The following is a 72,089-nucleotide window of genomic DNA, read 5'->3' as shown; positions in this document are numbered from 1 at the left end:
ACAGTACGATACCATACAATACAGTACGATACCATACAATACAGTACGATACCATACAATACAGTACGATACCATACAATACAGTACGATACCATACAATACAGTACAGTACGATACCATACAATAGAGTACAATACCATACAATACAGTACGATACCATACAATACAGTACGATACCATACAATACAATACAGTACAATACCATACAATACAGTACGATACCATACAATACGATACCATACAATACAGTACGATACCATACAATACAGTACAATACCATACAATACAGTACAATACCATACAATACGATACCATACAATACAGTACGATACCATACAATACAGTACGATACCATACAATACAGTACGATACAATACAGTACGATACCATACAATACGATACCATACAATACAGTACGATACCATACAATACAGTACGATACCATACAATACAATAGAGTACGATACCATTCAATAGAGTACGATACCATACAATACAGTACAATACCATACAATACAATACAGTATGACACCATACATTACAATACAATACATTATGATACAATACAGTACGATACCATACAGTACAGTACGATACCATACAATACAGTATGATACCATACAATACAGTACGATACCATACATTACAATACAATACATTATGATACCATACAATACGATACCATACAATACAGTACGATACCATACAATACAGTACGATACCATACAATACAGTACTATACCATACAATACAGTACGATACCATACATTATGATATGGGACGGGACGACACGACACAGTACAATACGATAGTTTCAAGTTTTATTAGTAGTATCTACAGGATACACATGGTATACATCGTCCAATGAAATGCTTACTTGTAGGTTCCTTCTAGAACAATGCAACAACAATAATAAATAATTCAAGATAAGAACAGGAACAATAAGTAAATGTCTCAGTAGAATAAACTTTTTAGCATCAGTATAATACAGGATTTATAGAGCCCAATTTATAGAGCAAAATATTTACACTTGTTTTAGGAAAAGGGAAATTGGGGGAAATGTATTTAAATTGTGGAGTATTTATCATTCAATAATAAGTGTCTAGTAGCAGCAGGTGTGTGTGTGTGTGTGTGTGTGTGTGTGTGTGTGTCAAATCGAATCAAATCCAATTGTATTTGTCACATGCGCTGACTACAAAATGTGTAGACCTTATCGTGAAATGCTTACTTACAAGCCCTTAACCAACAATGCAGTTCAAGAAATAGAGTTTACTAAATAAACTAAAAGTTAAAAAAATAAAATACAAGTAACACAGTAAAATAACAATAACGAGGCAGGTGTAAAGGAAGTGTTGTTCCCAATCCTCACAACCTGTGGTCTGCCCGTTAGGAAGTCCATGATCCAGTTGCAGAAGGTAGTGTCCAGACCCAGGGCTCTGAGCTCGGTGTTGAGTTTGGAGGAAATAATAGTGTTCAATGCTGAACTGTAGTCAATGAACAGCATTTTCACATAGGTGTTCCTCTTGTTCAGATGTGTTACGTCCGTGTGAGTAGCGATGGAAATAACATCTTCCGTGGATCTGTTGGAGTGGGTCCAGCGTGCCCGGTATGTGGGGACATGACCAGACGCTCGAAGCACTTCATGATGACCAGCTTGAGCACGACGGGGCGATTTAGCCATTTGGGCATGTCACCTTTGTTTTTCTTGGGCACTGGGACGATGGTGGTCTCCTTGAAGTAGGTGGGGACTACAGCCTGGGACAAGGACAGGTTAAACATGTCCGAGAAGATGCCCTCCAGTTGGTCAGCACACACCCTGAGGACGCGGCCAGGGATTCCATCTGTGCTGGTGGTTTTGTGAGTCTACACTCTTTTGAGAGTTTTCCTCACGTCAGCCTCGGAGAATGAAAGCATCTGTTCGTCCAGAGCAGTGATGAGTCTTCCTGGATGGCTCGGTATTGTCTACCTCAAAGTGAGCATAGAATGTTTTTTGCTCGTCTGGGACACGGAGGCTTCAGTAGGAACCCCACCGCTGGATTTGCCTATGTATTCTGTGATAGTCTGTAGTCCTTGCCACATCCGTCGTGAGTCTAAATTGTCGAACATCAATTCAAGTTTGAGTCTGTATTGTCTTTTTGAGTCCCTAATGGATTTGCGGACCTCGTACCTGCTTGCCCTGTACGCGCCGTGCGTCACCGAGTCATCGGGGTTCATTCTGCTGACATTGAATGTTCTCAGTATGGTACGGATATCTCCGTTCGTCCAGGGTTTTTGGCTGGGGTACGTCCAGATTGTTATTGTGGGTACAACATCATCAAACACATTTCCTAATGAAGCCTGTGACTGACGATGTATATTCACTCAATGTTGATGGATGCAATACAATACAACACAATATTGAAAGACTTTGATAGGAAAACATATTTCATACTGGAATTGTTATTATCTATCTTTTACGTCAATTGCTTTTAATCATTTTGCCTTTTTTCCCTTTTTCTCAGATGGCAAAAGACTTGATTGTAAAGTGAGTGCCCTCTTATTTTTAATCTGATACTGATAATAAGTAACTAATAACAGGTAACTAATAATAAGTAACTAATAATAAGTAACTAATAAGAAATAACTAATAAGAAGTAACTAATAATAAATAACTAGTAATAAATAACTAATAAGAGGTAACTAATAAGAAGTACGATTTGTTAGAAGTTTGGAACGGTTTAGGCCATTCTACTGATAAATGCTTTATAGTCTTTCTATTTTGTTTCTGTCTCATTCAAACTCTCTCTGTCTGTCCCACATTCTGTCTATCCTTCTCTCTCTATCCTTCTCTCTGTGTCTGTGCTGCCTCATCTATATCACCCTCTCCTTGTCAGGGTGAATGAGGCATCCAGTACCTGCATCGTGGAGACCCTGGAGCCTGGTTATGAGAACATGGACCACTACAGGGTCAACTTCAACGCAGAGAAGAGGGCTCTGTACAAGTTGGACTTCATCAAAGGTACCGTGGCTGCGTCTGAACTATCTTAGACCCTATATAGAGCACCACTATCTTTTAGCCAGAGCCCCATTGGCCATCAATGTGTTCTACTGATGACCTGTGTGGATATTCCACATCAGCAGTAGAGAAGACACACCTAACCTGTTTTATTGTCTCTGTTCATTGTAGTGGAGGAGGAGGGAGAGGAGGTTCCTGAGGCAGAACCAGAGCCGGAACCAGAATGTGAACCAGTTCTGGACCTAAAACCGGAGACCGTTCTGGAACCAGCAACAGTTCATGAACCAGTGGCACTGCCAGTACTGGTGCAAGAACTAGAGCCAGAATCAGTACCACAGCCGGTGCCGGTGCTGGTGGAAGACCTACGGACAGAACCAGAGCAGGTGCCAGTGACAAAGCGACAGCTAGTTCCAGAACATGTGGCAGTTCTAGAACCAGTAGCATTTCCAGAACATGGGACAGTTCTAGAACCAGTAGCATTTCCAGAACATGGGACTGTTCTAGAACCAGTAGCATTTCCAGAACATGGGACTGTTCTAGAACCAGTAGCATTTCCAGAACATGGGACAGTTCTAGAGCCGCTGGGAGTTCTAGAACCAGAGTCGGCATCCAGTCAGGTCCTGGATGCAGAGCCTGTGTTGGAGCTGAAGACAGTGGGAGAGTGTTGGGGACTGAAGGACCCAGCAGAGCTGACAGAGCAGGTCAGGGATCAAGCAGAGGGGTGTGATGCAGACATGCTGAAAGAGGAGTTCTGTGACCAAGGGGGCTTAAATACACAACAGGTATAGTACGCTATACATGACATGCATTTCCTCACCAATTGGAAGAAAAATTATGTAATTGCTACATCTTATGTTACATACATGAATTAATTTCAGACATGTTATGAGAATATTAATAATACTTAGTGATTTCTTAATTGACAGAAAAGTGAGAACAAAGGATTTCATTTTATTGTTGCCCTAACCGTTTCTCTCTTTGAGAAAGAGAACAGAGTAAAGAGTCAGGGTGTCCAGACAGACAATACACTGTCTTGTTTTAAATGTCCCATCTGTGTCCCAAATGGCACCCAGGCCTATTACATTATTTGTGCACTACTTTTGGTCAGAGACGGGTTCTTAGTTGTAGTGCGCTATATAGGGAATAGGAGACCGTACACAAGAACCACTCAGGACCAGATTCAAAGCCAGAGCTGTGGCAGGAGGAACATGATGCAGGAGGTGTTCTGGTGCTCCAGGACCAGCAGGCTGAGGCCAGTGAAGACACTAGACTCTACCCCAGCTGGTACAACCATGGCTGGACAGTGGTTAGCCCTAAAGAGGGTTGGTCCCGAGAGGCACTTGAAGTACCTGGGGCTGGGAGAAGGAGCATCTTCCTGCTAGCTAGGGAACTCCAGGCCCAGCTCCAGCCTCAACTCCAACCCCACCCCCAGACTCTACTCCAACCCCAGCCTCAGCCTCTACTCCAACCCCAGCCTCTACTCCAACCCCATCCCCAGCCTCTACTCCAACCCCAGCTTTAGCCTCTACTCCAACCCCAGCCTCTACTCCAACCCCATCCCCAGCCTCTACTCCAACCCCAGCTTTAGCCTCTACTCCAACCCCAGCCTCTACTCCAACCCCAGCCTCTACTCCAGCCCCAGCCTCTACTCCAACCCCAGCCCCAGCCTCTACTCCAGCCCCAGCCTCTACTCCAACCCCATCCCCAGCCTCTACTCCAACCCCAGCCTCTACTCCAACCCCAGGCTCAGCCTCTACTCCAGCCCAGCCTCTACTCCAACCCCAGCCCCAGCCTCTACTCCAACCCCAACCCCAGCCTCTACTCCAACCCCAACCCCAGGCTCTACTCCAACCCCATCCCCAGCCTCTACTCCAACCCCAGCTTTAGCCTCTACTCCAACCCCAGCCTCTACTCCAGCCCCAGCCTCTACTCCAACCCCAGCCCCAGCCTCTACTCCAGCCCCAGCCTCTACTCCAACCCCATCCCCAGCCTCTACTCCAACCCCAGCCTCAGCCTCTACTCCAGCCCCAGCCTCTACTCCAACCCCAACCCCAGCCTCTACTCCAACCCCAGCCCCAGTCTCTACTCCAGCCCGCCCCAGCCCCAGCCTCTACTCCAGCCCCAGCTTCTACTCCAACCCCAGCCCCAGCCTCTACTCCAGCCCCAGCCTCTACTCCAACCCCAACCCCAGGCTCGACCACCCCAGTATCCCCCTACCCCAGTATCCCCCTGTCCTGCCCCAACCCAGACCTCTGTGGATGTGTACCAGCCCTGTCCAGAGCAGGCAGGTATTGGGAGGCTTCACGGAGGAGGACGTCCATGGGTTTGTGTCCTTGGTTGGGCTGGGGGAGAGAGATGCAACCAGGGGGGTATGGCCCCCACCTCCACACCAACACAACCATGATAACCAATCACAAACCACCAGCTCCACATCCTCCTCCTCCTCTTCGTCCGTCACTGCCTCTGCTCTGTCACCTGTTTTACTTATGGAGGGTTTCTGATAGCTTTGACCCCGTGTTGTGAATGGCCCCGCGTTGTGAATGGCCCCGTGCTGTGAATGGCCCCGTGTTGTGAATGGCCCCGTGTTGTGAATGGCCCCGTGTTGTGAATGGCCCCGTGTTGTGAATGGCCCCGCGTTGTGAATGGCCCCGCGTTGTGAATGGCCCCGTGCTGTGAATGGCCCCGTGTTGTGAATGGCCCCGTGTTGTGAATGGCCCCCGTGTTGTGAATGGCCCCGTGTTGTGAAAAAGGCAGCCAAAGGAAGTGTTGGCTTTGGGGATGACCAGTGAGATATACCTGCTGGAGCGCGTGCTATGGGTGGGTGTTGCTATGGTGACCAGTGAGCTGAGATAAGGTGGGGCTTTACCTAGCATAGACTTATAGATGAGTAGCCCCATGTTGTGAATGGCCCCCCGTGTTGTGAATGGCCCCCCGTGATGGCAATGGCCCCGTGTTGTGAATGGCCCCGTGTTGTGAATGGTCCCGTGTTGTGAATGGCCCCCTGTGTTGTGAACGGCCCCCACATGTTGTGAATGGCCCCTGTGTTGTGAATGACCCCCCGTGTTGTGAATGGCCCCCACATGTTGTGAATGGCCCCTGTGTTGTGAATGACCCCCCGTGTTGTGAATGGCCCCCACATGTTGTGAATGGCCCCTGTGTTGTGAATGACCCCCCGTGTTGTGAATGGCCCCTGTGTTGTGAATGACCCCCGTGTTGTGAATGGTCCTTCCATCCCCAATGCACTTCTGTAATTGTCAGTCTTTTCCTCAATTGTGTATCATTTTCTACCCTTTTCTTTCATAATTTCCATCTCTCCATCCATCTCTCTCTCTCCCTATAGGCTGTCACACTCTTCTTCTTCATCCTGGCCCTGGTGATCATGCTGCAGACTGTGTGGGCCCACATCAAGAGCCTTGCTTTTATATAGCAGAGAACAGCAGCAGGATTCACACTACAACCTGGTTGATAATACTAAGGTACTGGTCTGGTGAAGCACGGAGGGCGACTAGGCAGGGTATTCAGTTTAGGAGGTGCTTACCTAGGATCAGTTTTGGTCTTTTGGATAATAATGAATAAGATTATCTGGAGGGGGGGGGGGGACACCTGATCCTAGAACAGTTCTCCTATTCTAGGACACTGTATGAATAACTACCATCACATCATGTCCCTGGGATGTCCCTGGGATGTTGGCGATGGGTATTTCTTCTGGGAAAGAAAGAAATACAATCGTTCTAGGAGTTTTATCTGTGAATATTGACTGTTTAGCATGGAACTGATGAAAAAATTGACAGGCAATAATCCTTAACAATTTACCCGGCTTGGAGTCATCGTTTTTTGTGTGTGTGTGTGTGTGTGTGTGGTCAGCAAACTGATTTTTTTTAGTGGCTGTTTGACTTGCAATCTGAACTAGATGTTTCTACCTGCAGATGGTAACCATGGTTTGTCTTTCTGAGATGATTATTATTTTGCTGCAGCGAGGCTTGTCGATCCGATGTATTTTGATGAAGTTGTCTGAAGATACGGCAACACTCAGATTTGTTTTTGTTTTTTCCGTTGTCTTGGTTACCATCTGACTGAGGAAACAAAAAGCAGCACAAAGCAAAGCAGCAGGTCTTTCAGCGAGAGAGAGAAGTTTCATGATACTCCCTCCCTCCACTTGGTTATCCATCTCTGTTACCTCCTTCCTCTTCTAGGGTCTAACCCTTTCGGTGGGACCACAGGAACGAGAGAGGAGGGATGGAGAAGAGCATTGACACATATTTTAGCCCCCAACAGCACTACTAATGCTGCCACCTTGTGGCTATAGAGTGGTATGACAGGCAGTCAGTCTGGTGGGTGGCTGCTGGCGCTGGTAGGAATGTAAAGGAGGATCGTATTCGTGTAATGTTGTTTTGTGAGAAGAATCCCACCCAAAACCCAATCGCACAAAATAAAATAAAACGTATATAAAATGGTGCATTCTGGTCTAGTATGTCTTCACAGTTGAGTTGCTGCTGCTATCTCGTAACTATGGGTCCCTTATGGTCCAAGTTCCAACCCTCTTTTGTTATCTCAGCCCAACTGGAAGCTTGTGGTCAGAAGTGGTCAGGACTTGCGGTGCTGTCTTGTGCTCTCACTAAATCTTTTAGCATTCACTTATGCTCGTCCATTGAATCATGACGCTCCTTGCTGCATGAAATAGGTTTGACATCATGATCAACTTTCTTTGTTATAAACACATGTATTTTATTTAACCTTTATTTAACCAGGCAAGTCAGTTAAGAACAAATTCTTATTTACTATGATGGCCTACCAAAAGGCAAAAGGCCTCGGCGACGGAGGCCTGGGATTAAATTTTTTTTATAAATACAATATATATATATATATCGGACAAAACACACATCACAACAAGAGAGACAACACAACACTACATAAAGAGAGACCTAAGAAAACAACATAGCAAGGCAGCAACGCATGACAACACAGCATGGTAGCAACACAACATGACAACAGCATGGTAGCAACACAACATGACAACACAGCATGGTAGCAACACAACATGACAACACAGTATGGTAGCAACACAACATGACAACACAGCATGGTAGCAACACAACATGACAACAGCATGGTAGCAACACAACATGACAACACAGCATGGTAGCAACACAACATGACAACAGCATGGTAGCAACACAACATGACAACACAGCATGGTAGCAACACAACATGACAACACAGCATGGTAGCAACACAACATGACAACACAGTATGGTAGAAACACAACATGACAACACAGCATGGTAGAAACACAACATGACAACACAGCATGGTAGCAACACAACATGACAACACAGCATGGTAGCAACACAACATGACAACACAGCATGGTAGCAACACAACATGACAACAACATGGTAGCAACACATGACAACAGCATGGTAGCAACACAACATGACAACAGCATGGTAGCAACACAACATGACAACAGCATGGTAGCAACACAACATGGCAGCAGCACAAAACATGGTACAAACATTATTGAGCACAGACAACAGCACAAAGGGCAAGAAGGTAGAGACAACAATACATCATGCAAAGCAGCCACAACTGTCAGTAAGAGTGTCCATGATTGAGTCTTTGAATGAAGAGATTGTGATTAAACTGTCCAGTGTGTGTTTGTTGCAGCTCATTCCAGTCGCTAGCTGCAGCGAACTGAAAAGAGGAGCGACCCAGGGATGTGTGTGCTTTGGGGACCTTTAACAGAATGTGACTGGCAGAACTGGTGTTGTATGTGGAGGATGAGGGCTGCAGTAGATATCTCAGATAGGGAGGAGTGAGGCCTAAGAGTGTTTTATAAATAAGCATCAACCAGTGGGTCTTGCGACAGATATACAGAGATGACCAGTTTACAGAGGAGTATAGAGTGCAGTGATGTGTCCTATAAGGAGCATTGGTGGCAAATCTGATGGCCGAATGGTGAAGAACATCTAGCCGCTCGAGAGCACCCTTACCTGCCGATCTATAAATGATGTCTCTGTAATCTAGCATGGGTAGGATGGTCATCTGAATCAGGGTTAGTTTGGAAGCTGGGGTGAAAGAGGAGAGATTACGACAGAGGAAACCAAGTCTAGATTTAACTTTAGCCTGCAGCTTTGATATGTGCTGAGAGAAAGACAGCGCACCGTCTAGCCATACTCCTAAGTACTTGTATGAGGCGACTACCTCAAACTCTAAACCCTCAGAGGTAGTAATAACACCTGTGGGAAGAGGGGCATTCATCTTACCAAACCACATGACCTTTGTTTTGGAGGTGTTCAGAACAAGGTTAAGGGTAGAGAAAGCTTGTTGGACACTAAGAAAGCTTTGTTGTAGAGCATTTAACACAAAATCCAGGGAGGGGCCAGCTGAGTATAAGACTGTATCATCTGCATATAAATGGATGAGAGAGCTTCCTACTGCCTGAGCTATGTTGTTGATGTAAATTCAGAAGAGCATGGGGCCTAGGATCGAGCCTTGGGGTACTCCCTTGGTGACAGGCAGTGGCTCAGACAGCAGATGTTCTGACTTTATACACTGCACTCTTTGAGAGAGGTAGTTAGCAAACCAGGCCAAAGACCCCTCAGAGACACCAATACTCTTGAACCGGCCCACAAGAATGGAATGGTTTACCATATCAAAAGCTTTGGCCAAGTCAATAAAAATAGCAACACAATATTGCTTAGAATCAAGGGCAATGATGACATCATTGAAGACCTTTAAGGTTGCAGTGACACATCCATAACCTGAGCGGAAACCAGATTGTATACCAGAGAGAATACTATAGACATCAAGATAGCCAGTCAGTTGATTATTGACAAGTTTTTCCAATACAACATGAATGATTCCATGTAACCATCTCTCTGTCTCCATATAATGCATTCTTGGTGTGCTCTCTTGAATAGCCTATGTGACCTTTTCACTATCTTATTGGCCTAAATAGATTAGGCATCCTTATCTGTAGTAGCTTGCATTTTGAAGGCATCTGTCCATCTCCTTTCTGTCCAGATTGAGCCTGGGTCAGAGAACCCCACACCACAGGCAGGTGGTCCCTCCTCCAACTCCTCCCCCTCCTCTCCTTCTTCCAGTGAGTCCCCTTGTCTCAGCTTCTCTTCCTCCTGGCTCAACGCTCTCTCCAAGAAGAAGAAATGAAGAAGAGATTGTCTGTACCACAGAGGGCCTGTCTGAACCATCGTGGCTACAGAGGGCCTGTCTGAACCATCGTGGCTACAGAGGGCCTGTCTGAACCATCGTGGCTACAGAGGGCCTGTCTGAACCATCGTGGCTACAGAGGGCCTGTCTGAACCATCGTGGCTACAGAGGGCCTGTCTGAACCATCGTGGCTACAGAGGGCCTGTCTGAACCATCATAGCTACAGAGGGCCTGTCTGAACCATCGTGGCTACAGAGGGCCTGTCTGAACCATCGTGGCTACAGAGGGCCTGTCTGAACCATCATAGCTACAGAGGGCCTGTCTGAACCATCGTGGCTACAGAGGGCCTGTCTGAACCATCGTGGCTACAGAGGGCCTGTCTGAACCATCGTGGCTACAGAGGGCCTGTCTGAACCTTCATAGCTACAGAGGGCCTGTCTGAACCATCGTGGCTACAGAGGGCCTGTCTGAACCATCGTGGCTACAGAGGGCCTGTCTGAACCATCGTGGCTACAGAGGGCCTGTCTGAACCATCGTGGCTACAGAGGGCCTGTCTGAACCATCATAGCTACAGAGGGCCTGTCTGAACCATCGTGGCTACAGAGGGCCTGTCTGAACCATCGTGGCTACAGAGGGCCTGTCTGAACCATCATAGCTACAGAGGGCCTGTCTGAACCATCGTGGCTACAGAGGGCCTGTCTGAACCATCGTGGCTACAGAGGGCCTGTCTGAACCATCGTGGCTACAGAGGGCCTGTCTGAACCTTCATAGCTACAGAGGGCCTGTCTGAACCATCGTGGCTACAGAGGGCCTGTCTGAACCATCGTGGCTACAGAGGGCCTGTCTGAACCATCGTGGCTACAGAGGGCCTGTCTGAACCATCGTGGCTACAGAGGGCCTGTCTGAACCATCATAGCTACAGAGGGCCTGTCTGAACCATCATAGCTACAGAGGGCCTGTCTGAACCATCGTGGCTACAGAGGGCCTGTCTGAACCATCGTGGCTACAGAGGGCCTGTCTGAACCATCGTGGCTAGAGGGCCTGTCTGAACCATCATAGCTACAGAGGGCCTGTCTGAACCATCGTGGCTACAGAGGGCCTGTCTGAACCATCGTGGCTACAGAGGGCCTGTCTGAACCATCGTGGCTAGAGGGCCTGTCTGAACCATCGTGGCTACAAAGGGGACAGGACAGGCCAGGCAGAGACAAGGCCAAGATGGTTGAAACTTCAATGATGTCAAATTCTTCTAATTAAATGATTTTTAACGTCGAGAGCTGCATGTGTTTTCCCAGGCACACAGAGAAAAGCATACTAAATATTCACTGACTATTCTGCAGGTCTTAAATCTGGTACCTTCTGTAAGTTATTGTGCTCATGTACACTATGTGTTGGGATAGATACGATTTAAATATCTCTTCATTATTTGTTCTACTTCATTGATTGTTATTATCGTGTGATGCATGAAGGGTCTATCCAGTGGGCGTGTTATCTGTTGGGACATTTTCTTTAGCATATCTAGTTGTTGTTGTTCTGGCGTTGCACCGATACATGATAAATTGTCGTTTTCACTCTACTTGTTAATCCCTGTTTACAGCACCTTCAGAAAGTTTTCACACCCACTTGACTTTTTCCACATTTTGTTGTGCCACAGCTTGAATTTTAAATTGATTAAATTGAGATTTTTTTTGGGGGGGGGGGGTCACTGTCCTACACACAATACAACATAATGTCAAAGTGGAATTGTGTTTTTAGAAATTTGTAGAAATGAATTAAAAATGAAAAGCTGAAATGTCTTAAGTGAATAAGTATTCAACCCCTTTTGTTATGGCAAGCCTAAATAAGTTCAGGAGCACATGTTTGCTTAACAAGTCACATAATAAGTTGCATGGACTCACTCTGTGTGCAACAATAGTGTTTAATATGATTTTTGAATGACTATCTCATCTCTGTACCCTACACATACAATTATCTGTAAGGTCCCTCAGTCGAACAGTGAATTTCAAACACAGATTCAACCACAAAGACCAGGGAGGTTTTCCAATGCCTCACAAAGCAGAACACCTATTGTGGGTAAAAATATTTAAAAAAGCAGACATTGAATATCCCTTTGAGTATGGTGAAGTTATTAATTATACTTTGGATGGTGTGTCAATACACCCAGTCACTACAAAGATACTCAGTCGCCGGAGAGAAAGGAAACTACTCGGGGATTTCACCATGAGGCCAATGGTGACTTTAAAACAGTTACAGAGTTTAATGGCTATGATAGGAGAAAACTGAGGATGGATCAACAACATTGTAGTTACTCCACAATATTAACCAAATGAACAGAGTGAAAAGAAGGACATCTGAACAGTCAAAATATTCCAAAACATGCATCCTGTTTGAAACAAGGCACTAAAGTAATACTGTAAAAATTGTGGCAAAGCAATTAACTTTTTGTCCTGAATATAAAGCGTTATGAGTACCACTCTCCATATTTTCAAGCATATTGGTTGTGGCATTATATTATTGGTATGCTTGTAATTGTTAAGGACTGCCCTCTGATTACAATGAAGATCAAGACGTGCCACTCTGTTCTGGGCCAGTTGCAGCTTAACTAGGTCTTCCCTTGCAGCCCATGACTGGACAATAATCAAGATAAGACAAAACTAGAGCCTGCACGACATGCTTTTTTGAGGGTGGTGTCAAAAAATCTGAGCATCTCTTTATTACAGCCAGACCTCTCCCCATCTTTATAACCATTGAATCTATATATTTTGACCATGACAGTTTACAATCTACAGTCTCCTCAACTTGTTCAACAACCACACCATTCATTACCAGATTCCGCTGAAATCTAAAACCACCCATTTCGAAACAGACTGCAACTCTTTGTTAAGGGTTTCAGTGACTTCATTAGCTGTGGTTACTGAGGTGTATATGATTGAATCATCAGCACACATGGACACACATGCTTTGTTTAATACCAGTGGCAGGTCATTGGTAAAAGAGTAGAGGACCTAGAGAGCTGCCCTGCGGTACACCACTCTCCAACAATCTTCTTATCAATTTCTTTCAACCAATCATCAGTCATTTGTGTCAGTGCAGTACATGTTGAGTGCCCTTCTCTATAAGCATGCTGAAAGTCTGTTGTTAATTTGTTTACAGAGAAATAGCATTGCATTTGGTTTCCAACAGTTTGCTAAGAGCTGGCAGCAAGCTTATAGGTCTGCTGTTAGAACCAGTAAAGGCAGCTTTACCACTCTTGGGTAGTGGAATGACTTTGGCTTCCCTCCAGGCCTGAGGACAAAGACTTTCCTCTAGGCTCAGATTAAAGATATGACAGATAGGAGTGGCTATAGAGTCAGCTACCATCCTCAGTAGCTTTCCATCTAAAGTTGTCAATGCGGTTTGCCATTATTGATCGATAATAATTATTCTGCCTCTCCCACACTAACTTTTAAAAAAAATCGAACTTTAGGTTTTTACTTAAATCTACATGAAAATCTATGGCAAGACCTGAATATTATCAATGATCAAGATCCAAGTTGACACAGCTTGAAGAATTTTGAAAAGAATAATGGGAAAATGTTGCAAAATCCAGATGTAGAAAGTTCTTAGAGACTTACCCAGAAAGACTCACAGCTGTCATCGCTGCCAAAGTCGCTTCTGCAAAGTATTGACTCGGGGTTGTGAATACTTACAGTGCATTCGGAAAGTATTCAGACCCCTTCACTTTTTACACATTTTGTTACGTTACAGCCTTATTCTAAAATGGATTGAATACTTTTTTTTCCTTCATCAATCTACACACAATACCCCATAATAACAAAGCGAAAACAGGTTTTTAGAAATGTTTGTACATTTAACAATAAAAATCAGAAATACCTTACATAAGTATTCAGACCCTTTGCTATGAGACTCGAAATTGAGGTCAGGTGTATCCTGTTTCCATTGATCATCCTTGATGTTTCTACAACTTGATTGGAGTCCCCCTGTGGTAAATTCAATCGATTGGACATGATTTGGAAATGCACACACCTGTCTATATAAGGTCCAACAGTTGACAGCACGTCAGAGCAAAAACCAAGCCATGAGGTCGAAGGAATTGCCCGTAGAGCTCCGAGACAGGATTGTGTCGAGGCACAGATCTGGGGAAGGGTACCAAAAAATTTCTGCAGCATTGAATGTCCCCAAGAACACAGTGGCCTCCATCATTCTTCTTATTTTTTTAATATTTTATTTTTGCATTTTCCAATTAAGAACATTCAAAACAAAAGTGAAAATATGTTAGACAACAAAGGACAAAGTGACGGTAACAGACGAGGGTAATAAAAAAATAAAAATTATATATACGGACATACATAATACATAAAAAACATACATGATACATAAGTCATAATAAAGAGTAAAATAAAAAATAATAATGAGACATTGAATCATATGGTCACCTGCCGTAAGCTACATATTATACATTACGTGTGAAACATTATATAAGAATTATATAGAGATTCAATCAATGTGATGTGAGGGGAGATTCTCCATATAGTCAATAAAAGGTTGCCAAATTCTGTAAAATGTCTTTAACTTATTCCTCAAGCAGTAAGGGATTTTCTCCAGTGGGATACAACTATTAACGTCCGATAGCCACATTGCAACTGGCAGGAAGGAATCCGATTTCCATTTCAAGGCAATACATTTCTTGGCAATCGCTAGTAATATTTCTGTTAGCTTTATAGTATGACTTTGCCTAAGATTGGTGTGAGTAAAGTTACCCAGTAGACAGACCTCCGGGTCTAAAGGGAATGCAACCCCGTGGATTGAGGATATGGTATCTCATACCCCCTGCCAGAAACCATGTAGCTTTGAACACTGCCACGTGGAATGGAGGAATGTTCCTTCATCTGAGCCACATCTAAAACACAGGGAGGAGATATCAGGGTTGAACTGCAGTCTAGATGGGGTGACATAGAGCTGATGGAGGAAATTAAACTGGATCAGTCTGTATCTGGAGTTCAATGTGGATGTAACACCATCCCTGCATAGGTCACTCCATAGGCCCTCATCAAGATCAATACCCAGATCTTTTTCCCATCTAAGTCGGGGTTTATCTAGCTCAGGCAGCGTTAGTCCTGACATAAGAGCATCGTAAACACGGGAAATGGTCTTGAACAGTGGTTGGTCTGCATGGCAGAGTTGTTCAATAGGTGACATCTTAGGTAGGTTCCATTGTTCAATAGGTGACATCTTAGGTAGGTTCCATTGTTCAATAGGTGAAATCTTAGGTAGGTTCCATTGTTCAATAGGTGACATCTTAGGTAGGTTCCATTGTTCAATAGGTGACATCTTAGGTAGGTTCCATTGTTCAATAGGTGACATCTTAGGTAGGTTCCATTGTTCAATAGGTGACATCATAGGTAGGTTCCATTGTTCAATAGGTGACATCTTAGGTAGGTTCCATTGTTCAATAGGTGACATCTTAGGTAGGTTCCATTGTTCAATAGGTGACATCTTAGGTAGGTTCCATTGTTCAATAGGTGACATCATAGGTAGGTTCCATTGTTCAATAGGTGACATCATAGGTAGGTTCCATTGTTCAATAGGTGACATCATAGGTAGGTTCCATTGTCTCTTGAGAGTCACCCTAATGAAGTTTCGTAGCTGTAGGTAGCTAAAGAAGTCCCTGTTAGACAAGTGGTATTTCTGTTTCAGCTGATCAAAAGACATAAGAACTCCCTCCTCATAACAGTGTTCCAGAAGAGTGATCCCCCTTATCAGACCATGGTCTAAAGTTACTATTCTGGAAAAACATAGGGATCAATCTATTGTTCCGTAAAGGGGTCTGAACAGCTCATGCAGTTTGCACCATGCCAGGACAGAATGTATGATTAAAGGGTTGTCTGGGATGTTTTTTATAGATTTTCTGTCCCATTTGTAAAACAATTCTGCCCCAGTGTCATCATTCACCTCAAGCTTTTCAATGTTCAACCATGAGGGAGAGGGACCATTGTCAAACCTCTGAGCCAGAAACCTAGACTGTGCAGCCCAGTAGTACATTCTACCATTGGGGAGGTTTAAGCCCCCTTGACCGTAATCCAGGGTCAGCTTGTCCAGGCTAACCCTCAGGCTTTTGCCGTGCCAGATAAACCGTCTGGTCAGTTTGTTCAGGCTAACCCTCGGGGTTTTGCCGTGCCAGACTGCAAGTGAGAGAGGGAGTGTTCTAGGTTTGTTAGAAATAAGATAAGGTCGTCCGCAAAGAGTGATAACTTATGGGTATGGGGGCCCACCTCAAAGCCATGTATGTCAGGGCACGATCTAATAGCCTCAGCCAACGCTTCGATGGCGAGGGCAAAGAGGTGGGGGCTAATTGGGCAACCTTGTCTGTTCCCCCTATAGAGAGGGAAAGAGGAGGAAGTAATCCCATTGGTAGCAATCCTAGCTTTAGGAGATTTATAGAGTGATTTTATCAAATTTACAAACAGTACCTAAACCAAACTTTTCCAAGACGCGAAAGAGGTATGGCCATTCAACCCTATCAAAGGCCTTTTCAGTGTTGAGGGAGAATTATATCAAAGAACCTTCTGAGATTATTGGAGGACAGTCTATTAATTATGAAGCCAGTCTGATCTGGGTTGACCAGCAGGGGAAGACATGACTCCAGTCTCTTAGATAGCATCTTGGTGACCAGTTTACAATCTGTGTTAAGGAGAGAGATTGGTCTATATGAGGCACACTTCAGTGGGTTTTTCTCTTTCTTGTGGATTACAGTAATCACTGCTTGAGAGAAAGACTCTGGAAAGCAGTTGTCATCCCCGGCTTTTTTTAAGTACCTCCATAAGGTAGGGGACCAACAGCTACCTAAATTCTTTATAGACCTCTGGAGGGAAGCCATCCTCCCCAGGAGATTTATTAGAAGGTAAGGATTTAATGGCCTCCAACAATTCAGGAACAGAGAAGTTTTCACTCAGGCGCTCTCTGTCTTCCTCTGACAGGCATGGGAGGTTGAGAGAGGAGAGAAAGGAGTCGATCTTTGATAGATCATCGCTTGATTGGGAAGTGTAGAGGTCTTCATAGTATTTCTTAAAGGTATTATTAATTTTGGTCGGGTCGAAAGATATCTCATTAGTAAGGGTTTCTATAGCATTAATTGTCCTCTTACTTTCCTCTGCTTTCAGTTGCCATGCCAATACTTTGTGAGCTTTCTCTCCAAGCTCGTAATAACGCTGTTTTGATTTAGTGATGGCCCTCTCAGCTTGATATGTGTTCAGAATATTATATTTCAGTTTTTTATTTACCAAAAGCCTGTATAGATCTTTAGTCGGGCCTCTTTGGTAGGTTTTCTCTAGCTCGGAGATTTCAGATTCAAGGACATTCAGTTCCGCACCGTGTTTTCTCTTCAACCCTTTAGTATAGGAAATGATCTGTCCCCTCAGATAGGCTTTCAATGTGTCCCAAAGAATGAAACTGGCAGGAGCGGAGGTTTTGTTTGTCAAAGTAAAAATATTGATCTGCTCTTTGATAAATGCACAAAATTCAGGTTGCTTTAGGAGTGTAGAATTTAGTCTCCATCTATATGCTCCATTTACCTTGGTAGGAATGGTGATTGATAATACCAGAGGAGAATGGTCACTAAGCAATCTGGGGAGATACTCCATATCTAACACTCTATGAAACAGTTGGGTCGATAGTAAAAAGTGATCTATGCGTGGTTGTGTCTTGTGTGGGTGTGAATAAAAAGAGTAGTCCCTATCCTGTGGGTGCAACTGTCTCCAGATGTCTAGTAAATTAAGATCTTTCATGAATGACATGGTGAGCTTGCCGGCTTTGGTAAGAAGTGAGGTTTAACAGAGGACCTATCAAGAACTGTATCTAAACAAAAATGCATATCTCCTCCAACCAGTAGCCATCCTGGTGGTGCTTGATCGACTTGAAGGAAGACATTCTGTATAAACATATGGTCATCGAAGTTGGGAGCATAAATATTCAACAGGGTCCAATACTCTGAAAACATATGCCCCTGCACCAAAACAAACCTGCCCGAGGGATCAGAGATGGTGTTGTTGACGCAGAAGGGGATGTGTCTACTTATCAAAATTGCAGTTCCTCTTGCTTTGGAGTTAAAAGAGGACGCGAAAACTTGTCCTACCCATTCCCTCTTCAATTTCTTGTGTTCACTGGCTGTAAGATGTGTTTCTTGTAGAAACACAATGTCAGCCTTAAATTTCTTAAGGTATGTATAGACTATTTTCCTTTTAAATCGGGCTGTTAAGACCTTTTACATTGAATGTGACATATTTTAGTGGATTAAGCATAGGTTGGGTTTCAAATATGTAACCGAATGAAAATCTCTCATATGTAAATAGTCAGGAAATGTTTCAACTTTGGTTTGAACACAGAAGTGACCTATGTGTCTCTTTTTAGGAAGGAAACAACAATAAACATGGGGAAAAAATCCCACCCACCCCGATTGTCAGACTAAAACAACAAACCCAACAATCAAACATGAATATACTTGTAGATATAGGTTGCTGCTCGCTTTCCACCTTACTCTTACTAGCTAAACCTTGGCGTAAACTAAAACCTGCGAGCTCTCTAAGTTGAAAACAAACGTTGTGAATAGACATTTATGGCTGAATAATTACTGGCCACGGTAAGGGCTGCTTGAGTCTCTTTTCGGGAGAGGAGAAACATAAATGGGGGGAAGCGGTGGGCCTAAGCCCACTTATTTGCTTCGCCCAGTGGATATTGACTAAACCAAAATATACTCTCCTGTAAATGTAATAGAACTCACCCCGGGGAAAAAAACGGTTAGTTGAAAATGTACAAATCAATTATAGCGACCGGATACCGGGGTAAACTGATCCAGATTCCAAGAAGATATCAGCAGTTCAGTCCGGATAAGAGAAAACAAACAAATTGGATCTTATCCCCCCAGAGAGACCGTTTTTTCAGACGCGGTTCGGTTCTTTGAGAAAAGTGAACAAGATATGGCATCGGCCTTTGTACTGAACTTTCATCCGCACAGGGTGGATGAGATAGCCGGTGATGTTCTTCTCCTTCAGTGCTTTGGCGGCAGGTCTGAACTGCGAGATCGGCACTCATATCGGGGAAAAGGCTGACCCTCGTGCCATCGATGGTGATGTCCCCTTTGGCTCTTGCGAATTGCAGTATTTTCTCTCTGTCTTGGAAACGGAGGAACCTGACCAGAACCCGCACCTGGCCGGGGTTTCGGGTGCTGATGTTCTGTGGGCGCGTTTGATTTCCAGCGGTTTGGTGAAGTTGATTTTATGCCTAGGACATTCCGGGATCCATTGAGTGAAGAAACGGACCGGGTCATGGCCCTCGCTGTCCTCTTTTAATCCCACCACACGGATATTACTACGTCTGGCTCTGGTTCTCCATCTGGTCTACTTTGTTTTTTAAGGTAGGCATTATCCTTCTGCAGTTATATCAGAACCTGGTCATGTCAAGCGACGGTATCCTCAACTGTGCCAATGCGCATCTCGGCCTCAGTCGTTCTCAGAAGGAGATCATTCATGGTGGATTTCAGGTCGTCGATGGAAGAATGGAGTTCAGATGATTTCTTGTCAATTTTCATAGAAAGACCTTTGTTACCATCCTGAATTTCCCGGAGGAGAGTAGCCAGCATGTTGCGAGCCTGCCGAGAGCAACAGTCTGGAACTGTCATCTGAGTTATGAGGGCTAATGCTAAACTTGCGCTAGCTGTGGCGTTATCGTTATCTTGGGATTTCAACGACGTTTTGGTCGTCCTTCTTGCCTCTCGGTCGGAGATCCATCGCTCTTTGGGAAGGTAAGTACTTGACAATTTATCAGCCGATGTTAGAATATTGTTTCAACGTTTGTTATTTAGGTAATAATAATAGGATAACTTTGAAGAGCTCGGGTTTGTCTACGTCTGTTCAGCTCCGCGGCATCACGTGCTCCGCCTCCATCATTCTTAAATGGAAGAAGTTTGGAACCACCAAGACTCTTCCTAGAACTGGCCGCCCCACCAAACTGAGTAATCAGGGGAGAAGGGCCTTGGTCGGGGAGACTTCTCAGCATCATTCTGTGGGGTTGTTTTTCAGAGGCAGGGACTGGGAGACTAGTCAGGATCGAGTGAAAGATGAACAGAGACTGGGAGACTAGTCAGGATTGAGGGAAAGATGAACAGAGACTGGGAGACTAGTCAGGATTGAGTGAAAGATGAACAGAGACTGGGAGACTAGTCAGGATTGAGGGAAAGATGAACAGAGACTGGGAGACTAGTCAGGATCGAGGGAAAGATGAACGGAGCAAAGTACAGAGAGATCCTTGATGAAAACCTGCTCCAGAGCGCTCAGGACCTCAGACTGGGGTGAAGGTTCACCACCTTCCAACAGGACAACGACCCTAAGCACATATCCAAGACAACACAGGAGTAGCTTTGGGATAAGTCTCTGAATGTCCTTGAGTGGTCGAGCCAGAGCCCGGACTTAAACCCGATCAAACAACTCTGGAGAGACCTGAAAATAGCTGTACAGCAACACTCCCCATGTCCAACCTGATAGAGCCTGAGAGGATCTGCAGAGAAGAATGGGAGAAACTCCCCAAATACAGGTGTGCCAAGCTTGTAGCGTCATACCCAAGAAGACTCAATGCTGTAATCGCTGCCAAAGGTGCTTCAACAAAGTATTGAGTAAAGGGTCTGAATACGTATGTAAATGTGATATTTCCGTTTATAAAAAAAAGAATATATATTTTTTTTTTATGTCTAAAAACCTGTTTTTGCTTTGTCATTATTGGGTATTGAGGGGGGGGGGAAACAATTAGCAGTTTTAGAATAAGGCTGTAATGTAACAAAACGTGGAAAAAGTCAAGGGGTCTGAATACTTTCCGAAGGCACTGTTTATATATGTACATACATGTATATACTCCGGACTCCGACATTGCTGGTCCTAATATCTATATAGTTCTTAGTTCCATTATTTTACTTTTAGAGTTGTGTGTATTGTTGTAAATTGTTAGACATTACTACACTGTTGGAGCTCAGAACACAAGCATGTCGCTACACTACTACAATAACATCTGATAAATATGTGTATGCGAACAATAAAACATATGATTAGAATAAAAAGAAGAAGCTGTAAAAAAAATGGGTTTCCACTAGTTACCACAGCCACAAAGTCAATTTGGCTCGAAAACAATAATTAAAACAAAAAAATGAGCTTTTCGGTCTTAATTGTAGGTTAGGGTTAGGCATAATGTTAGCAGTGTGGTTAAGGTTATAGTTAGGTTTAAAATCAAATTATAAGGAGATAAAATTGTAGAAATGGGCGGGGTTTATGACTGTGTTGACGAGTGACGCCTTGAACACGTCATCCACAGACGCCGGAAAAGGCGCAAGCTGAAAGTTCATCATCGAGCTGAGGTGGCTTTATTATTGGAGTCGAGTAACTACCTGTTATTTTATCCGTCGCCCTCGACGAATGAGGTTGTTTATTGTTGAGTACTGTCAATCCAGACGTTCTCAGGTTTTCCATTGATTGAGTGGACGGCACTGCTAGCTAGCTAGCCACCACCCTTTTCTCCATTACTAGCTAACGTCGTTCTCGCTCAAAACACTCCGCTCATTCGACGCTATGGACCCCGTTGGTCAAGGTAACGTAAATGACTGATACAATTGTTGAATTTAAGACATATTTGCCAGCTGGCCGTTGGTTTAGGGGGGGGGAGTTATTACTAATTCTTGTTCATGATTGTGTATTGGATATGAACGCAACTTGGGGGGCCCGAAGCAGAAACAGCCGTTCATCTGGAAATGTCATAGGAAGGGGAAAGGAGGGCAGAGATCGAGTTACTGTGATTAAATATCTTTGTTAATCTCATTTAATTTAGTCACCTATCAATTATCTCGTTAATGTTGCTTTTTTTTTTATAGTTATGCGATTATTCAATTAGCTTTTTTAATGGCTCGTATCTTTTTGTAAACAAAGGCTACTTTGCTTGCTAGCTAGCATGCTAGTTAGTTAACTTAACTGGCTAGACGAACGCAGCCAGGGTGGTTGGTTAACTCGTTTGTTAGCTTGCCAGCTGATATGGTTCAACTGAGTGACACACCTTGGCTGTGTTCCCAATGACCAACAAGGCAATAACAGTACAGTGAACATGTCATACCCCACGAACGATGATGTAGTGCCCCCCACTGGGCCATTGAATTATCGCGTGTGACCACAGATCTATTATGTTGACCAGATACTCAAGTGTCTGCACTAATGGAAAATAAATGTCTTAAAAAAAACATGGAAGCCAGTTAGCCTGTGTACCAGTAGCATATACACTCCCTGTAGTTCATGTCATGTGCAATTTAAAATAAAAACGCCACCTGCTGGAGAAGACAGATTTTGGGCCAAGTTATCCCTCTCGCTTTGCCTCTTCTCCTCTGGTCTGACTAACACATTTCAGTGAATTACTATAGCACCCCTCCATGGGTCAATCAGTGTAATTTTGTTAAATGCCGGATCTCTATGGCAAGACTCAACAATCGCTCAAGTTTCTTCAAAATCGGGCCAGTGTTGCTGAGATTGCGTGCGACTAACGGCGAGACGGATGATGACTGATCCACAGTCCCCTCCCTGATATCACCGCGGGGGGGGGGCAATTATGCCAGGGCGGTGGCAATTAGCCTAGCTATCGAATTGTTTGATTAGCTAACGTTACATAATGTTAGTTAGCTTAGTGGTTAGATGTATTTCCCTCTAAAGGCATCCGCATATATAGGTTTGGTTTGCTCCTAGTTGAGGAACGCTCAACTCTGTTCTCTTATCAAGGCGGAGTTGAGTTGATAACTGGTCACGATTTTGCTAGCAACAACATTGTCCCCATTAGTTGATACTTGTAATAATGTCCATTCTGGAAAGGCTTAACGTGTACAACTGCGTTCCTTCCACCGGGGTGGTGAAATACTAACAATCGCACTGAGGCAGAGCAACAGAAATGGGGGATTTGGCGGTTGTATTTTATACGAAAAAAAAAAAAAAGTATTAAACATTTATGGCAATTTAGCTAGTTAGCTTGCTGTTTGCTAGCTAATTTGTCCTATTTAGCTAGCTTGCTGTTTGCTGGCTAATTTGTCCTGGGATATAAACAGACTTATTTTACCTGAAATGTACAAGGTCCTCTACTCCGACAATTAATCCACACATAAAACGGTCAACGGAATTGTTTCTAGTCATATCTCCTCCTTCCAGGCTTTTTCATCTTTGAACTTATATGGTGATTGGCATCTAAACTTTCATAGTATTACCACAACGACCGGCAAAACAGTTCGTCTTTCAATCACCCACGTGGGTATAACCAATGAGGAGATGGCACGTGGGTACCTGCTTCTATAAACCAATGAGGAGATGGGAGAGGCAGGACTTGCAGTGCGATCTGCATCAGAAATAGAAAGGATTTCTATTTTAGCTCTGGGCAACGCAGACGCTTGTTGGCGCGCGTGAGCAGTGTGGGTGCAATAATTGAATAACAGATTTCTAAATTTATTTTGCAACGCGAGCAGTGTGGTCAGCCTATTAAGACCTTCAATTGAAAAACTAGGGGGGAAAAACGGCAATATTACTGTTTATCTCGCTTGAGTCACCGTAACAACAACCCTGCCAGAAACGGTTCCTCAAAATAGGCCGAATTAATCCAAGATAAATCAAGAAAGAGGATATTAATTTTGACGCTTTTCCGAAGAGGTCTTAGTCGCACAATTTTACATCTCACTAAGATGTTTGGTGCGATATTTCTCAAGTGAAAAAATGTGCATGAAAACTAGTCTTCTCTCGTTGAATGAACATGAACACTTAATGTTCCCACTCCAACTAAGAGTAGTACTGTTGACCAATCCCAGACGAAGGGGTGTAAACTTCATTTCTAACGGATATTTTCATATGTCGTGCACATTTTGAGAACGGTGTGTTGCGCTAATTGCATTTTGGAACATGTGCTTACTGTTGAGCTTGTAATATGAAGAAGTGAAACTATTAACATTCTAAACGGTCTGAGCCGTTGCATCGGTTTCATTGCTTAATGAGAATTTTTTAATTCTGTGCAGTGGGTGTATGAATTTTGGATCTGTCGTCCCAGAGTCTGTCCCATTGTCTTTTTTGAACCGTAGACCCAAGGACGACGGGGCCCTAAATTTCAAGCCCTGGAGGTAGTTATTTTATAAGAACATACACATATTTGGTTATAATTGTAATATTTTATAGGGTACCGAGGGTGGCCAATCATCCTCCAGGAGAGCCTTAAAGGGGCAGTGTTGTATTTTGAGACTGGCTTGAGTATGCGAAGAAGCCAATAGGCAGTGCAGCCTAAATTTGTCTGATTCTTTATGGTGAACAATTTTGTGGTTCCTTGCATAATAGAATGATGTAAAATTGTGTTACAGACCTTTTTTTGTTGTTGGGACAAGTATAAATATAATTTATTTAACCTTTTATTTAACTAGGCAAGTCAGTTAAGAACAAATTCTTATTTTACAATGATGGCCTACCCTGGCCAAACCCTCCCCTAATGACGCTAGGCCAATTGTGCACCACCCTATGGGACTCACGGCCAGTTGTGATACAGCCCGGGATCGAACCAGGGTCTGTAGTGACTCCTATAGCACTGAGTTAAAAATCTGTCTTACTTGTCCGAAGGGGAAGTGGCACAAAAAAAAAAGGTCAATCACTAGCTAGCTTTCCATCCAGTTGGCGACAGATTTCCACGGAAATATTTTTTAAATCTGCATAAAGAAAATATGCTCATTTTCCCACCAGTGGTGTGTTTCCACCAAACAACAGACTTGTTGTGGATAAAAATCAGTGTGTGCTGGTTTTTATTCGGTACAATGTGTTTACATCGCAAGTTTACTTTCATGTGGTTATTATATTAATATTTGCACGTAAAGACATTTCCACCACCATTTGTTGCATAATACATTTTATAGACAGATTCCACCATGTCAAACAAACAAATTATCTGTCGGCATTTTATAAAATTGTACCAAAATGTTATAAGTGTAATTTATTATATATACACAGTGTATTCAGACCTCTTCATTTTTTCCCCCTACATTTTGTACATTACAGCCTTGTTCTAAATGGATTAAATTTATCTTCAATCTACACACAACACCCCATAATGATAAAGCAAAAACAGGTTTATTGAATTTTTTGCAACCAAAAAAAACCAGCTGAACCCTATGTAGTGCACTATATAGGGAATAGGGTGCCATTTGGGACTCTAGCTTAGCCCAGTTCACTCAACTGATAGAGAGACACTAATGGCCATTTAAAAGGCTGCTGCTTCCGTGGTGGGCTAGTTCTTCTGGCTAGTTCTTCTGGCTAGTTCTTCTGGCTAGTTCTTCTGGCTAGTTCTTCTGGCTAGTTCTTCTGGCTAGTTCTTCTGGCTAGTTCTTCTTAGAAGAACGTTTAGGCTTAACTGTGTTATCCTCACTCTCCCCCTGGAGTCTTCTGCTTTTGACGGCACTAAGCCCTTTCTCACATTGTCTCTGTTTTTCAATCTCCTTATCCATTTCTGTAGCTTCCTGTCTCTCTGTAGCTTCCTGTAACCAGGTTTCCATCCAACCTTTTTTTATGAGAGTACGCCGGATAAAAAGTCACGACAGGCCTGATAGAAACAGCAAATTTGTCTGTGAACTTTCAAAATGTCAACAAAACAGAATGCCTTAGGCAAGGTGGGATCGTTTATTCAGTGAAATGGTGGCGGAAATATCTATGCGCAAATATTGATATAATAACCATCATACCGAAGTACACTTGGAGGTCACGTGATGATTGTGCCTTCGGAGCGAATTTACACCTCTTGACTTTTCCACATCTTGTTGTTAGCCTGAATTTAGAAATATATTTTATGTCACTGGTCTACACCTATTACCCCATAATGTCAAAGTGGAATTGTGTTTTTCATACATTTCTACAAATTAATTATAAATGGAAAAGCTGAAATATCATCAGTCAAGTATTCTACACCTTTGTTATGGCAAGCCTAAATGCGTTCGGCGTAAAAATGTACTTAACAAGTTGCATGGACTTGCTCCGTGTGCAGAAATAGTGTTTAACATGAATAACTACCTCATATCTGTGCCCCACACATACAATTAAGGGTTGTCAGTCAAACGGTGAATTTCAACCACAGAGACCAGGGAGGTTTTCCATTGCCTCACAAAGAAGGGCACCTATTGGTAGATGGGTAAAATTAAAAAAGCAGACATTGAATATCCCTTTGAGCACAGTGAAGTTATTAATTACACTTTGGATGGTGTATCAATACACTCAGTCACTACAAAGACACAGGCGTCCTTCCTAACTTAGTTGCTGGAGAGGAAGGAAATCGCTCATTGAGGCCAATGGTGACTTTTTAAAACAGAGTTTTTAATTGCTGTGAGAACTGAGGATGGATCAACAACATTGTAGTTACTCCACCATACTAACCTAAATGACAAAGTGAAAAGGAGGAAGCTTGGACAGAATATTCCAAAACATGCATCCTGCACTAAAGTAAAACAACACAAGCTAATTGTTTGTTCTGAATACAGTGTTATGTTTGGGGCAAATCCGATACAACACATTACTGCATCATTTTTCTTCCACTTTGACATTTTTTTTAGTATTTTGGGGAGATTGCTGACACACACAATGGCTATTTATATCCAATTTAGTCCTGCTTTGTAACACAGTGGAAAAGTCTTGGTGTGAATACTTTCTGAAGGCCCTGTATATTGTGTAGTCCTCCCACATTATACAAAGTGATGCTTGATGCTCCTTTCTACTACATAATAATCTGGTGAGATGATGATTGATGCTTGACTACCGTTTGACAAATAAATAAAAAAATCTTGCTCTTATCCATAATATCATCATGTAAATGTAGGTCGTCTATACCTGCCACTCGGGCTCCTGAGTGGCACAGCGGTTCTAAGGCACTGCATCTCAGTGCTAGAGGCGTCACTACAGACACCCTGGTTCAAATCCAGGCTTTATCACATCCGGCTGTGATTGGGAGTCCCATAGGGCGGCGCACAACTGGTCTAACGTTGTCTGGGTTTGGCCCGGGGGGGGGTAGGCCGTCATTGTAAAATAAGAATTTATTCTTGACTTGCCTCGTTTTAAAAACCTAATCTGCGAGCTGTTGACTAGAGCCAACGTGCCAAGACTAGACTGGGCACATTCCCTATATAACACATTGCTTGTGACAATGCGATGGAAACCCCATTTGACTTTATATTTTATTAAACCGCAAAAGTTATTTTCTTGTGCACTATGTCATCACATCCTTTGATCTGCAACAAGTCAAATTGATTGAAACATCTCTGGTGGGAAAATGTGCATTTACATTTATTTTTGTTGTTGAATATTCATATGAAGTTCTGTCACCATGGAAACCTAGCTAGTTGTGACTAAAGACATTACGGGTGAAGATGCAGATGTCTAGTGCTCTTACTGTTGATGGCGTTAACACTTCAATCAATTCAAGGCCTTCTACTCTCATCCCAGCATGCCCCCACTTTCTCTCTCTTGAACCAGACATCAACCTGAACTCCCCCAACAAGGGCCTGGGCCCCACAGGAGGAGTGGACTCCCTAACGGGTGTCTCCATGGAAGGGGGAGCCACGGGAGTAGCAGCCGTCAACACGCTGCCCCCAGGGCTCACAGAGGAAGAGGCCGAGGAGCTCTACTCTGAGCTAGGCAAGGTAGGCCCTGTTGTCCTGTCTGTTGGGGTTAAGGTTAGAGGTAGCCATGGGCGTAGCAGCCGTCAACATGCTGCCCCCAGGGCTCACGGAGGAGGCAGTGGAGCTCCACACTCAACTAGCCATGCTAGGGTCCTGTGTCTTCATCCGTCTGTCTCTGTCGTCCTGTCTGTTGGTCTGAGCTCACCAATGTAGGTCCTGTTGTCCCCAGAGTTTGGTTTACTAATAATCTATTCCACAAACATTTGAGGAACTCCGTTTCAGGCAATGGGGACACTGAACAAAATTATAAACACAACATGTCAAGTTTTGGTCCTATGTTTCATGAGCTGAAATAAAAGATCCCAGAAATGTTCCATACGCACAAAAAGCGTTTTTTTCCCCCCCCCCTAAAGTGTTGTGCAGAAATTTGTTTACATCCCTGTTAGTATTTCTCCTTTGCCAAGATAATCCATCCACCTGACAGGAAGTGGCATATCAAGAAGCTGATTTAAACGGCATGATCATTACACAGGTGCACCAAAGATTTTTATATCTAAGATAGACCACAGCCTGTCCTTTCCAATAGGAACAAATTAGTCATATTGGGCAAAACAAGTATGGCATGGTGTGGGTGAGCAGGTGAGCAGTTCGCTGATGTCAACGTTGTGAACAGAGTGCCCCATGGTGGGGTTATGGTATGGGCAGGTATAAGCTACAGACAACGAACACCATTGCATTTTATCGATGGCAATTTGAATGTATAGAGAGCGATACCATGATGAGATCCTGAGGCTCGTTGTCGTGCCATTCATCCACCACCATCGCCTAATGTTTCAGCATGATAATGCACGGCCCCGTGTGACAAGGATCTGTACACAATTCCTGGAAGCTAAAAATGTCCCAGTTCTTCCATGGCCTGCATACTCACCAGACATGTCACCCATTGAGCATGTTTGGGATGCTCTGGATAGTTGTGTACAACAGCGTGTTCTAGTTCCTGCCAATATCCAGAAACTTCGCACAGCCATTGAAGAGGAGTGGGACAACATTCCACAGGCCACAATCAACAGCCTGATTAATTCTATGTGAAGGAGATGTGTTGCACTGCATGAGGTGGTCACACCAGATACTGACTGGTTTTCTGATCCACGACCCTACCTTTGTTTTAACGCATCTTTGACCAACATATGCATGTCTGTATTTCTATTCATGTGAAATCTATAGATTAGGGCCTAATTTATTTCAATTGACTTATGTCCTTATGTGAACTGTAACTCAGTTAAAATCTTTGAAATTGTTGCATTTTATATTTTTTTTCAATGTAGTTTGCATGCTTTGAGACTATTCACCCAAGAAGAATGTCTCTTCAGTTAACCACACATGACAGACACTGGGGGGGGGGGGGGGAGGGGCCAGGAATTGACCTCTGACCTCTCCTGTGTTGCTGTCAGGTGGAGGAGGAGATCAACACCCTGAGACAGGTGCTCCTGGCCAAAGAGAGACATTCTGCTGATCTGAAGAGGAAGCTGGGGCTGAGCCCCCTCAACGAGCTCAAACAGAACCTCACCAAGGGATGGCAGGATGTCCAGACCTCCAATGCGTAAGTATCCTTCAAAAATTATGTTCAAATCCTTTTTTTTTTTTTTTTTTTTAACCAAGTCAAAATAGAAGGGTGAAACATCTTTTTAATGTTTTTACATTTTCAGTATGAGTCATTGTAACTGATTTTTTTTTTTTTTTTTTTTTTTTTTAATGACCGAAGATAAAACCACAACCTGTCGTTTTTCAATGGGAGAAAATGTGTCCTAGTGAGCAGAGCCAAGTATGAGCTAGGAGTGGGGAAAATGGGAGTAAAGGAAATGCACTCCATATTTCCTTTAGGGAACGCCTACTCTGAAGTGCACGTGTGCAGTAACTCAATTCGCCCTTGCACTCGTAAACAACAAAACATTTTATACTTTTGGAAAAGGTTTAAATCTACAAAACTTAGTCTACTCTGTTCATACCAGATTTTACTTTTGAGAACTGAAAACTGGATTGCGATCCAATGTTTAATCGATGGCAAAAATTAGCAGAATGTCGGCCCAAATCCATCTTCTCCCACTGCCGGCCACTGGGCTTCCTCTCGTCACCATATTTGGTAGTGAGGGGAAACGCTGACTGGATGCTTCACATTTTAAACATCCGACAAAACATCTGGCTCATTATTCTGTCTGTGGTAGGAGCTACTGGATTATTCCCTTCTCAGATATCTTATCAACCTACTGTAATTTCCGGACTATTGAGCGCACCTATAAGCCACACCCACTGAATTTTAAAAAAAATTACTATTTTGAACATAAATAAGCCGCACATGTCTATAAGCCGCAGGTGCCTACCGGTACATTGAAACAAATTAACTTTACACAGGCTTTAACGAAACACGGCTTGTAACAAAAATAAATAGGCTTTAACGAAACACGGCTTGTAATAAACAATTCGCAGTAAACAGTAGCCTACCAAGACAGTCATTGCTCCAGACCAAGCTCCCGTGCAGCAGCTCTATTTCCTTTTCCAACAGCCAGATCAATCGCCTTCAACTTGAAAGCTGCATCATATGCATTTCTCCGTGTCTTTGCCATGATGAGGGTGACAAAATGACTACCGTAATCAGAATGATGGGAAGTTTGAGAGCGCTCGATTTAATCTAAACAGTAAACAAAAAAGTTGTTTGACCTTAACCCGTTCGGCAATTTCATTGGTCTAATGAAAGCTTCATGCCGCCAAAAAACTGAGCACGTCACAGAATGTATTTTTTATTTTTTGTAAAAAAAAATTTTTATTTGAAAGTGGGAAAAATCCATATTAGCCGCGTCATTGTTTAAGCCGCGAGGTTCAAAGCGTGGGGGGTAAACAGTAGCGGCTTATAGTCCGGAAATTACGGTAAGCCTCTTACAAATACTTGACTCTTACTATAGGGTTGGGCTGTGCTAGCCTGGTTACCTTTCTGGAACCGTTCTGGAAATGACAAGGTGAATAGAAAATGATCTAAGCCAGCACGTTTACGGTCTGAATCAGGCGACAGACAGACGGCTAACCCGGGGCACACCGCTGAGCTGTACATCTCTAACCCCAGTCTCTGTTTTTCTAGCTATGTCAGAACCACTGAGAAACTTGGCGAGTGGAATGAGAAAGTTACCGGTTCAGAGTTGTGAGTGTCTCCTGTTTTTACTGCTCAATCGATCGCCACCTGTCGCCTGCAACTAGTGTGTTTGCGCTCCCTTCCCCCTCTCTCTCTCTCTCTCTCTCTGCTCAGAACTTTAGTGACATAGCTGCTGTATCTCACCATTTTATTATAACACCTGTCTTTGTCTGTAGGGAGCATGTTAGTTTCCTCTGCCTGCTACGTGTGAATACTCCCATTCCCCCGTGAATCTGTTTTATAAAGGACTGTTATTTAATAATACAGAGGGCTTTAACGTCACAGAAAGATGTAGTTTAATTTGCTTCTTTTTTTCAGTGTCGTGATGTAGTGGTAAAAACAAGTGGGTAAAAGTAATTCTACTGTTTACTGTCAGTGCATTTTTCCTCGAAAGGTGGGTGAACTGTAGTGCCAAAAAAATACGTCTGGTTAAACTGTGCTTACTTGCATTTATCCTCCACGACACCACTGGTTGTAACGAAGTTAACCCTGGGCCACGTTCAGTAGGCAGACGTTGTAGAACAGTTTTGAATAGTTATTAGTAGAGCTGACATGATTCCTTATTCTACAATTGTCAGAGAAGCTTGTCTTGTTCTACATTTTTATAGATGCTTATTTCAATCTGAATGTTCCACTAATTTATGCCTTTCAGATTGTGCCCCGGGGGGGGGGGGGGGGCTGTAACTGTTGAAAGATGTAGTTTTTAATTAGCTTTCTTTTTTTTCAGTGTCGTGATGTAGTGGTAAAAACAAGTGGATAAAAGTAATTCTCCTGTTTACTGTCAATGTGTTTTCCTCAAAAAGTGGGTAAACTGTAGTGCCAAAAAAATACATTTATGCCCTTCTGATTGTGCCCCTGGGGGGCTGTAACTGTTGTATTGGAGTCTAGACTAACTCTTAACCCGTTCTCTTTCTGTCAGAACTCCAAGAGCCAGTTTCCCGGACACAGATTCAGCCTAATTCAGCACTGAAAAGCAATACATTGATCCTCGATTGACAATGCTTTTTTTTTTTTTGTCCACGACTGGGCTTGATCTGTTTCCGGGAAACCAGCACCAAGAGCCTGCTATACAAGGCTGGGAACTGGTCTGTAGGTCCAGCTCTACTCTAAAGCATGAAACGCACTGAGAATCTCACTGCTGATAAAACAACCTCTCTCTGTGTTAAGTACCTTTCTCTTGCTCTAACGGAAGTACCTGCTGCGTTCCGACCCAGTAGTGACGAACCTGCCACTTCTACTTGTAGAATAGCAATGCTTGTCAGTGGTCAACAACTTGACTTTGAGCCAATCAGAGAGCACGTACCCCCACGTGGGGGAGCCAACAGGAGTGACAACAAAAAGGAAAAGAGACGCCATTTTGTCTGTTCATCCACGGTTAAATATCCTGAGCCAGTCACACTTCATATATAATATGGGATGGTAGCTAGCTAAGAGAGGACATTTTGTATGTTCATCCACGGTTAAATATCCTGAGCCAGTCACACTTCATATATAATATAGGCTATGGGATGGTAGAAATTGTGTCGCTGGTCTACACACAATGCCCTGTAATGTCATAGGGGAATTGTGTTTTTTTATTTTTACTGTCTTGAGTCAGTAAGTGTTAAACCACTTTTTATGGCAAGCCTAAATATGTTCAGGAGTAAAAATGTGCTTAACAAGTCACATAATAAGTTGCAGGGACTCACTCCGTGTGCAATAATAGTGTTTAACATGATTTTTGAATAGCTACCTCATCTCTGTACCCTACACATAATTATCTGTAAGGTCGAGCAGTGAATTTTAAACACATATTCAACTACAAAGACCAGGGAGGTTTTCTAATAACTAGCAAAGAAGGGCACTTATTGGTAGATGGGTAAAATAAAAAAAGCAGACATTGAAAGGACAAGGGAGTTATTTTTAGGATAAACAGAATAGAGCTAAGCAGAGGTAAAATCGTAGAGGAAAACCTGGTTTTCTGCTTTCCAACACACTTGGAGACAAATTCACTTTTTCAGTTAAATTACATTTCTGTATTTAATTTTCAATAAATGAGCTAACATGTCTAAAAACATGTTTTAAACTGGCATTATGGGGTATTCTGTGTAGATGGGTGAGATTTTTATTTAATCTGTTTTGAATTCAGGCTGTAACACAACAAAATGTGGAATAAGTCGAGGGTAATAAATACTTTCTGAAGGCACGGTATGTTGCGCTAGCGAATATGCTAATGTTGGCTAACTAAACATTTGGTACTGGCAGTATGGGATTATGGAGAGTGAATAGAGTAGTTTATTTGTTATCTTGCTAGGTAGTTATCTGACGCTGGTGCCCGGGCCATCTGGCTAGTGTCAACTAGGGCTTTCTACAAAATGACAACATTAGCGACGCTAGCTAACATTGAAATGTTAATTATTTTATATATATGCTCGGCTTTTTAGCAGATGCTTTTATCAAAAGCGACTTCATTTATTTGTGAATACATTTTATGTATGGGTGGTCCCGGGAATTGAACCCACTACATTGGCGTTTTTATAAGCTACAATCTAGACCATAAGCAACGCACGGACAAGTATTACCAAACAACGCTACTGCCTCCTTCTGGTTTGGAGTATTTTTAGGAGGCTGACGACTTCAAGGTCATTGCTGTGTGACCACGAGATTTCCTGCCGACTCTACTTAGATCTCTGAACAGAGTATCGGCAGTCAAACGTTTCTTACTCCTTACCGGTGTAGGATTATCCAATGAGCCACGAAGGAGCTAAAGCTGTAGGCCCATCTCAAAATGATCCTTTTTGATCGGTAGCTAGCTAGCCAGCTAGCAATGAGTCACCATCACATTGACGTCTGTCAGTCTTCTATCAGTTCCTTTTTCCCCTTGTACTATATTTCATACTAAAAAGCAGGGAACTTCCTTGCCCTAAGCTTCTCAGTGTTAAGGTGACATCCTCTGAGCCAACAACCAATATTTGTTTTTACACTTCTGTTATTAGTTTGGTGGCAGTTTGTGCTTAACTAGGGAAACGGGGAGGGGGGGGGCATGGGACTGTTTCCCCCCCCCTTCCATGCTACGGTATTTATATCCTACATCTTATGTGAAGAGGTAGTAAAACTAACCTTCTCACACTACCACTGTTGCTACAGCAACAAAAAAAATTCTGGGTGGCTGAAGGCTTACATTAACAGGCTTGGTAAGTGGCTTATTTGTGAGCTATCTTGCACTGTCCTTTCAGTATACATACATGCACCAAAAAAATGGTTTGTTAACAGGATTGTGTGGGCGAGGAATGGAATGCGGGAGAGAGAGAAACACCAACAGAGAGAGCTAGTTGGCTATGTGTCTGTGTGCACCTGTGAGGTTGAATTGGGACCAGACACATTTTGAAAAGCCAACTGACATTTACTCCTGAGGTACTGACCTGTTGCACCCTCTACAACCACTGTGATTATTATTATTTCACCCTGCTGGTCATCTGTGAACAATCTGGCTTTAATGGCCATGTACATTTATAATCTCCACCCGGCACAGCCAGGAGAGGACTGGCCACCTCTCAGATCCTGCTTCCTCTCTAGGTTTGGTCCCGTGTGGCTGTTGGTAGAGCATGGTGTTTGCAACACCAGGGTTGTGGGTTCGATTCCCACGGGGGACCACTACGGGGAAGAAAAATGTATGAAATGTATGCATTCACTACTGTAAGTCGCTCTGGATAAGAGCATCTGCTAAATGACTAAAATGTAAAAATGTAGGTTTCTTCCTAGGTTCCTGCCTCTTTTCTAGGGAGTTTTTCTGAGATACTGTGCTTCTAAATCTGCATTGTTTGGGTTTTTTTTAGGCTGGGTTTCTGTATAAGCACTTTGTAGAAAGGGCTTTATAAATACATTTTGATTTTTGTATCAGTATTTACAGATATAGAAGAAAGTAAAGTGTTTATTTGGCCTATATTTAGCAAGACTGCAGCTATGTTATGTATTGCTTTCCAGTTTCCTTTCTAGTCAGCAGAAACTTGGCCACATCCTCATTTCCATTCAGGCAACCGACAAACAGGATCTGCAGGATACCACAAATTCCATGTTTTGTTTCAGGCACTGTTTGGTTTGTGCTTAAAATGAACGACTTATCAAACTGTCTGCTGCATCTGATGCTGGATACTCTTTGACGTGTTGCTAAGTGAGTTCTAATCCCTAAACACAGAGTAGTATAACCCCTGTTATGTACTCGAAGAACTAGAAATTCTGCAGAATTGGTTATTTGTCACGTCTGCAAATTCTCTGGCAACATTTCTGGTGGATATTCCTGCATATATATATATATATATATATATATATATATATATATATATATATATATATATATATATATATATTTTTTTTTTACTACGTCGTGACAACCGTGACACTATTAATCAAGATTTTGAAATTGTGTGTGAAGTCCAATTTCATATAAACTTCATAAGTCTAACTTGCCCTTTCCTTCCATGTAAAAATTCAGTATTTAAAAAAAAAAAAAAAAATTAAATGTTCAATGTCGCACTGTGTGTCCGTAGATATCTGACAGCGTCTGCCACTTTGGATGACATTGCCCAATCTGAAGCGTGAGTTAATATATACATTACATTTTTTGTTTAATTTGTTTACGTTGGTTTCAGCAGGGATAAAGGGGCTTCTGACTGTTCATTCCATTTGCTTGGAGGGAGAGGGTGGAGTTCTGTCTGACCATGCTTCTGTTTGGCTGGTGGTGTGTGTGTGTGTGTGGATGGTGAGGGGTTTCAGTGGGTTTGATGGTAGCTTCTCTCTGTATTGGTTCTTTAGGGGCCCTGTTCCTCAACTGCAGCCCTGGAGTCCCTCGTCCCCCCCCCCCTCAAAATGTCACATTTTTGGCTTAGCCTTGCACATGCCAACATTATTATTATTATTATTATTATAGCTTGTGTGGGGCAACAACATAAGTTGTTGGTTACTTGAGGACTGAAGTTGAGGCTGTTTTCTTTTCTTTGTCCGACTGGAGGCCTCGTCTAGCTGAATGCCTTCTTAGTCATCACGTCTCCTGCAAACTCTGACCTGCTTTACAACGTGTAACAATCTATCATTCACTGATTGTCCACTAGCTGTATAGTTTCTCCAACTGTGTTTTTCACTATTATCAAACCGTTATCAATACCTTTTTTTTTTTTTTTTTTGTATTGGTCAGTCTGAATAGAAATCGATCTTAAGGGATGAAGACGAGGATTTAGACCCTCTAGACTTGTGTAGTGAATGGCTGTCTAGTAAGAGATGCTTGCTCTATCAGGGTGATTTAACCCTTCACACCACGCTGGAGACAGTCTCCACCTCTACTCAGTCTGTCTGGGTGGGTGGAGCGCCACCCCTGTACAGGCCTAACAGCCAAACGTTGAGGGATATCTGTATACGATGGGATTATAAAATATTATGGACACGTTTTTCAATTTATAGTACCATTTAAAATAACCTTTATTTTTTTTTGAGAGAGAGAGCGTTTTAGGCTGCTGCGTTGTGCGATTGATCCACCCACCCTGTTGAACTTAAATACTGTACACGGGGTCGGTGGTCCGCCTCACCCTACTGAACACATACGGGGTCGGAGGTCTGCCTCGCCACACGGGGTCGGTGGTAGTGTAATGTAGGCATACAGTAGAGAAGGCCTTAACTGCATGACAGTCTTTTTGTCTTTGTCCCTTATAACTTACTGGCTGTCAATGAAGCCATTTTAATATCTTTTTCAATCAAACCATTGAGAGGAGGCCTAATGCTTAATTAAATGTTCTTGGTAGAGACATTGGTCACCTATTGGATACAAGCTGTTGCTGTTTTTCTCTTCACTTGTTTCCTCTGTATTTCTGCAGGCTTGTATTTGTCCTATATGGCTGTTCATTAGTCAGACAGTCAAAGGCTGTGTCAGCCCAATTCTGATGTTTTGTCAAAGGAGCTGATCTGATTGGTCAAAAGACCAATTAGTGGAAACGTATCAGAATTGGGCTTCCCTGTTTTTTTTTTTTTTTTTTTTAAAGGCGGCTTTTGTCTGTGATTTAACTCCTTATTGGCTGACTTCCTTCTGCTTAATCTGTTCTAAACCAAGTGAGGCTGGTTTTCAGTCATGTTCTAAGGAGATTCCCTTCTCTCTCTTCTGTCTACCATCTACTTCCATCGCTCTCCCTCCCTTTATTTTCTTCTCTCTCCCCCATCCCCTTACAGGTATAAGAAGACTTCTGAGACCCTGTCTGTGGCTGGACAGAAGACCACTGCTGCCTTCTCCACCATGGGCACTGCCCTCAGCAGGAAACTGGGAGACATGAGGTACAGACCAAGACACAAAATGGCCGCTGCCAGTCCGTCCTGTAGAACAAGGGTGGCAAACCATAGAAATAGAATTACTAGAATTAAAAAAGCCACCATGGGGCACTCTGTTCACAACGTTGAAGTCAGCAAACTGTTCGCCCACATAACGCCATACATGTGGTTGTGAGGCCGGTTAGACCTACTGACAAATTCTCTAAAACGACGTTGGCTTATGGTAGAGAAATGAACATTAAATTCTCTGGCAACATTTCTGGTGGATATTCCTGCAGTCAGCATGCCAATTGCACGCTCCATCGACGTGAGCCATCTGTGACATTGTATTCTGTGACAGATCTGCCCATTTTAGTGGCCTTTTATTGTCCCCCAGCACAAGGTGCTCCTGTGTAATGATCATGCTGTTTAATCAGCTTCTTGATATGCCACACCTGTCAGGTGGATGAATTATCTTGGCAAATGAGAAATGCTCACTAACAGGGATGTAAACACATTTCTGCATCAACATTTTTGAGAAGATTTTTTGTGTGAATAGAACATTTCTGGGATCTTCTATTTCAGCTCATGAAACATGGGACCAACACTTTACATGTTGACTTTATATTTTTGTTCAGCGTAGATACTAGCTGTGGTGATGCCGTTGGGGCCATACTTTTTACAGCTATGTTGAAGATGCCTTTTATAATTCAAATCAACCCTGTGTCATTCATGTTATAAATATGTTAAATAATCCCATCTGTCCATTCATCACCTACACTTTAATCACCCTCCTAATTGTGTACTAACTCTAGTATCTAAGGGAACTTGGGAATATGCTTGTTCATTAACATTTTAACGTTTCCAAGTCCACTTCAGTGTGTGTGAGACTGTGTTGGCATCCCCCCCGCTCTAGCCGCGTTTCCAGCTCCGTTACCCCCCCGCTCTAGCCGCGTTTCCAGCTCCGTTACCCCCCCCCCCGCTCTAGCCGCGTTTCCAGCTCCGTTACCCCCCCCGCTCTAGCCGCGTTTCCAGCTCCGTTACCCCCCCCGCTCTAGCCGCGTTTCCAGCTCCGTTACCCCCCCCCCGCTCTAGCCGCGTTTCCAGCTCCGTTACCCGTTACCCCCCCCCCGCTCTATCCGCGTTTCCAGCTCCGTTACCCCCCCGCTCTAGCCGTGTTTCCAGCTCCGTTACCCCCCCCCGCTCTATCCGCGTTTCCAGCTCCGTTACCCCCCCCCCCCCCCCCCCGCTCTAGCCGCGTTTCCAGCTCCGTTACCCCCCCCGCTCTAGCCGCGTTTCCAGCTCCGCTACCCCCCCGCTCTAGCCGCGTTTCTAGCCGCGTTTCCAGCGCCGTTACCCCCCGCTCTAGCCGCCTTTCTAGCCGCGTTTCCAGCGCCGTTACCCCCCCCGCTCTAGCCGCGTTTCCAGCTCCGTTACCCCCCCCCCGCTCTAGCCGCGTTTCCAGCTCCGTTACCCCCCCCCCGCTCTAGCCGCGTTTCCAGCTCCGTTACCCCCCCGCTCTAGCCGTGTTTCCAGCTCCGTTACCCCCCCCCCCGCTCTATCCGCGTTTCCAGCTCCGTTACCCCCCCCCCCCCCCCCGCTCTAGCCGCGTTTCCAGCTCCGTTACCCCCCCCCGCTCTAGCCGCGTTTCCAGCTCCGCTACCCCCCCGCTCTAGCCGCGTTTCTAGCCGCGTTTCCAGCGCCGTTACCCCCCGCTCTAGCCGCCTTTCTAGCCGCGTTTCCAGCGCCGTTACCCCCCGCTCTAGCCGCCTTTCTAGCCGCGTTTCCAGCGCCGTTACCCCCCCGCTCTAGCCGCGTTTCCAGCGCCGTTACCCCCCGCTCTAGCCGCGTTTCTAGCCGCGTTTCCAGCGCCGTTACCCCCCCGCTCTAGCCGCGTTTGCAGCGCCGTTACCCCCCGCTCTAGCCGCGTTTCTAGCCGCGTTTCCAGCTCCGTTACCCCCCCCGCTCTAGCCGCGTTTCTAGCCGCGTTTCCAGCTCCGTTACCCCCGCTCTAGCCGCGTTTCCAGCGCCGTTACCTCGTTCTTGCAACAATACTTCATTTCCTGCCTGTCTGTATCAATGTGTCTTATGACCTTCCCTTTGGCTTGTTCTGTTTGTCTCATTTGATCTTTTTTTTGTTTGTCATTTTCATCTATCCATTATCACCAAGCCTGACTAAGTGATTTTCCTGATAATGGGTCCTAACACCCTACAGCAGGGCTGCATGACATGTGCCCCTGTTCAATGCCATCTAACATGTAACCACCATTGCTGACAGATTTGGCAACAACAAAAAATGGCTGACCTGCGTACATTTTCTTTGTCCCTTTTTAAAATCATATCAACATATGGTGGTGTCCCAAATGGCTCCCGTTTCCCTACACAGTGCACTACTTTTGACCTGAACCTTATGGTCAAAAGTGATGCACTAAATTTTGGGTGCCATGCCATCTCTAGGACACTTCCTCTGCAAGCGGCCTCCTTGCAACCCTGCCCTACAGTAGCTTATCTATGCCCCAACCTGAGGCTAGTTCTGCTCGACCCACCACTGCTTGTTCCTCACCCTGTTTTCGTTTTTCCTGTGTTTTTTAATTGCTGCGACTGGTCTACAGAGCGCTGCCTTTCTCAAACTCCTTTGGGTAAGAGTACTCTGCTGCTGCTGGGACCTGAAACATCCCAATTAGCTACTTGATCAACTTCTACAGCAGATCTGTCCAGTAAATACAGCTAGTCTGTATGCTGCTCTGCTGCAGAAGTTCATTCATTTTTAACTTTATTGAATGCTAATTTGTCATCCCTCTTGCTGTTATGATCATGAATATCCTATTGATTATTATTTTGGAGGAAATCAGTTTCCCTGCATATATGAGTATGACTGTTAAATCTGATTGTTTGACTGAAGTGGCCACCAGGGGGCAGTGTCCTCAACTTGCACAGACTTGTCTGCAGACATTCTTTAACTGTTGGTTTAACTGGCTGTCTGCTCTTTTAATCTTTCTGTCCCATAGAGATAGTTAGAAGAAGCAACATTGTATGTCTCATTAGGGTGTCTGTGAGCGCATGGGCAGTGCCATTGAGGCCATCTCCATTTTGAAGTAGTCCATTTTTTTAATTTTTTTTCTTCTACTTCTGAGTTTGTAAACAAACTGAAAGGGTGCATACTGTCATATGGAGTGTTTGAACAGGTATAAAGCCATGGTTGCTGATTTAGTCACCTGCAGTGAGGGAATGTTGTCTGATCCCTCCTGACGACCTGGTTGGCATCATGTGATCATTACCTCTGACTACTTCAAAATGGTGAAAGTTATCAATGGCGCAACCCAATGCTAAAACGGGCTTTTGGAGTCGAGAGTCCTCTCTCTCGCTCTCTGCTTGGCTCCTAACACTCACACTTCCTTGTCTCCTTCCCTTTAACGCTTGCAAAGTAGCAACTACTCCATCCGCCAATCGATAAGTATGCCAACGATGAGGTAAATTGGCTCACAACACTTTTTTTAAAAAAAGATTATAGTTAACTATTTATTTTATTGATCACTTTAATGAAATTAGGCATTTTAGATTAACAGTTGTTGTGTGGTCTTGTTTGATGGTGTTTTTAAATAAAATAATTCTGCTTTTGTAATTGGAAGATTGCTGGTAATCAGAATTGTAGAGTCTCACACACAATACAGAGTTGACTCCATATTTTTTTTTTTTTTTAAGGAACTCTCTAGACAAGCGCATGACCAGATGATGTGTAAAGATGTCATGTCCATCAGTTTAACCCTGGATTTAAGGAATCCATCTGGTGGTTGAGCATCTTTAGTACTCTAAATGTACCTTAATTAACCCCTTTATAGGAGAGGACTATTTTAGCATCCGGGGGTTTCTATCGTGAATGAACACTTGTGAAAGTTGTATTTTTGTTGCTTAGTCAGTGATATTCCTATGTGCTCATGTGTAGACTTATTTTTTTGTTATTTTATTATTATTTTTTTTTATTTTTTTTTGCTTGAATGTTTTGTAATCTGTTTTGCAGAAACTCTCCTACCTTCAAGTCGTTCGAGGACAAAGTTGGGAACATCAAGGTGAGCTAAAAGTGGTTCATGGGCAGACTGTCGGTGTACTGCGTCAGGGATCACTTTTCCTAGCCAATTCATCAGGGTCCCCCTCATATCAGAACACAACTTTAAGAGTGTGATTTTTTTTTTTTTTTTTTTATCGCATACAAGCAGTTTTACTATGACTTCTACAGTGCACGGCCTGACTAAGTCTCAGGCCCTGGGAAATAACATTTTAAAGGGTCCATCTTGGCATCAGAGAGAATGTTGCCGTTTTTAAAGCTTATTTCTTGTAATTCTTTATGTTTTGTCAGTGTCACTTGCAGTTTTAAGCTTAGATTCTGATACTTTTGTATACTTTTTAGCCAGTAGTTCTGAAAGTAACGCTCACGAACAAAGTCGTCCCCCGACTATTGGGTACTACGCCGTTGCTGTCTTTGCTGTGTACACTGAGCCGTTGGGCCGGCCCTGCAACCTCATTTGATAACGCTGGGCCGGCCTCTTGCTCACTGTCACTCAAATTCAAGGGGCCGAAGCTCATTGGCTAGAACTTGAATTTCTTGGAGGCTGGCCCACGTTTGGGGGCATGTAGGGAAAATGGCACGGCACACCTTCAAGAAAAGTCACTTTCAAACTAGTGTTTATTTTGTGGTTAATTGAAGTGAAACAGTAATCCTGCTCATAGATTATGCATGTATGAATTACAGACCCATCCAGCCCTAAACGGGAGGTTTAAAATGTGTGTGTGTGTCGCTAAAGAACTGGCTAACGTCTTTTAACATTTGTGCATTTATGTTCAAAAACTAACATTTGGGAAAATACCAGAATTGTATTATTGTGGATACCAATATCCCCTGCGAGCCTCCCAGGCCCATGTTTATCTAAGGCTTAAGAACGTAAACTGTGGAAGAATAATATTGTATCCTCTTAAACTTTTTCCATGGATCCCTTGTCCAAAAATGTGTTCAATCTGTTATTACTTGCAATATTACAAAAAATATATATATCAATATTTTTTTACGTCTAGTCGCGGATCCCCTACAGGACCTGAACCCAACTTTGACAACCTCTTATACTAGTAGTCGCTGACGTAACAACTCCATTTTGAACTGGAATGTACCAACAACAAGCCATGTCAAATGGAAAAGTATATTTTTCTAGTTTGTATGTTATTCTTTTTTTCTCCATTTGTATCTGCATTGTGCACTAACAGCATATTTTTGCTGTGCTGCCAACAAGTGTACCCTACAAATGAGTTGGAGGTTATAAATGCTTCTATAAACTGAGTGGTTCGAGACCTGAATGCTGATTGGCTGAAAGCCATGGTGTATATGAGACCATAAACCATTGCTATGACACATTTTATTTTTACTGCTCTAATTACGTTGGTTACCAGTTCATAATAGCAATAAGGCACCTCGGGGGTTTGTGGTATATGGCCAATATACCACGGCTAAGGGCTGTATCCAGGCACTCCATGTTGCGTTGTGCGTAAAGAACAGCCCATAGCCGTGGTATATTGGCCATATACCACACCCCCTCGTGCCTTATTGCTTAAGTATCCTACTTGTTTATTTTTATATTGGATTATTCTCAACTGTCTCTCAAACACCACTTCTTTTTTCTCTTTAATGACTGTCTCCCTGACGATTGGCCATCTATTCTGTTCACAGTTGGGCTGATTTGTGTCCCTGCGCTGCAGCACAGGTAAACAACACGTGGCTGGGGGAGTTGATAGAATTGTACCTAGTATTTACTGACGGGCTTGTTTTGGGTTATTGTTAGATTGTATTCTAGCTTGGTGTCACCCTCGAGAGTTTGTCACATTTTAAAAAATAATTTACTGGTGCTGCAGCACAGGCATTTTTTTAAAGTGTGAAACTTCTTAACAGATGCACTGCTTCTTTTGAATGAAATGACTTCTGGGAAGATTTGACCATCACGTTGATACCAGACCGTTCTTTTCCCTTCCCTCGTCCTTCAGTACATGGTGGTTGGACCCAGAGGTAACGGAGAAGCTGTCCAGTCCCCGACCGAAACAACTAACCCCGTTCAGGACAACGCACCCTTCTGAAGCTCCTCCTTCCGCTCTTATCACCGGGACTGTGACGACATCATCATCACTGAGTGACCCTTGACCTGTGACATCACCCTCCACACCATATGCCATTACTCACTACTGCCTCCCACCTCAGTTACCTATAGCCCAGTCCTAAATGGGGCCCTTGGCTCCTAGGCCCTTGTGAAGATCTGGATAGATGTAAACAATATGACAATTCCACCTATCCTATGAGAAGGTGGAGCCACTAGCATATTGTTTAAACCTATCTGATTTGTTGCCAGATTGCTTACGCCTATGTAGTCAATTTCAGCTCTACACAACTGCCTCTGGGGTTAAGGGTCGATCTAGAATCTCCCTCAGCCTCTTCGCCTACTAAAAGCATGTGCATATCATCTCAATCGACCGCAAAGGACAACAGGTTACACAACATCAAATCACCACCGCTTGTAAAAAAAAAAAAAAACTGTTAAACCATTTTGTATTATAAAACTATTTTACACTGCTTTGCATAATGTTTTTACATAACTTTTAGCTATATGTAAAATATATATGAATAGATATATTGTAAACAATACTGCAAGTCGGCATTTATCAGTAGGTAAGGCGGATGGAGAGTCTCGAGGAAACACGAGTGCAAAAAAAATAAATTAAAAAAAAAAGTGTCCAAATGAAGAATAAAAACACTATGAATACAACAACAATCTCTGTTTTGTTCCCTGCTGGGCATTTACTTCAGTTGATTTTTCTACACTGAATAGAATGTGAAGCAAAGCTTTGCTGTATAGCTACCTGGCGAATGTAGAAACGGTCTTCTGGTCTTGTTCTTTCACTCTTATTGCTTTGTTTTACATTGCTGGTAGAAACTTTTCACTTTTTGGTGGTTTTTTTTTCTCTCCCCTTTTTTTATTTTTTTTAAGTTGTGGAAGAGGGTTTTAAAGGTTTTTTTTTTTTAAATCACTCTTTATGTGTAGGCTCACTGCTAATGTGCCACATCTGAAATGATCTACTGTGAAATACAGTCCAGACATTCTGACATTATTATAAGAAGAATTGTCCCCATGCCCCACACACACACACGTGAATGATGTATACATTTGTCTCGTGCACACACCATACACTCCCACAGACCCCGACTAATGTCACTGTTATGATCACCAACACTTCCTGTTTCAGCCAGTGTGGACTAATCCAGCCTTTTAACGCGGATGATCAACTAGCTGTAACCGATTATCCTGCCACAACCTTCAACACAACCTTCAACAGCTGCTGTTGGTTTGGTAGCACCGTCCACTTTTTGTTATTTTCAACATGAAGTACCTACTTCAGATTTGTTTATTATTTTGCCTGATTTTTAGTCTTTCTATCCAGGGGATTAATGTTCATTTTGTCTTTTATCTATACTAAAGTATTTTACAACAAGTATCTTTGTGTTCATTTTTAGTAGTCATACTTGGGTGATGTATTTGAGATTATTTTTTTTCTCTCTTGGGTGGAGTATAAGAGTCATTTTGTATTTAAGTGCCATCTGTAAATCGTTGATTTTAATAAACCTACCTGTTAGATTTCTCTCAAGAGAATCCTAAAGTTCAGATTTATTATGTTGCCCATTTTAGCTGTTGCACATGCAGCAGCTACTCTTCCTGGAGTCTACATAAAACTAAATATATGACCGAGTACAGAACCGTTGTAGACGACAAAAGAAGATAATATTACATTTAATTAAAATAACAGTACAGATACTGGTATCCCAGATCCAGAGACTCTCCGTTGAGAATACTTTAGTCCAGGACTGGTCTGTATCTGTGTCGGCAGACCGGCCCTCACAGGCAGCCTAATTCGGATATTTTGGCCAATTATTGTTAAAAGATCTGATCTGATTGGTCAAAAGACCAACTTAGCGGCAAAATATCAGAATTGGGCTGCCTGAGTAAACACTTAAGTACAGTAGGTTTCTATTGTCTCTGGTTATGACATGGCAAGGAGAAAGGCATATATGTAACTTGTGTTGAGCTGCAAATACATGTTTGGGTCAAATGCAAAAAAAAAATTGCAACGGGGTGAACGAATGAATATATAATTGCTTTATTTAGGGCGTGAGCCTAGTTGTAGACATTAAAGGGATCAGATAGGCGAATGTTGTCATTTAAAACAAAAAGTGGTTTGTCATATGTTTGGATTTCAATAAAGCATCCCTTTAAATAAAGGGGAGAGTGGTGTGGTTTTAGTGTTTCAATTGAGGCAATTTTATTTGACCTCCGCAGGTCATAAAGGAAGGATTTCCTATCCGAGTTAAGCGTGTGTAAATGGAACGTAATTCCCTTTATGAACGTTTCTCTCTACATGTATTCCGACATTGAAGTCAAGCATGAGAATAGCACGATATTCACCCGCTATTTGCTTAGGGTGGAGATCAAAGAAATGAAGGTGTGGCGGACGTGTGTCTACAGTTACACCATATTCTGACCTTTACTTAATTCCCTCCACCTTTACTCAGTGGTGTGTATTCATGGATCAAATCAAACTTTTCACATGTGCTGAATACAACAAGTGTAGACCTTACCGTGAAATGCTTACTTACAAGGCCTTAACAGTGCAGTTCAAAGAAATAGTTAAGAAAATATTTACCAAAAAAGTTACAAAAAAATACAAAATAACAAAAAATTACAAAATAACAATATGGCTATATTCAGGGGGGGTATAGATATAGATGTACTATTGTAAAGTGGTTGTTCCACTGGATATCATAAGGTGAATGCACCAATTTGTAAATCGCTCTGGATAAGAGCGTCTGCTAAATGACGTAAATGTAAAATGTTAGTCGAGATCATTTATACATGGAGGTAGGGGTGAAGGGACTATGCATAGATAAACAGGATGCCAAGGGCAACCAGGTTTCCCCAAAAAAAATCGAAATTATAAAATGTATCTCTTCTCTATAATTTTCCTTTAATTCGCGATTGACTTTATTTTACCAGAGAAATCATCCGAGCGAGGGGAACAGCGCCCCTCTGTCTCAGTATGTGTAGCCTATGTATCTGATGCTGTGTGGACAAAGAGAGTATGACACGTTGTTGCCGTAGCGTTTGATTGATTCCAGCGAGCGTAAGTAAAATATAATAATTCACCTCATGCATTGAGCTGAGCTCAACTGTGGGTGGTCCTGGCGCAGCCAAAACAGCCCCAAGCGAGGCCAGTTTTGATTTGGCGTCACACCAAAAGCAAGAAGTATTTGTCCGAAAAAAAACATGTTTTTGCCGTTTGTTTTATGGTCTGCTTGTGCCATGTGACCTGCAGTAGATACTGTAGATATGAAAGGGCCGATTTAGCTAAACCATTGATGGAGATTTGGTGATTTTATTTAATTCACCACACAGGACAATGATTAGACTATGACTGCGATTCTGATCTAATCATAAATTCATAAATTGTGCCACTGGCCTGAGATTATTGAAAGTGTAGCCTACAGGTGCACGTTAACTAGCTAGCTGGTTCATTGTTACCCATGCAATAAAGTTAAGACTAACAAGCAAATTACGGGTTTATCATAGTCCAAAACGTGTATGCAAGGTTGCAAGATTGAATCCCTGACCTGACAAGGTAAAAAAAAAAAAAAGTCGTTCTGCCCCTGAACAAGGCAGTTAACCCACTGTTCCCCGGTAGGCTGTCATTGAAAATAAGAATTTGTTCTTAACTGACTTGCCTAGTAAAAATATATACAGTATCTCACAAAAGTGATTACACCCCTCACATTTTTGTCAATATGAGTATATCTTTTCATGTGACAACACTGAAGAAATGACACTTTGCTACAATGTAAAGTAGTGAGTGTACAGCTTGTATAACAGTGTAAATTTGCTGTCCCCTCAAAATAACACAACACACAGCCATTAATGTCTAAACCGCTGGCAACAAAAGTGAGTACACCCCTAAGTGAAAATGTCCAAATTGGGCCCAAAGTGTCAATATTTTGCGTGGCCACCATCATTTTCCAGCACTGCCTTAACCCTCTTGGGCACGGAGTTCACCAGAGCTTCACAGGTTACCACTGGAGTCGTCTTCCACTCCTCCATGACGACATCACGGAGCTGGTGGATGTTAGAGACCTTGCACTCCTCCACCTTCCGTTAGACGATGCCCCACAGATGCTCAATAGGGTTTAGGTCTGGAGACATGCTTGGCCAGTCCATCACCTTAACCCTCAGCTTCTTTAGCAAGGCAGTGGTCGTCTTGGAGGTGTGTTTGGGGTCGTTATCATGTTGGAATACTGCCCTGTGGCCCAGTCTCCGAAGGGAGGGGGAATCATGCTCTGCTTCAGTATGTCACAGTACATGTTGGCATTCATGGTTCCCTCAATGAGCTGTAGCTCCCCAGTGCCGGCAGCACTCATGCAGCCTCAGACCATGACACTCCCACCACCATGCTGGACTGTAGGCAAGACACACTTGTCTTTGTACTCCTCACCTGGTTGCCGCCACACACGCTTGACACCATCTGAACCAAATAAGTTTATCTTGGTCTCATCAGACCACAGGACATGGTTCCAGTAATCCATGTCCTTAGTCTGCTTGTCTTCAGCAAACTGTTTGCGGGCTTTCTTGTTCATCATCTTAAGAAGAGGCTTCCTTCTGGGACGACAGCCATGCAGACCAAATTGATGCAGTGTGCGGCGTATGGTCTGAGCACTGACAGGCTGACCCCACCACCCCTTCAACCTCTGCAGCAATGCTGGCAGCATTCATATGCCTATTTCCCAAAGACAACCTCTGGATATGACGCTGAGCACGTGCACTCAACTTCTTTGGTTGACCATGGCGAGACCTGTTCTGAGTGGAACCTGTCCTGTTAAACAGCTGTATGGTCTTGGCCAGCGTGCTGCAGCTCAGTTTCAGGGTCTTGGCAATCTTCTTATAGCCCAGGCCATCTTTATGTAGAGCAACAATTCTTTTTTTCAGATCCTCAGAGAGTTCTTTGCCATGAAGTGCCATGTTGAACTTCCAGTGACCAGTCAGTATGAGGGAGTGTGAGAGCGATGACACCAAATTTAACACACCTGCTCCCCATTCACACCTGAGACCTTGTAACACTAACGAGTCACATGACACCGGGGAGGGAAAATGGCTAATTGGACCCAATTTGGACATTTTCACTTAGGGGTGTACTCACTTTTGTTGCCAGTGGTTTAGACATTAATGGCTGTGTGTTGTGTTATTTTGAGGGGACAGCAAATTTACACTGTTATACAAGCTGTACACTCACTACTTTACATTGTAGCAAAGTGTCATTTCTTCAGTGTTGTCACATGAAAAGATATACTCAAATATTTACAAAAATGTGAGGGGTGTACTCACTTTTGTGAGATACTGTATATATGCACAGCAGTGTTCTATAATATTGGACTGTTGGTTTTCATACTTTTCTTTGCATTTTCATCGCAACACAACAATTTATACAACTTGTCAACACATTCTAATGACTAGAGGACGTATATGGGGAGCAGCGTTTGGTGGTCTAGCTATCTGAGCTGTTCAACTGTGTCACAATGGGACGCCGGATTATAGCGTCTCATCTATGGATTATGATTTAAATGTTTAGCCAGGTAGCCTAATCTAGGACATCAACAACTAAAAGCGTGTGCTATTGTATGATGGTCATGGGCATTGGCATTCATCTAGTCTGGTCAATACAAATTATTCATAAACAGTTGTTCTACTTGCGCGCACACACACACACACACACAAATCAGTAGGCCTACCATAGACAGCCACGACATTTAGCAACATTTATTGGTTAATTGCTTTTTTTAAAAACATGTTTGTTCAACATTATTTTTTTGTATCTTTATGTTTGTTTTCACTGTTTTAGACTAATCATATATTCCCTCGATGATGTTTTTAGTTGAAATGGTGCAGGAATATCCGAGGCAGTGATGATATGTAACTCAGTTTACTAAACTACTGATTTAGAACCACTATCGGAAAAATTCACTTACTTAACCATGTTGCAGGTCATGTAACTGTTTGTTACATGCAATATTTGCTTTTCTGGATTTCAGCCTGACAGAGGTTGCTCTCCGGTTTTGTGATGAAACAAACTTATGGTTACATTTATTGACTGTGTGACTTGTCTTTTTTTCTCCACCTTATTGTATATCACGGTGGCGTATGAACGAAGGGTTATAGAGCAAACATCGCAATTATCACAACAGGTTGTAACATGGCCTTTTTTTCATGGCTTCCTTTTGCCCACGCACCGCTACTGACTTTGAGTAAGATCAAGCAACCTGTTGGTTCCGAGGTGAACAGCTACTTTGTTTTTTAATGATAGAAATTACACCATTCTCCATGCACTTTCATTTACAAATTGATAAGATCTAGGTAAATGATTACGCCTTTTTGATAGGGGGATTGTAAATATAAATTACAATTGTTTTATAGTTTACCTTTATGATCGCTGCTTGAGACAAAATGTGATACCAGTCAAGCATATCAACATATCACATTTTCCACAGTGAAGTTTGAAATGCTGACCTTATAACTTTAAAATATGGAATACACAAGCTATAGGCTTCTGTAGCCATGTGTAAATGACAGTCCAGCGTCAAACCGACAGTTTCCTTACATTTATAACTGTAACTTTAGTGTTAGTTTCCTCACATTTATAACTGTAACTTTAGCGTTAGTTTCCTCACATTTATAACTGTCTCTTTAGTGTTAGTTTCCTCATCATTCCATTAGATCGTTAGTTGACCTTTATTTCCTCTGTCCTGTTGGTGTGGTTGTTCCTGAGGATCGCTAGCTATAGTGGATCATATTAGGCTAACGTATTACAAGTTGTGCAATAATTTAGGACATGTAGCCTATTGGAATCATTATGGAACACAGATCATATGTAGCAGTTTAAACCTGGAGCCTGGCGCACGGTTCACGATGACTGGACCGTTGTCATCACAGTCCCATGATTCATGAGGATTGGTAGATTAAAAGGACTACTGTTCAACCCCTATTGTACACTTTTCTCACCTTCCAATATTTTGTAACGACCCTGGGTTTATTAACCATGGATTGAACAATCTGAATATGGCAACTAAGGATTTATCAAACCACATATTTTTTGTATTCATCAATATATTTTGTGCTTAAACGGGGAGCAAATTAATAATAGTGGGCAGAGCCAAGCACGGGCTAGCGAGATCCTATTGGCTCGTTCTAACATGTATTTGCATATTTCTGTTAGGGAACGCCTACTCAAAAATGCGCCTGCGCAACAACTCCATTGGCCCTTGCACTCCGAAACAATGCAATTTTTTAGAAACTTTGGCAAAGGGTAAAATCTACCAAACAAAGTCCACTCTGTTCGTAACAGATTTTAGTTTTGGAAACAAAACTGTATTTAGATTTTTTTTTTTAAATGTTTGTACTGGCTCCCCATGGGAATCGAACACACAACCCTGGCGTTGCAAACACCATGCTCTGCCAACTGTATTCATTCCCATATCAGACCCCAAACAATGTAACATGTTTTGGTCATGGACAAGAAAAAAAAAGCACATGGCTAGCTAGTTGGTTACAGCAAATTCTACAATTTCACAATAGTCTGTCATCACTAGTTACTACTTCTAAACAAAATACCTTTTTGGGTGGATTTTTTTGTTGTTGTTCGGTTTAATGTTTCAACAGTCGCTGAGATTATATTTGGTTATCAATGCAAAATAGGCTACTTTGATGAATAGCCTATATATCATATTAAGGAACCAAGCGACAACACTGTCCCCACGCTGCGGACAGAATAATACAGCGGGTCTCAGTTTTCAGCTAGTAAAAAGTTATGTTGAATGTGATACGCCTCTTTTGTGATGAAAAACATCATTGCAACACTCCGAAGCTTGTATTAATAGCTGAGTAGCAGCTACTGACAAGTAGGTAGGATGTTATGTTGACATAAATAACACGTTCAAGGTAAATTGGTTGAAAATATGTTGGGTCAATACGGAATATATTTGGTATTTCATTTGGTCAATACGGAATATATTTGGTATTTCATTTGGTCAATACGGAATATATTTGGTATTTCATTTGGTCAATACGGAATATATTTGGTATTTCATTTGGTCAATACGGAATATATTTGGTATTTCATTTGGTCAATACGGAATATATTTGGTATTTCATTTGGTCAATACGGAATATATTTGGTATTTCATTTGGTCAATACGGAATATATTTGGTATTTCATTTGGTCAATACGGAATATATTTGGTATTTCATTTGGTCAATACAGAATCAATTTGGTATTTCATTTGGTCAATACAGAATCAATGTGGTATTTCATTTGACCAATACAGAATCAATTTGGTATATCATTCCAAACACTAGCTTGGTTTCCATCCAATTGGCAACAGGTTTTTATGTGAATATTCTAAAATCTGCATAAAAACAATATGTGCATTGGTGGGCATTTCCCACCAGAGATGTTTCCATCAAATGGACTTGTTGCCGATAGAAGGCTGTGCATGATGACGAAAAACACCTAAAAATACATTTTGCCATTAAATTCCCATGTACCGCATAGAAAATACAAGTAGAATGGGTTTCCATCGCATTTTCAACTCTACTGGAGAGGACCATCAAGTTCATCACCTTGCACTTTCACCACCCTGTGAAGTTCATCATAACTTATTTCATCTTTAAATTTCAAGTTTTAATGTCACATACACAACAAGTACAGTGAAATGCCTTTCTTGCAAGCTCAAAACCCAACAATGCAATAATCATAACTTATTTCATCTGTAGCCTAATAAACTTTCCCAACGAGTCGTAGTGGGAGGACCCCAGTTTTGCCAACTTAGCGACTTCGTCTCTATATTTAGCGAGTATTCAGACCCCTCTAGCGACACATTTTCAAAAAAGCGACTAGCGACAAATCTAGCGACTTTTTCTGGTGTTATTGGAGACTTTTGGAGACTCTGACATGAAAGCACGTATCATTCTTACTCTTCTCAACGAGCAGCGGGTGCTGCCGTGGGCCCCATCCCCGTCCCAAAGCACTCCCAGGCGGCCCAGTCCTCGCGCAGCAGTCCCCCGTGGGCCCCATCCCCGTCCCAAAGCACTCCCAGGCGTCCCAGTCCTCGCGCAGCAGTCCCTCGTGGGCCCCAGTCCCCCGTGGGCCCCATCCCCGTCCCAAACACTCCCAGGCGTCCCAGTCCTCGCACAGCAGTCCCCCGTGGGCCCCATCCCCGTCCCAAAGCACTCCCAGGCGTCCCAGTCCTCGCGCAGCAGTCCCCCGTGGGCCCCATCCCCGTCCCAAAGCACTCCCAGGCGTCCCAGTCCTCGCGCAGCAGTCCCTCGTGGGCCCCAGTCCCCCGTGGGCCCCATCCCCGTCCCAAAGCACTCCCAGGCGTCCCAGTCCTCGCGCAGCAGTCCCCCGTGGGCCCCATCCCCGTCCCAAAGCACTCCCAGGCGGCCCAGTCCTCGCGCAGCAGTCCCCCGTGGGCCCCATCCCCGTCCCAAAGCACTCCCAGGCGTCCCAGTCCTCGCGCAGCAGTCCCTCCCAGCTGCAGTCAGAGCAGGAGATGTTCACCCCTCCGCGTCCAGACTGCAAATGAATCACGCATACGAGAAGCCGTCGCTGGCTGATCCCGCCCTGGATTACATTAAAAAAATATATATTAACCTGAATTAGGGCCAGACTAGTTACCATCATTTTCTCACATTGCCATTGACAGTTTTTTCTATTGTCTCTTTTTGGTCCATTTAGATTGTATACAAAACAATCTACATTTACAATGTAAAAAATGTTTCTTGGTTGAGTCAATCTTGAGGACCGTGTCAAACTGGGAGGTAATGCTGGCCTTGACCTCATCCAGTCGGTGCAGGGCATCCTGGGCGTTACCAGCGGTGCTTGGGCACAGATGTCATGTCCGGGGGGGTGGGGGGAAACTTCAATGCCACTTATGTCACCAGTCCAACCCTGACTGCACTGGAGTAGTGCTTTGCAGTCAGACAGGTAGTGGATAGTCCTCTGCAACCAGGACTCTGTGCGTTTGTTCCTGCAGCTTCTTTAGTAACTGGCTGCTACTGTTCCCCAGACCTCTCTGTCTCATCAGACGAACTACCTTGATGTCACAGGCGAGTTTAGTTGTCAATATGTCGGGAAACTGGATGCTGTGACCTATGTCCAGCTGGGAAACTGGATGCTGTGACCTAAGTCCAGCTGGGAAACTGGATGCTGTGACCTATGTCCAGCTGGGAAACTGGATGCTGTGACCTAAGTCCAGCTGGGAAACTGGATGCTGTGACCTATGTCCAGCTGGGAAACTGGATGCTGTAACCTATGTCCAGCTGGGAAAGAATGCTGTGACCTATGTCCAGCTGGGAAAGAATGCTGTGACCTATGTCCAGCTGGGAAACTGGATGCTGTGACCTATGTCCAGCTGGGAAACTCGATGCTGTGACCTATGTCCAGCTGGGAAACTGGATGCTGTGACCTATGTCCAGCTGGGAAACTGGATGCTGTGACCTTAGTGTCCAGCTGGGAAACTGGATGCTGTGACCTTAGTGTCCAGCTGGGAAACTGGATGCTGTGACCTATGTCCAGCTGAGAAACTGGATGCTGTGACCTATGTCCAGCTGGGAAACTGGATGCTGTGACCTTAGTGTCCAGCTGGGAAACTGGATGCTGTGACCTATGTCCAGCTGGGAAACTGGATGCTGTGACCTATGTCCAGCTGGGAAAGAATGCTGTGACCTATGTCCAGCTGGGAAAGAATGCTGTGACCTAAGTCCAGCTGGGAAACTGGATGCTGTGACCTATGTCCAGCTGGGAAACTGGATGCTGTGACCTATGTCCAGCTGGGAAACTGGATGCTGTGACCTATGTCCAGCTGGGAAACTGGATGCTGTGACCTATGTCCAGCTGGGAAAGAATGCTGTGACCTAAGTCCAGCTGGGAAACTGGATGCTGTGACCTATGTCCAGCTGGGAAACTGGATGCTGTGACCTTAGTGTCCAGCTGGGAAACTGGATGCTGTGACCTATGTCCAGCTGGGAAACTGGATGCTGTGACCTATGTCCAGCTGGGAAACTGGATGCTGTGACCTTAGTGTCCAGCTGGGAAACTGGATGCTGTGACCTATGTCCAGCTGGGAAACTGGATGCTGTGACCTATGTCCAGCTGGGAAACTGGATGCTGTGACCTATGTCCAGCTGGGAAACTGGATGCTGTGACCTATGTCCAGCTGGGAAACTGGATGCTGTGACCTAAGTCCAGCTGGGAAACTGGATGCTGTGACCTATGTCCAGCTGGGAAACTGGATGCTGTGACCTAAGTCCAGCTGGGAAACTGGATGCTGTGACCTATGTCCAGCTGGGAAACTGGATGCTGTAACCTATGTCCAGCTGGGAAAAAATGCTGTGACCTATGTCCAGCTGGGAAAGAATGCTGTGACCTATGTCCAGCTGGGAAACTGGATGCTGTGACCTATGTCCAGCTGGGAAACTCGATGCTGAGACCTATGTCCAGCTGGGAAACTGGATGCTGTGACCTATGTCCAGCTGGGAAACTGGATGATGTGACCTATGTCCAGCTGGGAAACTGGATGACGTGACCTATGTCCAGCTGGGAAACTGGATGCTGTGACCTATGTCCAGCTGGGAAACTGGATGCTGTGACCTTAGTGTCCAGCTGGGAAACTGGATGCTGTGACCTTAGTGTCCAGCTGGGAAACTGGATGCTGTGACCTATGTCCAGCTGGGAAACTGGATGCTGTGACCTATGTCCAGCTGGGAAACTGGATGCTGTGACCTTAGTGTCCAGCTGGGAAACTGGATGCTGTGACCTATGTCCAGCTGGGAAACTGGATGCTGTGACCTATGTCCAGCTGGGAAACTGGATGCTGTGACCTATGTCCAGCTGGGAAACTGGATGCTGTGACCTATGTCCAGCTGGGAAACTGGATGCTGTGACCTATGTCCAGCTGGGAAACTCGATGCTGTGACCTATGTCCAGCTGGGAAACTGGATGCTGTGACCTATGTCCAGCTGGGAAACTGGATGCTGTGACCTTAGTGTCCAGCTGGGAAACTGGATGCTGTGACCTTAGTGTCCAGCTGGGAAACTGGATGCTGTGACCTATGTCCAGCTGGGAAACTGGATGCTGTGACCTATGTCCAGCTGGGAAACTCGATGCTGTGACCTATGTCCAGCTGGGAAACTGGATGCTGTGACCTATGTCCAGCTGGGAAACTGGATGATGTGACCTATGTCCAGCTGGGAAACTGGATGATGTGACCTATGTCCAGCTGGGAAACTGGATGCTGTGACCTTAGTGTCCAGCTGGGAAACTGGATGCTGTGACCTTAGTGTCCAGCTGGGAAACTGGATGCTGTGACCTATGTCCAGCTGGGAAACTGGATGCTGTGACCTTAGTGTCCAGCTGGGAAACTGGATGCTGTGACCTTAGTGTCCAGCTGGGAAACTCGATGCTGTGACCTATGTCCAGCTGGGAAACTGGATGCTGTGACCTATGTCCAGCTGGGAAACTGGATGCTGTGACCTTAGTGTCCAGCTGGGAAACTGGATGCTGTGACCTTAGTGTCCAGCTGGGAAACTGGATGCTGTGACCTATGTCCAGCTGAGAAACTGGATGCTGTGACCTATGTCCAGCTGGGAAACTGGATGCTGTGACCTTAGTGTCCAGCTGGGAAACTGGATGCTGTGACCTATGTCCAGCTGGGAAACTGGATGCTGTGACCTATGTCCAGCTGGGAAAGAATGCTGTGACCTATGTCCAGCTGGGAAAGAATGCTGTGACCTAAGTCCAGCTGGGAAACTGGATGCTGTGACCTATGTCCAGCTGGGAAACTGGATGCTGTGACCTATGTCCAGCTGGGAAACTGGATGCTGTGACCTATGTCCAGCTGGGAAACTGGATGCTGTGACCTATGTCCAGCTGGGAAAGAATGCTGTGACCTAAGTCCAGCTGGGAAACTGGATGCTGTGACCTATGTCCAGCTGGGAAACTGGATGCTGTGACCTTAGTGTCCAGCTGGGAAACTGGATGCTGTGACCTATGTCCAGCTGGGAAACTGGATGCTGTGACCTATGTCCAGCTGGGAAACTGGATGCTGTGACCTTAGTGTCCAGCTGGGAAACTGGATGCTGTGACCTATGTCCAGCTGGGAAACTGGATGCTGTGACCTATGTCCAGCTGGGAAACTGGATGCTGTGACCTATGTCCAGCTGGGAAACTGGATGCTGTGACCTATGTCCAGCTGGGAAACTGGATGCTGTGACCTAAGTCCAGCTGGGAAACTGGATGCTGTGACCTATGTCCAGCTGGGAAACTGGATGCTGTGACCTAAGTCCAGCTGGGAAACTGGATGCTGTGACCTATGTCCAGCTGGGAAACTGGATGCTGTAACCTATGTCCAGCTGGGAAAGAATGCTGTGACCTATGTCCAGCTGGGAAAGAATGCTGTGACCTATGTCCAGCTGGGAAACTGGATGCTGTGACCTATGTCCAGCTGGGAAACTCGATGCTGAGACCTATGTCCAGCTGGGAAACTGGATGCTGTGACCTATGTCCAGCTGGGAAACTGGATGATGTGACCTATGTCCAGCTGGGAAACTGGATGACGTGACCTATGTCCAGCTGGGAAACTGGATGCTGTGACCTATGTCCAGCTGGGAAACTGGATGCTGTGACCTTAGTGTCCAGCTGGGAAACTGGATGCTGTGACCTTAGTGTCCAGCTGGGAAACTGGATGCTGTGACCTATGTCCAGCTGGGAAACTGGATGCTGTGACCTATGTCCAGCTGGGAAACTGGATGCTGTGACCTTAGTGTCCAGCTGGGAAACTGGATGCTGTGACCTATGTCCAGCTGGGAAACTGGATGCTGTGACCTATGTCCAGCTGGGAAACTGGATGCTGTGACCTATGTCCAGCTGGGAAACTGGATGCTGTGACCTATGTCCAGCTGGGAAACTCGATGCTGTGACCTATGTCCAGCTGGGAAACTGGATGCTGTGACCTATGTCCAGCTGGGAAACTGGATGCTGTGACCTTAGTGTCCAGCTGGGAAACTGGATGCTGTGACCTTAGTGTCCAGCTGGGAAACTGGATGCTGTGACCTATGTCCAGCTGGGAAACTGGATGCTGTGACCTATGTCCAGCTGGGAAACTCGATGCTGTGACCTATGTCCAGCTGGGAAACTGGATGCTGTGACCTATGTCCAGCTGGGAAACTGGATGATGTGACCTATGTCCAGCTGGGAAACTGGATGATGTGACCTATGTCCAGCTGGGAAACTGGATGCTGTGACCTATGTCCAGCTGGGAAACTGGATGCTGTGACCTTAGTGTCCAGCTGGGAAACTGGATGCTGTGACCTTAGTGTCCAGCTGGGAAACTGGATGCTGTGACCTATGTCCAGCTGGGAAACTGGATGCTGTGACCTTAGTGTCCAGCTGGGAAACTGGATGCTGTGACCTTAGTGTCCAGCTGGGAAACTGGATGCTGTGACCTATGTCCAGCTGGGAAACTGGATGCTGTGACCTATGTCCAGCTGGGAAACTGGATGCTGTGACCTATGTCCAGCTGGGAAACTGGATGCTGTGACCTATGTCCAGCTGGGAAAGAATGCTGTGACCTATGTCCAGCTGGGAAACTGGATGCTGTGACTTATGTCCAGCTGGGAAACTGGATGCTGTGACCTATGTCCAGCTGGGAAAGAATGCTGTGACCTAAGTCCAGCTGGGAAACTGGATGCTGTGACCTATGTCCAGCTGGGAAACTGGATGCTGTGACCTATGTCCAGCTGGGAAACTGGATGCTGTGACCTATGTCCAGCTGGGAAAGAATGCTGTGACCTAAGTCCAGCTGGGAAACTGGATGCTGTGACCTATGTCCAGCTGGGAAACTGGATGCTGTGACCTTAGTGTCCAGCTGGGAAACTGGATGCTGTGACCTATGTCCAGCTGGGAAACTGGATGCTGTGACCTATGTCCAGCTGGGAAAGAATGCTGTGACCTATGTCCAGCTTGGAAAGAATGCTGTGACCTATGTCCAGCTGGGAAAGAATGCTGTGACCTATGTCCAGCTGGGAAACTGGATGCTGTGACCTATGTCCAGCTGGGAAACTGGATGCTGTGACCTATGTCCAGCTGGGAAACTGGATGCTGTGACCTAAGTCCAGCTGGGAAACTGGATGCTGTGACCTATGTCCAGCTGGGAAACTGGATGCTGTGACCTAAGTCCAGCTGGGAAACTGGATGCTGTGACCTATGTCCAGCTGGGAAACTGGATGCTGTGACCTAAGTCCAGCTGGGAAACTGGATGCTGTGACCTATGTCCAGCTGGGAAACTGGATGCTGTAACCTATGTCCAGCTGGGAAAGAATGCTGTGACCTATGTCCAGCTGGGAAAGAATGCTGTGACCTATGTCCAGCTGGGAAAGAATGCTGTGACCTATGTCCAGCTGGGAAACTGGATGCTGTGACCTATGTCCAGCTGGGAAACTCGATGCTGTGACCTATGCCCAGCTGGGAAACTGGATGCTGTGACCTATGTCCAGCTGGGAAACTGGATGCTGTGACCTTAGTGTCCAGCTGGGAAACTGGATGCTGTGACCTTAGTGTCCAGCTGGGAAACTGGATGCTGTGACCTATGTCCAGCTGGGAAACTGGATGCTGTGACCTATGTCCAGCTGGGAAACTGGATGCTGTGACCTTAGTGTCCAGCTGTGAAACTGGATGCTGTGACCTATGTCCAGCTGGGAAACTGGATGCTGTGACCTATGTCCAGCTGGGAAAGAATGCTGTGACCTATGTCCAGCTGGGAAAGAATGCTGTGACCTAAGTCCAGCTGGGAAACTGGATGCTGTGACCTATGTCCAGCTGGGAAAGAATGCTGTGACCTATGTCCAGCTGGGAATGAATGCTGTGACCTATGTCCAGCTGGGAAACTCAATGCTGAGACCTATGTCCAGCTGGGAAACTGGATGCTGTGACCTATGTCCAGCTGGGAAACTGGATGACGTGACCTATGTCCAGCTGGGAAACTGGATGACGTGACCTATGTCCAGCTGGGAAACTGGATGCTGTGACCTATGTCCAGCTGGGAAACTGGATGCTGTGACCTTAGTGTCCAGCTGGGAAACTGGATGCTGTGACCTTAGTGTCCAGCTGGGAAACTGGATGCTGTGACCTATGTCCAGCTGGGAAACTGGATGCTGTGACCTATGTCCAGCTGGGAAACTGGATGCTGTGACCTTAGTGTCCAGCTGGGAAACTGGATGCTGTGACCTATGTCCAGCTGGGAAACTGGATGCTGTGACCTATGTCCAGCTGGGAAACTGGATGCTGTGACCTATGTCCAGCTGGGAAACTGGATGCTGTGACCTATGTCCAGCTGGGAAACTGGATGCTGTGACCTATGTCCAGCTGGGAAACTGGATGCTGTGACCTATGTCCAGCTGGGAAAGAATGCTGTGACCTATGTCCAGCTGGGAAACTGGATGCTGTGACCTATGTCCAGCTGGGAAAGAATGCTGTGACCTATGTCCAGCTGGGAAAGAATGCTGTGACCTATGTCCAGCTGGGAAACTGGATGCTGTGACCTATGTCCAGCTGGGAAACTGGATGCTGTGACCTATGTCCAGCTGGGAAACTGGATGCTGTGACCTATGTCCAGCTGGGAAACTGGATGCTGTGACCTTAGTGTCCAGCTGGGAAACTGGATGCTGTGACCTTAGTGTCCAGCTGGGAAACTGGATGCTGTGACCTATGTCCAGCTGGGAAACTGGATGCTGTGACCTATGTCCAGCTGGGAAACTGGATGCTGTGACCTTAGTGTCCAGCTGGGAAACTGGATGCTGTGACCTATGTCCAGCTGGGAAACTGGATGCTGTGACCTATGTCCAGCTGGGAAAGAATGCTGTGACCTATGTCCAGCTGGGAAAGAATGCTGTGACCTAAGTCCAGCTGGGAAACTGGATGTTGTGACCTATGTCCAGCTGGGAAAGAATGCTGTGACCTATGTCCAGCTGGGAAACTGGATGCTGTGACCTATGTCCAGCTGGGAAACTGGATGCTGTGACCTATGTCCAGCTGGGAAACTGGATGCTGTGACCTAAGTCCAGCTGGGAAACTGGATGCTGTGACCTATGTCCAGCTGGGAAACTGGATGCTGTGACCTAAGTCCAGCTGGGAAACTGGATGCTGTGACCTATGTCCAGCTGGGAAACTGGATGCTGTAACCTATGTCCAGCTGGGAAAGAATGCTGTGACCTATGTCCAGCTGGGAAAGAATGCTGTGACCTATGTCCAGCTGGGAAACTGGATGCTGTGACCTATGTCCAGCTGGGAAACTCGATGCTGTGACCTATGTCCAGCTGGGAAACTGGATGCTGTGACCTTAGTGTCCAGCTGGGAAACTGGATGCTGTGACCTTAGTGTCCAGCTGGGAAACTGGATGCTGTGACCTTAGTGTCTAGCTGGGAAACTGGATGCTGTGACCTATGTCCAGCTGGGAAACTGGATGCTGTGACCTATGTCCAGCTGGGAAACTGGATGCTGTGACCTTAGTGTCCAGCTGGGAAACTGGATGCTGTGACCTATGTCCAGCTGGGAAACTGGATGCTGTGACCTATGTCCAGCTGGGAAAGAATGCTGTGACCTATGTCCAGCTGGGAAAGAATGCTGTGACCTAAGTCCAGCTGGGAAACTGGATGCTGTGACCTATGTCCAGCTGGGAAACTGGATGCTGTGACCTATGTCCAGCTGGGAAACTGGATGCTGTGACCTATGTCCAGCTGGGAAACTGGATGCTGTGACCTATGTCCAGCTGGGAAAGAATGCTGTGACCTAAGTCCAGCTGGGAAACTGGATGCTGTGACCTATGTCCAGCTGGGAAACTGGATGCTGTGACCTTAGTGTCCAGCTGGGAAACTGGATGCTGTGACCTATGTCCAGCTGGGAAACTGGATGCTGTGACCTATGTCCAGCTGGGAAACTGGATGCTGTGACCTTAGTGTCCAGCTGGGAAACTGGATGCTGTGACCTATGTCCAGCTGGGAAACTGGATGCTGTGACCTATGTCCAGCTGGGAAACTGGATGCTGTGACCTATGTCCAGCTGGGAAACTGGATGCTGTGACCTATGTCCAGCTGGGAAACTGGATGCTGTGACCTAAGTCCAGCTGGGAAACTGGATGCTGTGACCTATGTCCAGCTGGGAAACTGGATGCTGTAACCTATGTCCAGCTGGGAAAGAATGCTGTGACCTATGTCCAGCTGGGAAAGAATGCTGTGACCTATGTCCAGCTGGGAAACTGGATGCTGTGACCTATGTCCAGCTGGGAAACTGGATGCTGTGACCTATGTCCAGCTGGGAAACTGGATGCTGTGACCTATGTCCAGCTGGGAAACTGGATGCTGTGACCTATGTCCAGCTGGGAAACTGGATGCTGTGACCTATGTCCAGCTGGGAAAGAATGCTGTGACCTATGTCCAGCTGGGAAACTGGATGCTGTGACCTATGTCCAGCTGGGAAAGAATGCTGTGACCTATGTCCAGCTGGGAAAGAATGCTGTGACCTATGTCCAGCTGGGAAACTGGATGCTGTGACCTATGTCCAGCTGGGAAACTGGATGCTGTGACCTATGTCCAGCTGGGAAACTGGATGCTGTGACCTATGTCCAGCTGGGAAACTGGATGCTGTGACCTTAGTGTCCAGCTGGGAAACTGGATGCTGTGACCTTAGTGTCCAGCTGGGAAACTGGATGCTGTGACCTATGTCCAGCTGGGAAACTGGATGCTGTGACCTATGTCCAGCTGGGAAACTGGATGCTGTGACCTTAGTGTCCAGCTGGGAAACTGGATGCTGTGACCTATGTCCAGCTGGGAAACTGGATGCTGTGACCTATGTCCAGCTGGGAAAGAATGCTGTGACCTATGTCCAGCTGGGAAAGAATGCTGTGACCTAAGTCCAGCTGGGAAACTGGATGTTGTGACCTATGTCCAGCTGGGAAAGAATGCTGTGACCTATGTCCAGCTGGGAAACTGGATGCTGTGACCTATGTCCAGCTGGGAAACTGGATGCTGTGACCTATGTCCAGCTGGGAAACTGGATGCTGTGACCTATGTCCAGCTGGGAAACTGGATGCTGTAACCTATGTCCAGCTGGGAAAGAATGCTGTGACCTATGTCCAGCTGGGAAAGAATGCTGTGACCTATGTCCAGCTGGGAAACTGGATGCTGTGACCTATGTCCAGCTGGGAAACTCGATGCTGTGACCTATGTCCAGCTGGGAAACTGGATGCTGTGACCTTAGTGTCCAGCTGGGAAACTGGATGCTGTGACCTTAGTGTCCAGCTGGGAAACTGGATGCTGTGACCTTAGTGTCTAGCTGGGAAACTGGATGCTGTGACCTATGTCCAGCTGGGAAACTGGATGCTGTGACCTATGTCCAGCTGGGAAACTGGATGCTGTGACCTTAGTGTCCAGCTGGGAAACTGGATGCTGTGACCTATGTCCAGCTGGGAAACTGGATGCTGTGACCTATGTCCAGCTGGGAAAGAATGCTGTGACCTATGTCCAGCTGGGAAAGAATTCTGTGACCTAAGTCCAGCTGGGAAACTGGATGCTGTGACCTATGTCCAGCTGGGAAACTGGATGCTGTGACCTATGTCCAGCTGGGAAACTGGATGCTGTGACCTATGTCCAGCTGGGAAACTGGATGCTGTGACCTATGTCCAGCTGGGAAAGAATGCTGTGACCTAAGTCCAGCTGGGAAACTGGATGCTGTGACCTATGTCCAGCTGGGAAACTGGATGCTGTGACCTTAGTGTCCAGCTGGGAAACTGGATGCTGTGACCTATGTCCAGCTGGGAAACTGGATGCTGTGACCTATGTCCAGCTGGGAAACTGGATGCTGTGACCTTAGTGTCCAGCTGGGAAACTGGATGCTGTGACCTATGTCCAGCTGGGAAACTGGATGCTGTGACCTATGTCCAGCTGGGAAACTGGATGCTGTGACCTATGTCCAGCTGGGAAACTGGATGCTGTGACCTATGTCCAGCTGGGAAACTGGATGCTGTGACCTAAGTCCAGCTGGGAAACTGGATGCTGTGACCTATGTCCAGCTGGGAAACTGGATGCTGTGACCTAAGTCCAGCTGGGAAACTGGATGCTGTGACCTATGTCCAGCTGGGAAACTGGATGCTGTAACCTATGTCCAGCTGGGAAAGAATGCTGTGACCTATGTCCAGCTGGGAAAGAATGCTGTGACCTATGTCCAGCTGGGAAACTGGATGCTGTGACCTATGTCCAGCTGGGAAACTCGATGCTGAGACCTATGTCCAGCTGGGAAACTGGATGCTGTGACCTATGTCCAGCTGGGAAACTGGATGACGTGACCTATGTCCAGCTGGGAAACTGGATGACGTGACCTATGTCCAGCTGGGAAACTGGATGCTGTGACCTATGTCCAGCTGGGAAACTGGATGCTGTGACCTTAGTGTCCAGCTGGGAAACTGGATGCTGTGACCTTAGTGTCCAGCTGGGAAACTGGATGCTGTGACCTATGTCCAGCTGGGAAACTGGATGCTGTGACCTATGTCCAGCTGGGAAACTGGATGCTGTGACCTTAGTGTCCAGCTGGGAAACTGGATGCTGTGACCTATGTCCAGCTGGGAAACTGGATGCTGTGACCTATGTCCAGCTGGGAAACTGGATGCTGTGACCTATGTCCAGCTGGGAAACTGGATGCTGTGACCTATGTCCAGCTGGGAAACTGGATGCTGTGACCTATGTCCAGCTGGGAAACTGGATGCTGTGACCTATGTCCAGCTGGGAAACTGGATGCTGTGACCTTAGTGTCCAGCTGGGAAACTGGATGCTGTGACCTTAGTGTCCAGCTGGGAAACTGGATGCTGTGACCTATGTCCAGCTGGGAAACTGGATGCTGTGACCTATGTCCAGCTGGGAAACTGGATGCTGTGACCTTAGTGTCCAGCTGGGAAACTGGATGCTGTGACCTATGTCCAGCTGGGAAACTGGATGCTGTGACCTATGTCCAGCTGGGAAAGAATGCTGTGACCTATGTCCAGCTGGGAAAGAATGCTGTGACCTAAGTCCAGCTGGGAAACTGGATGTTGTGACCTATGTCCAGCTGGGAAAGAATGCTGTGACCTATGTCCAGCTGGGAAACTGGATGCTGTGACCTATGTCCAGCTGGGAAACTGGATGCTGTGACCTATGTCCAGCTGGGAAACTGGATGCTGTGACCTAAGTCCAGCTGGGAAACTGGATGCTGTGACCTATGTCCAGCTGGGAAACTGGATGCTGTGACCTAAGTCCAGCTGGGAAACTGGATGCTGTGACCTATGTCCAGCTGGGAAACTGGATGCTGTAACCTATGTCCAGCTGGGAAAGAATGCTGTGACCTATGTCCAGCTGGGAAAGAATGCTGTGACCTATGTCCAGCTGGGAAACTGGATGCTGTGACCTATGTCCAGCTGGGAAACTCGATGCTGTGACCTATGTCCAGCTGGGAAACTGGATGCTGTGACCTTAGTGTCCAGCTGGGAAACTGGATGCTGTGACCTTAGTGTCCAGCTGGGAAACTGGATGCTGTGACCTTAGTGTCTAGCTGGGAAACTGGATGCTGTGACCTATGTCCAGCTGGGAAACTGGATGCTGTGACCTATGTCCAGCTGGGAAACTGGATGCTGTGACCTTAGTGTCCAGCTGGGAAACTGGATGCTGTGACCTATGTCCAGCTGGGAAACTGGATGCTGTGACCTATGTCCAGCTGGGAAAGAATGCTGTGACCTATGTCCAGCTGGGAAAGAATGCTGTGACCTAAGTCCAGCTGGGAAACTGGATGCTGTGACCTATGTCCAGCTGGGAAACTGGATGCTGTGACCTATGTCCAGCTGGGAAACTGGATGCTGTGACCTATGTCCAGCTGGGAAACTGGATGCTGTGACCTATGTCCAGCTGGGAAAGAATGCTGTGACCTAAGTCCAGCTGGGAAACTGGATGCTGTGACCTATGTCCAGCTGGGAAACTGGATGCTGTGACCTTAGTGTCCAGCTGGGAAACTGGATGCTGTGACCTATGTCCAGCTGGGAAACTGGATGCTGTGACCTATGTCCAGCTGGGAAACTGGATGCTGTGACCTTAGTGTCCAGCTGGGAAACTGGATGCTGTGACCTATGTCCAGCTGGGAAACTGGATGCTGTGACCTATGTCCAGCTGGGAAACTGGATGCTGTGACCTATGTCCAGCTGGGAAACTGGATGCTGTGACCTATGTCCAGCTGGGAAACTGGATGCTGTGACCTAAGTCCAGCTGGGAAACTGGATGCTGTGACCTATGTCCAGCTGGGAAACTGGATGCTGTGACCTAAGTCCAGCTGGGAAACTGGATGCTGTGACCTATGTCCAGCTGGGAAACTGGATGCTGTAACCTATGTCCAGCTGGGAAAGAATGCTGTGACCTATGTCCAGCTGGGAAAGAATGCTGTGACCTATGTCCAGCTGGGAAACTGGATGCTGTGACCTATGTCCAGCTGGGAAACTCGATGCTGAGACCTATGTCCAGCTGGGAAACTGGATGCTGTGACCTATGTCCAGCTGGGAAACTGGATGACGTGACCTATGTCCAGCTGGGAAACTGGATGACGTGACCTATGTCCAGCTGGGAAACTGGATGCTGTGACCTATGTCCAGCTGGGAAACTGGATGCTGTGACCTTAGTGTCCAGCTGGGAAACTGGATGCTGTGACCTTAGTGTCCAGCTGGGAAACTGGATGCTGTGACCTATGTCCAGCTGGGAAACTGGATGCTGTGACCTATGTCCAGCTGGGAAACTGGATGCTGTGACCTTAGTGTCCAGCTGGGAAACTGGATGCTGTGACCTATGTCCAGCTGGGAAACTGGATGCTGTGACCTATGTCCAGCTGGGAAACTGGATGCTGTGACCTATGTCCAGCTGGGAAACTGGATGCTGTGACCTATGTCCAGCTGGGAAACTGGATGCTGTGACCTATGTCCAGCTGGGAAAGAATGCTGTGACCTATGTCCAGCTGGGAAACTGGATGCTGTGACCTATGTCCAGCTGGGAAAGAATGCTGTGACCTAAGTCCAGCTGGGAAACTGGATGCTGTGACCTATGTCCAGCTGGGAAACTGGATGCTGTGACCTATGTCCAGCTGGGAAACTGGATGCTGTGACCTATGTCCAGCTGGGAAACTGGATGCTGTGACCTATGTCCAGCTGGGAAAGAATGCTGTGACCTAAGTCCAGCTGGGAAACTGGATGCTGTGACCTATGTCCAGCTGGGAAACTGGATGCTGTGACCTTAGTGTCCAGCTGGGAAACTGGATGCTGTGACCTATGTCCAGCTGGGAAACTGGATGCTGTGACCTATGTCCAGTGGGGAAAGAATGCTGTGACCTATGTCCAGCTGGGAAAGAATTCTGTGACCTATGTCCAGCTGGGAAACTGGATGCTGTGACCTATGTCCAGCTGGGAAACTGGATGCTGTGACCTTAGTGTCCAGCTGGGAAACTGGATGCTGTGACCTTAGTGTCCAGCTGGGAAACTGGATGCTGTGACCTATGTCCAGCTGGGAAACTGGATGCTGTGACCTATGTCCAGCTGGGAAACTGGATGCTGTGACCTATGTCCAGCTGGGAAACTGGATGCTGTGACCTATGTCCAGCTGGGAAACTGGATGCTGTGACCTTAGTGCCCAGCTGGGAAACTGGATGCTGTGACCTATTTCCAGCTGGGAAAGCAGTACAGCCCTCCAGGCTGAATCCACCACTATGTCTGGAGACCCAGCCTTGCTCCATGCTCTTTTAGTAGCTTCTGTCCTGTAAATCCCGGAATCCTTACTGTCCTTTAAGACAAGGCTTCCATTTGGCAGTTTTCTGAAGCTGGGCGCCATGTTTGTTGTGAAAATAAAAGGGGTAAGTTTATATTTAATAAGCATAAAATTATATCAATTTTAAAATCACAGTGAGCAGACTGGATTAAATGATATCCCTTTTAAATCACAGTGAGCAGACTGGATTAAATGATATCCCTTTTAAATCACAGTGAGCAGAATGGATTAAATGATATCCCTTTTAAATCACAGTGAGCAGAATGGATTAAATGATATCCCTTTTAAATCACAGTGAGCAGACTGGATTAAATGATATCCCTTTTAAATCACAGTGAGCAGACTGGATTAAATGATATCCCTTTTAAATCACAGTGAGCAGACTGGATTAAATAATATCCCTTTTAAATCACAGTGAGCAGAATGGATTAAATGATATCCCTTTTAAATCACAGTGAGCAGAATGGATTAAATGATATCCCTTTTAAATCACAGTGAGCAGACTGGATTAATAGATGGAACAACCAAACGAAGTGTATAAACTCCAACTCCCTATGTTGTCAACTCTAGTTACTTGCTGAAGCATATTGACCACAAACCCACACACAAACCCACACCAGCATCAGCAAGTGCAAAGGATATTGCTTGTGAATTTTAATTCATAATTAACATGATGATCCTAGCCTATTTGTTATCAAGACAGTGTTTTCCCTATTAACTTACCCTATAACTATGTCTAGTCCAAATTAGGTATATGAATTTTTTTTTGTTTTTTAAAAGACCACCCCTCAGAGCCTGGTTCCCTTCTAGGTTTCTTCCTAGGTTTTGGCCTTTCTAGGGAGTTTTTCCTAGCCACAGTGCTTCTACATCTGCATTGCTTGCTGTTTGGGGTTTTACGCTGGGTTTCTGTACAGCACTTTGAGATATCAGCTGAAAAAAAAAAGAGCTTTATAAATACATTTGATTACTGTCGTTACACAATCTGTAAATCTCGTTATCTGTGCTAACATGTTACTGTAGCTTTAATACACTGATTTTACCTGTTAGATATTCCGATCAATGATGATGATCAATGAAAACAGCATACAACAAAACATCGTTGCTACTTTAGAAAAGAAAGATGACTCGAGAAAATTACATGAGAGGAAATATATTTTTCCATGGACCTCTTCCAGCGTTTAAAGGTCCCGCCATAGCTCTATCCTCATTCGTCAATTCTTGGTTACAATGTAGTTGCACTGGCGTCTCGGATTGGTTAGCGAGTGCAATTCTTGGGTTGCAGACGGCGATCTGATTGGTTGTCACAACCAGACATTTCCTCGACTCACGGTTGTTAGGGGCGCGGAGCCTTCATTTCTAGACAGTTACCTGTATAATATGGATGATTCTGAAAACTTCACTTATATGCCTTGAGGTCTGGTGATAAAAACAGTTGTTCCCTGACCGGGAATCGAACCCGGGCCGCGGCGGTGAGAGCGCCGAATCCTAACCACTAGACCACCAGGGAATCTGAAGGCTAAGGTAGTTGTAATTGTTCATAACTGTTGATAACTACAGTGAACAACAATATAAACGCAACATGTAACAATTTCAAAGTTTTTGCTGAGTTACATTTCATAGAAGGAAATCAGTAAATTTAAATGAATTCATTAGGCCCTAATCTATGGATTACAGATGACTGGGCAGTGGCGTAGCCATGGGTGGGCCTGGAAGGTCATAGGCCCACCCACTTGGGAGCTAAGCCCACCCACTGGGGGAGCCAGGCCCAGCCAATCAGAATGAGTTTTCCCCCACAAAAGGGCATTATTATAGAGTGATTATAGAGTCACTTTAACTCTACGTACATGTACATATTACCTCAATTACCTAGACTAACTGGTGCCCCCGCACATTGACTCTGTACAGGTACACCCTGTATATAGCCTCACTATTGTTATTTTACTGCTGCTGTTAAATTATTTGTTACTTTTATTTTCAATTTTTTTAGTTATCTATTTTTTACTTAGCACTTATTTTTCTTAAAACTGCATTGATCCGACCCTTTTTCCCCAATTTTCTCCTAAAATAACATACCCAAATCTAACTGCCTGTAGCTCAGGACCTGAAGCAAGTATTCTTGTTACCATTTGAAAGGAAACACTTTGAAGTTTGTGGAAATGTGAAATTAATGTAGAAGACTATAACGCATTAGATCTGGTAAAAGATAATACAAAGAAAAAAAACATGAATAATTGTGTATTTATTTTGTACCGTCATCATTAAAATGCAAGAGAAAGGCCATAATATATTATTCCAGCCCAGGCGCAATATAGTGTATGTGCAAAGTTTTAGACTGATCAATGAACCATTGCATATCTGTTCAAAATGTTGTATCAAGACTGCCCAAATGTGCCTAATTGGTTTATTAATACATTTTGAAGTTCATAACTGTGCACTCTCCTCAAACAATAGCATGGTAGTCTTTCACTGTAATAGCTACTGTAAATTGGACAGTGCAGTTAGATTGACAAGAATTTAAGCTTTCTGCCCATATCAGATATGTCTATGTCCTGGGAAATGTTCATGTTACTTACAACCTCATGCTAATCACATTAGCCTACGTTAGCTCAACCGTTCCGTGGGGGGGGGGGGGGAACGATCCTGTAGATGTTATTAAGGGCTTGTAAGTAAGCATTTCACTGTAAGGCCTGTTGTATTCGGCGCATGTGACAAATAACATTTGATTTGATTATTGCAGACGGATAGTCTCAGATGATCCCGCAGGTGAAGAAATTGGATGTGGAGGTCCTGGGCTGGCGTGGTTACACGTGGTCTGCAGGTTGTGAAGCCGGTTGGACATGTTGGAGGCAGCATACCGCAGAGAAATGAACATTAAATTCTCTTGCAACAGCTCTATTGGACATTCCTGCAGTCAGTATGCCAATTCCACACTCCCTCAACTTGAGACATCTGTGGCATTGTGCTGTGTGACAAAACTGCAAATATTAGTGGCCTTTTATTGTCCCCAGCACAAGGTGCACCTGTGTAATAATCACGCTGTTTAATCAGCTTCTTGATACGCCACACCTGTCAAGTGGTTGGATTATCTTGGCAAAGGAGAAATGTTCAATTACAGGGATGTAAATACATTTGCGCTGACAATTTGAGAGAAATAAGCTTTTTGTGCATATGAAACATTTCTGGGATATTTTATTTCAGCTCATGAAACATGGGACCAACACTTTACATGTTGTGTTTATATTTCGTCCTAGAGAATGCTGTATTGATTTGGCAATATAAACATGTGTTTCCCATGCCAATAAAGCCCTTATATTGAAATGTAAAATTGTATTGTATTTGCTGTTAACTTTTTTTCCCCCAGAGGAAACAACTCAGCCGACCCACTGTGAGTTGCCTAAGGTCGAGCCCCGCCTAGTCTCTTCAGCTATTTGTCTTTGACGTCGCATCTTAGTATAAAAAGCACTCGACACCCTTTCATTCAAGGCAAGACATTTACTGCGGATATATCTGTCTTTTACCCAAAAACGTATTTTCAAATGGGCCCCGTCGACTAGCGTTTACTCTCCTACGCCTCGCCTATTGAGTTGGGTGCTGTTAAACGGCTGGGTAACAAAAAGGTGAGATTTGTTTGAAACGGCTGTTTGATGATGATGATGATGATAGAGATTAAAACGATGATAGAAAAAAAAGATGCCTGCTTGTTTTTGGACGTTTTGTAAATATGGCAACGTCACGAAGTCATCCTGATTTTTCAGCCTATATTTTTCTTTTCTTCTGTAGCTACATTTTGTTTGTTGCTACGTTTTTTAATGTTCATGTTATTGTGTGTCAATACTGCCAGGCAAGATTGTTTTTTTTATTTGAATAGGTATTTGCCATGGACGGAACAAAGGTTTAGCTAGGTAACGTTAGTCGAGCTTTGTTTTCTTCAGTTTACACAGACCAACTAATAATGTTTTGTTCAAAACTCCGTGTTCATCTTTTTCACCCAAATACCCAACAATCACAACATTGTCATTGTTAGCAAAACGGCTAACTAAACATTAGTTAGGCGCCTAGTTATCTAATATAACCTAGTTGTTATCTACAGTAACCTAGTTATTATCTACAGTAGCAAAGCTTTTGTTAACGTTATGTACCGCAGTGAATGTCTGCTGTGTTAAATGATGGGATTGATATAGGTTGAATGGCCATGAATTCCCTGGGTTAAATACCCCGACGTGAGGGATATATACATGTTCATATGGGAAATATTTTAACCTAGTATATTGTGTTCACTAGTAGTCAGACCAGATGTGTAGGCAGGCTACAACTAACATTGGAGGCAGCATTGCCATTGATGATCGCGTAAATTATTTTAATTTAACTAAGAACAAATTCTTATTTTACAATGATAGATAAGTGTGAGAAGTAACCGTTAACTATTTTAATTATTGTTACTGTTTGTATTTAGCCACCCATGTATTCTGAAGAGCTGAGTTGGAGCAATATCACTACAAAAACCTGTGCAGTAATGTCTTATGGCGCGATTTCACTATATTTTAATGTTATATTTTTAATTAGGATGTTGTAATGCACAAGTTTAATGATTGTATTCATACACTGAACTTGTAGTTATTTACTTGAAATTGACTGAGCAGAATGGAATATTCTTTCTTAATTAAACGCAATTCATATGTTCAGTTTCAATATGGTAGATATTACATTCGTATCACGTTTACAAACCATTTTAAGGTAATCAATGTTTCATATATTAACGTTTTCAGATGCATTCAGTTTTAAAATTCAGACTCAAAACCA

At 44.5% G+C, this 72,089-nt stretch overlaps 3 protein-coding genes and 1 non-coding gene across 38 annotated transcripts in view; 3 read left to right on the top strand and 1 right to left on the bottom strand.

Moving 5' to 3' along the window:
* trim101 (tripartite motif containing 101) overlaps window positions 1-11,954 on the top strand; it is a 23,778-nt gene extending 11,824 nt beyond the window's left edge. For both annotated transcript variants that reach the window (XM_045696497.2, XM_045696495.2), the window contains exons 6-10: window positions 2,502-2,524; window positions 2,874-2,998; window positions 3,167-3,777; window positions 6,336-6,471; window positions 10,022-11,954. In XM_045696497.2, the coding sequence (XP_045552453.1) occupies window positions 2,502-2,524; window positions 2,874-2,998; window positions 3,167-3,777; window positions 6,336-6,422 (846 nt within the window). In that variant the 3' untranslated portion in view covers window positions 6,423-6,471; window positions 10,022-11,954. The remainder of the gene's footprint in view (window positions 1-2,501; window positions 2,525-2,873; window positions 2,999-3,166; window positions 3,778-6,335; window positions 6,472-10,021) is intronic.
* A 9,536-nt stretch (window positions 11,955-21,490) lies between these two features.
* On the top strand, window positions 21,491-45,604 carry LOC106572880 (tumor protein D54). Of its 34 annotated transcripts, none has more exons than XM_014147437.3 (11): window positions 21,494-21,787; window positions 27,676-27,872; window positions 29,303-29,451; window positions 30,982-31,041; window positions 35,559-35,606; window positions 37,225-37,326; window positions 39,912-39,938; window positions 40,728-40,769; window positions 41,318-41,366; window positions 43,013-43,046; window positions 43,324-45,604. In XM_014147437.3, exons 1-10 carry the CDS (start codon window positions 21,769-21,771, stop codon window positions 43,019-43,021), a joined length of 702 nt encoding a protein of 233 aa, XP_014002912.1. In that variant the 5' UTR covers window positions 21,494-21,768; the 3' UTR covers window positions 43,022-43,046; window positions 43,324-45,604. The 34 variants fall into 34 exon arrangements, with proteins under 34 accessions (XP_014002928.1, XP_014002903.1, XP_014002914.1 ...); XM_014147436.3 differs by having other exon boundaries at window positions 40,725-40,769; XM_014147453.3 differs by lacking the exon at window positions 30,982-31,041 and having other exon boundaries at window positions 21,491-21,787; window positions 27,706-27,872.
* Window positions 45,605-68,724: 23,120 nt separating this feature from the next.
* On the bottom strand, window positions 68,725-68,796 carry trnae-cuc (transfer RNA glutamic acid (anticodon CUC)). The gene has a single exon. It is a non-coding gene; the product is annotated as a tRNA-Glu (tRNA).
* A 1,884-nt stretch (window positions 68,797-70,680) lies between these two features.
* Window positions 70,681-72,089, top strand: part of LOC106572900 (pancreatic progenitor cell differentiation and proliferation factor B) — a 7,030-nt gene continuing 5,621 nt past the window's right edge. Inside the window, exon 1 of the mRNA XM_014147485.3 lies at window positions 70,681-70,906. The gene's annotated coding sequence lies outside the window, so the exon portion shown is untranslated. The remainder of the gene's footprint in view (window positions 70,907-72,089) is intronic.

Source organism: Salmo salar, chromosome 15 (genome assembly GCF_965601325.2).
Source record: "Salmo salar chromosome 15, fSalSal1, whole genome shotgun sequence".
NCBI classification, from domain to species: Eukaryota; Metazoa; Chordata; class Actinopteri; order Salmoniformes; family Salmonidae; genus Salmo; species Salmo salar.
This window is presented reverse-complemented; position numbering and strand designations above follow the sequence as displayed.

What these genes read in the sequence shown, in the direction of transcription:
- LOC106572880 (XM_014147425.3), top strand. An exon ending in TCTACTCTGAGCTAGGCAAG is followed by an intron (nt 27,873 to 29,302) that starts GTAGGCCCTGTT and finishes TGTTGCTGTCAG; the next exon opens with GTGGAGGAGGAGATCAACAC. An exon ending in GACATTGCCCAATCTGAAGC is followed by an intron (nt 35,607 to 37,224) that starts GTGAGTTAATAT and finishes ATCCCCTTACAG; the next exon opens with GTATAAGAAGACTTCTGAGA.